General features: G+C 29.3%; 2 protein-coding genes and 1 long non-coding RNA gene across 5 annotated transcripts; 1 reads left to right on the forward strand and 2 right to left on the reverse strand.

Moving 5' to 3' along the window:
* Positions 1-9,968: 9,968 nt before the first annotated feature.
* Positions 9,969-11,725, forward strand: LOC124420347. 2 transcript variants are annotated; one of them, XM_046952838.1, is made up of 3 exons: positions 9,969-10,612; positions 10,664-10,888; positions 10,947-11,725. In XM_046952838.1, the coding sequence occupies exons 2-3, from the start codon at positions 10,724-10,726 to the stop codon at positions 11,052-11,054; spliced, it is 273 nt and encodes a 90-aa protein (XP_046808794.1). In that variant the 5' UTR covers positions 9,969-10,612; positions 10,664-10,723; the 3' UTR covers positions 11,055-11,725. The 2 variants fall into 2 exon arrangements, with proteins under 2 accessions (XP_046808794.1, XP_046808795.1); XM_046952839.1 differs by having other exon boundaries at positions 9,969-10,317; positions 10,374-10,888.
* A 191-nt stretch (positions 11,726-11,916) lies between these two features.
* On the reverse strand, positions 11,917-18,618 carry LOC124420358. 2 transcript variants are annotated; one of them, XR_006941144.1, is made up of 3 exons: positions 17,256-17,568; positions 12,376-12,546; positions 11,917-12,280 (listed from the first exon to the last, which is right to left on the reverse strand). XR_006941144.1 is itself a non-coding variant. In XM_046952865.1 (3 exons), exons 1-3 carry the CDS (start codon positions 17,616-17,618, stop codon positions 12,538-12,540), a joined length of 306 nt encoding a protein of 101 aa, XP_046808821.1. In that variant the 5' UTR covers positions 17,619-18,618; the 3' UTR covers positions 12,376-12,537. The 2 variants fall into 2 exon arrangements, 1 of the variants encoding a protein (XP_046808821.1); XM_046952865.1 differs by lacking the exon at positions 11,917-12,280 and having other exon boundaries at positions 17,256-17,496; positions 17,563-18,618.
* A 13,499-nt stretch (positions 18,619-32,117) lies between these two features.
* Positions 32,118-33,376, reverse strand: LOC124420180. Its single transcript, XR_006941088.1, has 3 exons — positions 32,945-33,376; positions 32,742-32,815; positions 32,118-32,673 (listed from the first exon to the last, which is right to left on the reverse strand). It is a non-coding gene; the product is annotated as an uncharacterized LOC124420180 (long non-coding RNA).
* Positions 33,377-62,500: the final 29,124 nt, after the last annotated feature.

Below are 62,500 nucleotides of genomic sequence, written 5' to 3' on the forward strand. Positions count from 1 at the left end.
TCGATCGTTTAAAACCTGCCTTTATTGAAGAATCGAAGTTAAATGACGAAGAACATTTTTCAAACCAACAACAAAAGAAAAAAGTTACTTTTAACCTAAATTAAATTTTGTTTTTTTTTACCATATTTCCAAAGCTGACGGGGGAGTAGATGTAGGAACTTAACTCGTTCTTAAAACACTTTAGTTTTATAATTTTATTATTATACAAAAAACTTTTCCTGTTATTGTTTGATTTAAAAATATTTAATTTTTCATTATAAATAAAATTCTTAAACAATTAACATTAATATTAAAATATAAAAAATTTAATAATTGTTCCTACACCCGGTCAGACCGGAGGTATTGGCCACCTCTATATATACCCCGGGATTGCAATAACACCAAGGCGGAGGTCTCGCCAAGGTAACATGCACCCGGGGGGAACGCTTTGAAACAGTATACATTGTCAATGTTTTGTTCTGCGGCGTAATAAAACACAATATCTCGTTCGTCGACCAAATAACTGACGTTTAGAAGTCAGCCATCGTTTCTCATTAGCAGTTTTAATAAAATAACGAAAATACTAATAAGCATTGTAACCATTTTGTGCCAAATTATACATTAATTTTTTGAAACAAATATTTTACGACTTTTTGCAATTTATAAAAATTTATAGTTTGCAATGTTAAAAGTGTAATTTTTTGGATTTTTGGATTTTTTAAATGCTTGAATTTGTTTTAGCCCAATCGTCTAGGGCATTCATTTAACAAACAGGGGATTTGTGGTTCGAGTCCTGCTGGATACTGTTTATTTATTTTTTTTCAAAATGATATTCATTTATATTTTTCTGTAAAAAGCCGCTCTCAAAATTACAAAAAGCAACATGTTAATGGAGCAACGAGTAAGCAGCTGGAGTGAGAAACAAAGTCGGCTCAAAATAACTAGCTATCACATAACATATTTGTAGGTTTATTTGTAACAAGTAAGTAACCAATTATGAATTTGTTTAAGGTAGGTACATATTATTTCAACCTCGTCGAACAAAAATAATTAGTTATTAACCCCAAGAGTAATTAGTTTCTTCGCGATTCCATCATTATATAGGGTCATTTAGGACTTATTATTATGGAATTCGTGAGGGTCACTGAACGCGCATATTCGGCGGGTTGTATGTATATTAGAGTGCTCAAAAAAAACTAAGTTTCGAATTTTGACCGTCCCCCACCCCCTTAAAATTGTTCTACGGGTTATAAAAATAAGTCGTGCAAAAAATTAGGTCAATAGGACTACGTTAACTGGTGCCGCAACGGCTCTGAAGTTTGAAGATGCATTTACAAGGGAAAAATATGCATTTTTTCAGTTTTCACAAAAGTTTTGTCATTAAACAATTTGTTTTGCATTTTATTGTCAAAGAATCGTAATGTACACAGAATTAGCGTTACAAAAAGATAAAAAACACAAAAATTGGTTGAAAAATGTAAAAGTTATTAAAAATTCCCCAGGCCATTATCGTGTCTCAGAGCACTTGAATTCGAAATGTGATAAAAAAAACAAGTAAGAGTTCTATATTCGGCTGTGCCGAATCTTATATACCCTTCACCTAGGTTCAATATTGTAGAAATTGTAAAAAGTACCTTTTGAAGAACGAAAAAGTACCAAGAAGTCCCCTTTTACTGGTTCTCACTTAATCCGGGATATACGAACTTCAAATTTTAGTTTTCTTGGTTCAATATTAAACAAATTTCAATATTTTAGGGAGAACTCATAGGGGTTTATGGACAACAGATTAGGGAATAAAACAGTAAAAAATTAGGTCAATACCTCTTATAGTTTGCCTGTACTGTAATTTGAATTCAGCGGATTTCGAGAAAAACCCATTTTTGTGTAATATTTTGCAAAATAAGCCTTTTTATTATATTGTTGTGTATTTTAAATGGAACCTTTTGTAAATTTATTAGTCCACATATTTCTATGTTGCAAATATTACAAAATTTGACCTTTAAAGTTTATGGGTTAATGGCGTCCAAATTGCATGAAACTCTTGATTTTTATTTAGAAATATGTGGACTAATAAATTTACAAAAGGTTCCATTTAAAATACACAACAATATAATAAAAAGGCTAATATTGCAAAATATTACATAAAAATAGGGTTTTCTCGAAATCCGCTGAATTCAAACTGTTTTATTCCCTGTTGTCCATAAATCCCTATGAGTTCTCCCCAAAAATATTGAAATTTGTTTAACAAAGTATCAAAAAACTAAAATTTGAATTTTGAAACGACCGTTAAAAATATCAAAATTTTTCGACCATAGCATAGGTTTACGTTATTTTATAAGGACAAAAACTCATATTCAAGTAACTACAGATGTATTTTAAGTAATACAATTGTTTTATTAGAATATTTTCAAAAATATGTTTATTTTTTATAACATTTCGAATTCAAGTGCTCTGAGTCACGATAATGGCCTGGGGAATTTTTTATAACTTTTACATTTTTCAACCAATTTTTGTGTTTTTTATCTTTTTGTAACCCTAATTCTGTGTACATTAGGATTCTTTGACAATAAAATACAAAACAAATTATTTTATGACAAAACTTTTGTGAAAACTGAAAAAAATTGCATATTTTCCCCTTGTAAATGCATCTTCAAATTTCAGAGCAGTTGCGGCACCAGTTAACGTAGTCCTATTGACCTAATTTTTGCATAACTTATTTTTATAACCTATAGAACAATTTTAGGGGGGAGACGGGCAAAATTTGAAACTTAGTTTTTTTGGAGCACTCTAATGTACATGAATGTATACTAGCCAACTTTGTCGGAAAATATCGACCCTAGTGGTGCGAAAAGGGGCTTAAGATCCATACAATTCAATTAGAAACAGAAGAACGACACCAAAAATACATCTTGGAACTTTTAAGTACAGATTTTTATAACAATAATTATTATTTTTATATACATCAAGAGGTGTATTAAATCTTAGTAGTAATGTTTGGTTTTATTTCTGAAAAAAAGGAAAAAATTGCAAATATGGTCAAAAATCGCCATTTTAATGATATTGCATGAAAAGATGGAACAAATGCTCCAAAATTGTGGGTCAAATGGACCAAAGATATATAATTTCGGTTGATTGTAACCACTTAACACAATTTTAAGCAAAAACCCACTCGTTTATAATTTTTGTGTTTCGTATAATATGTTCATATATGAAATACAGGAAAAATTCGAATACTTTTGTAAGAAAATTTGAAAAAAATTAAATCTATTGAGGTAAATGTAATTTTTCCAAATTTTAAAGAGTGTAATATTATACTTTAGGACTTTCTAGACAATATAACAAATTTAATTATTCATTTCACACAAAATATATTTAAATTATGTTTCTTTTCAAAGTACAAACAAAATCGAATACTTATGTGAGACACTGTATGTATGTGCTCCTCAGAAAAAAAAATATTCTAAATCGTGAATATAGAAGATAAACAACCGGCTTTGGTTACCAACAACATAACAGATTGTGAAGTTTGCATTCAGGGGAAACAATCCCAAAATCCGTTTAAGCCATCTCACAGCAAAAGAGGAATTGATTCCCAGCAACGTGTGAGGCCCAATACGTGTGCGGTCCTTTGGTGAAGGATATTTAGTCACCTTAATCGATGACAAGAGTCATTGGTGCGAAATTTTTTTCGAAGAATAAAGCTGAGGTTACTGAAAAAGTTTTTGAGTATAAAAATATGGTGGAAAAGAAAACCGGAATGAAGATAAAATATGTACGTAGTGATAATGGCACAGGATTTGTCAACAATAATATGAAGCATTTCTTGAGAAGCCATGGAACAACAGAATGGAGTTTCAGAGAGGAGAAAAAGAACTCTACTGGGTATGGCAAGGTGTATGCATATTTAATACGGTCTATTGCCAACATTTTGGACAGAGGCTGTGAATATCGCCAACTATACATATAAAAATCGTTGTTCACGTCAGAGCCCACAGTGGGGCAGAATGGAAATTTTTTGGAAATAAATCTGGCATTTCTAAACGGCTGATCCGATCGGGATAAAATTTGGCGTGAGCGTAGCCAAGGAGTATTCGAGTTTAAGTTTTGAAGATGAACCCCGCAGATGCCCCAGGGACGGAGCTGTGGCGGCTCAAAGTAGGGTACCTACGACATGTAAAATTTTTAAACTCGTGCCATTTTTTTGTTTTTCACCCAAATACATTTTTATTTTTTTATATTTTCTGAAAGCGCTCGATGAGATCTTGAAAAAACATGCTTGGACATACTACTTATCTCTTATAATATCCGAGTTATACGCATTTAAAAATTTAGTGATACAAAATTTACCATACCTTGGTCCGCTTTTTTTGAATACCGGGCGTAATTTTTGACCTAATGGACTCAATTTTTTCTTGTTAGTTAGACAACAAAATTTCCAATAATATACAAAAAATTTCAGATCAATATCATTTACAGATCCAAAAATATACGTTTTTTAATTTAAAAATTCAAAAATTTTTAGATTTTTGCCGTTTTTTTTTGCCCAAAATGTGTCTTAACTCTTTTATTAATAAAATAAAATTTTCTTTAAGAACAGTTAACAATTTTGTAATTTTCTAAAAGGTATCTTTACGCAGAACGCTTTGGCGTAAAAAACTTGTCCTATTTTTTGAAAATGTTGCCACTGCGTCCTTCCGAATATGACCTATTTTTTATCAAAACTTCAACTTTGGGCGACATGTTCTAAAATCCCAAAGCTGGGATCAGAAAACTGAAAGCAGTTTTGGAAACCTCAATATGTTTTCTATTTACTCCAAAAGTATTTTCCCAGCCCTGAAAGAAATGTGGACCCTATGGGCAAAAATGTAAAAAATCCCATTTTTGGGATTTTCATTCCTATTTTTGGGAATTGCGGGATGACAAATTTAACAAGCGTTGAAGATTTCATTGAGTTTTGTTCATAAATAAAGATTTTGTCATATATTATATCAAAATTTTAATAGGGTCGCAGATAGCTACAACAATTTAGTCCATATTTATCCCTTAATATGTTATTTTAGTTAGATATGGAAATTCTCGACCCTTTACAAAAAATTTCAAGCTAATATCTCAATTACATTCAAAAATATGTTCATTTAAACCTGTGTCCTTTAATTTCATCTTTTTCATATTTTAGTATTAAGTATGACAGAACATACATTTGGTGTTGAATAAAATATTTGGACAATTTTTAAAAATTATTTAGTTAATTATTTTATTAAAGACTATAACATTGTATACACAATAAAAAATATAATTTTATTATGAGCCACGCACAACAACACCTAAATCACCCCACACAAACCCATTTTCCCGCCCACCGAAATATAAAACACAATTTAATACAATATCATCAGTTAGTATAATAGCTTTTTTCATTTGAACTGTTTATCTTAAACATAATACAATTAATTCTTACAACCTACTTATTTAGTTAATTCCTAACACTACTTATTTTCTATAAAATAATCTGTCATATCGGTATACATATCCAGAAGGTAATACAAGTCCTTTAAATCTTCCTCGTTTTGAGATGATAGAGTTTCATAACAAATCCATCTTTTTCGCATAGTTGAAAGAACAGGATCAGAAGATAGAAGTAAACTATTAAAAATATCTTCATTCTGTGATTGCCTGGAGCATTTTCTTGAGCTGAAAAGTTGAACATGCTTAAAATCTCGATTCCTCGCTTCCTGGGCTTCTTCTGTTAACTCTCCAAGTGGAAGAATATTCGATTCAATTATTATTTGACCATGACACAATACTTTGTGCACTGTTGGTGTTAGTTCCCTCCATGGATACAGAGATACAAGTAATTTTGAAATTTCAGATGTATATTCCCCAAATCGATTTCCATTAATTTTATGTTTACTATTCAGTGCCATTAAAATGTTAACTCTTCGAAGAAACTCCTTGTCGATTCCAGTTATTTTTGAAGTAATTCCAAAATCACGAAAAAACCTTCTCCCCGTATTACCGTCATTTGTACTACCGCAACTTGGAAGTGGTTTGTCGATGTTTAATCCCATCTGAACTTTAAATTCTTCTTGGATTCTGCTTTTTCCCCAGCTCTCAGTTCTTTCAATTCTTCATTATTTTTTGTAGTTATGAATTTTCCTTAGTTGGTCTTCTGAAAAGTCTGACACAATTCTTGATGCTGTGTTTTCGAGCAAAGATGATATATCAATACAAGCTTCCACATCATTAACATTCCATTCATTCATTAATACTTCTGCTTTTGTTTATATTTGAGAATTGCGACTTTTTCTCATTACATATTGAGCATCTCCAGAAGGAAGAAGTTTCTGTTATGGCATTGCTGACCTTTCCATCAATCATTGTTAAGCTTAGCTGATATGATACGTTAATAGAGAATTCCTTTATTTTTATGACAATGGGCTAAAGTGCATTTATTTCATCATTTAAATATTCCACTAAATCTTTTGTTGTTTTCTATGACTCTCTTATATATTCAAATCAGATGGGTCTACAAAAATTTTTTGAACCCAGAGTTGTATTGATCCATATATCTTCAAATGAATTTCTGATGCTTGACGATGATGGATTAAGGGAATATGAACGAATTCGTAATGGCACTAATGATGACATAAATACACTTTTGTAGTCTGCTAATGTCCGACTTCCACAAGCTTGTTTGTATTCTGGAAGTGCTGATAAACCGTCACATCCCCACTTACACATTAAGACAACATCACAGTTATGAATTTTCCTTAGTTGGTCTTGAAAAATCTGACCAATTCTTGATGCTGTGTTTTCGAGCAAAGATGATATATCAATACAAGCTTCCACATCATTAACAGCAATAGGTGATGGTAGGATAGTCTGTTTTTTTTCCTGGATCTCCTTGTTTGATGGTAATATATCGTGTCATTTTTCATGCAGAGCTTTCCTTAATATTTGGTATTTGGTACCCAGTTCCAAGCGCTATTGCTTCCTCTTCCACAATTCGCTTAAGTCGTTTTGGTGATGCATTAGGAAGAATAGTTTCAATATGTACGGCATCCATAGGTTGGTTTTCCTTTTTCAGCATTTCGTTAAATGTATCAGCAATTTCCTCATTTGAGATTGAAAAAAGTTTTTGTGTGACCCTCTTTTTTTGACCTTGAACATAAGTCTTCGTGTGACTTGCAAGGCGCTCCTGTTGATGTGTTGTAAGTTGAGATTTCCGAATTAGATTCCATCCAATTACAAAATTTTAATCAAAATTTCTTTTGATTTCCATCCACAGACTTACTTTTTACATCAAAAAGTTTTGAATTTTTGATATGCCTGTTTTGTCTACTTTTCTACTATATGTAGTTTTTATATAATTTGAAATGTCTTCAATTCTTTCTGGCCCTTTTGAAGATACATTTCATAAAACGGAACACAACTTTAATGTAATCTTCATTGTAAATTTATTAAATATGGTACTAAAATCTGAATCGAAATTATCATTACCTGTATATTTTTACCTACATGATCATAAACGAAACAGAACGAAATGATCTGTCGAAAAAATTTAGGTAAAAATAGTTATAAATTTCTGAAATTTAAGCATAATAGGACCTTTCAATTATAAGGATAAGCAAACAAATAAAAAATAGGTAAATGTATGATTTAAATATGTTCTGTCATAGTAAAAAATAGTAAAATATGAAAAAGATGAAATTAAAGGACACAGGTTTAAATGAACATATTTTTATATTGGCTTGAAATTTTTTGTAATGGGCCGAGAATTTCCATATCTAACTAAAAAAGATATTAAGGGATAAATATGGACTAAATTGTTGTAGTTATCTGCGACCCTATTAAAATTTTGATATAAATCATAGTTTTAGAAATTAAACGAATATGTAATATATGAAAAAAATATTTATTATGAACAAAACTCAATGAAATTTTCAACGCTTGTTAAATTTGTCATTTCAAATAAGAATATGCAAAAAAAAAAACTAAAAGGTCAAACGGCTTCCCGCAATTCCCAAAAATAGATATGAAAATATCAAAAATGGGATTTTTCATTTAGGGCTGGAAAAATACTTTTGGAGTAAATAGAAAACACATTAAGGTTTCCAAAACTGCTTTCAGTTTTCCCAGCTTTGGGATTTTGGAACAGTTGAAATTTTGATAAAAAATAGGTCATATTCGGAAGGACGCAGTGGCAACATTTTCAAAAAATAGGACAAGTTTTTTACGCCAAAGCGTTCTGCGTAGAGATACCTTTTAGAAAACTATAAAATTGTTATATGTTCTTAAAGAAAATTTTATTTTATTAATAAAAGAGTTAAGGCACATTTTGGGCAAAAAAAAACGGCAAAAATCTAAATTTTTTTGAATTTATAAATTAAAAAACGTATATTTTTGGATCTGTAAATGATATTGATCTTTTGTATATTATTGGAAATTTTGTTGTCTAACTAACAAGAAAAAATTGAGTCCTTTTGGTCCAAAATTACGCCCGGCATTCAAAAAAGGCGGACCAAGGTATGGTAAATTTTGTATCACTAATTTTTTAAATGCCTATAACTCGGATATTATAAGAGATAAGTATATGTGTGAAAAACAAAAAAATGGCACGATTTTAAAAATTTTACATGTCGTAGGTACCCTACATTGAGCCGCCACAGCGCCGTCCCTGGGGCATCTGCAGGGTACATCTTCAAAACTTAAGCTCGAATACTCCTTGGCTACGCTCATGCCAAATTTTATCCCGATCGGATCAGCCGTTTAGAAATGCCAGATTTATTTCCAAAAAAGTTCGATTCTGCCCCACTGTGCAGTGTTATAGTAAATGTCAAAGGTTATGAGTATCAAATCTGCATGTATCGCGATTATTGTTCGACGTACGATTTTAAATGTTATTACAACTATTGTAGGGAATACAATTTGGTAATGATTATTTTCGCGAGTCATCATTTGATTTCAAATTATTTTGTTTTCATTTTCCTTAGCTGTGTTACTTAAGCATGTGAGAATTCCGACTTATTATCACATCATCTGCTTATGCAAAATTTTAAATTGGTCTAGAAGTTGCAATTTCACCTTCAATTTGAAATTTAATTGTGTACACAATTTACTCCCACTAAATTTCACAAATCGGAATGGTAAATTTCACAAATCGGAATGGTAAATATTGCCTACTTCGTTTTTTCATATAAATGAGCCTTCGGACGATCACATTTTACGTACGACAAGTCTGATGAAAAAGTAGAATGAAATTCCATCCTTATGTCAAAAAAGAGAATAAGAGTCGTATGATTATTATACCCTACACCACTTTAGTGTTGAGGGTATATTGGGTTTGTGCTGATACAAAAAAACTCGTCCTATACCCACCTTAAAGTATACCAATCGGTTAGAATCATTTTCTGAGATGATTAAGCTATGTCCGTCTGGCTGGCTGGCTGTCCATGTAAACCTTGTGCGCAAGGTACAGGACGCAATTTTTTAGATAACGGGATCAAATTTGGCACACACGCTTCTTTTGGCAAGGACGAAGCCTATTGTAAATGGTTTAAATCGGTCCATTATTTCGACTAGCCCCCATACAACCGTACCTCCCAATAATGATTTATTATGTCAACAAAAGTCGAAAAAACTTAGTTTTATAGAACTTTAAATGACACTACCGATTTTTGTAATGATCGGGCTTCATTTGACCCTAGCCCCCATACGAACTCCCCTTCAGAAAATGACTTAAAGGTCAAAATTAACTTACAAACAATAATGACACTTTTAAATTCTACATAAATAATATTGATGTAGACTTAACTCCCCCTACCAATATTTATAAGGATGAGCCCTCTTGTAAGAAATCTCTTTTTTTTTTGCCAAAAAAATAAAAATATTCCGAAATAAAGTTAAAAAACAAATCAAATGCTTTATTTTTTAAATAATCCCCATTTTTAACATACATACAGACTGGTGTAGAGTATCATATGGTCAGCTACGCCCGACTATACATTTATTCTTGTTTTTTTATTAAAAAACAAACAAAATATCCTGGTATTTTACTTGCAATTGCCATAATTAAACATATGAGTGCAAAGACAAGAAACGGTTTAAAAAAGTAAGACTGTCCAAGCGCATTTGGAGCCGGGAATGGCTACTACGGCGTTATACCGGAAAGGATATGTCGCATATTGCTATAAAGGAATTGAAACTGGAAGACCCAAAAAGCTTTAGAAATTTTCCAAGAATGTCAAAGAAATCATTTGAAGATTTGTTACAGCTTATTGGACCCATAATTTATAAGCAAAACACAAATATAAGGGAATTAATTTCAGTAACAACACGGTAGGCGAATTTACAAATTATTGATCTAAAAACTAACCTCTATTTTAATTTTTCAGACATTAAATAACATTACGTTTTCTTGCAAACTTATCTTATGGATTTCGTGTTTCAGTGCCTGCAATATGTGATATAATTCCCGAAACCGCAAAAGAAATACATAATGCTTTACATAATAAATACTTAAAAGTAAGTTTGCATGGTTTAATTAAGGTTCCTAAAACTACTTCCGAGTGGAAAATAATTGCTTAAAACTTTTACCACAAGTGGAATTTTCCAATGTGTCTGGGTGCAATTGGTAAGCTGAATGTATTTCATGGTAATAATATATAATAAACATTATTATCAGATGGCATTTAGACCAAAATCGGCAGATGGTTACTACTAAGGATTAAATAGCATTATATTGATGGCGGTAGTGGATGCCAATTATAGGTTTATTATGATAGATGTTGGAACAAACGGCAGGGTCAATGATTCTGCTGCATTCAATGCATCAGAAGTTGGTGATGCAATAAAGGAAAATTTACTAAGTTTTCCGGAAAATTACACTCTTCCTGGATCTAATATAAAGGTATATGCATTTATAAACCAAGTTTATATATAATATTAATGTATTGTTATTATTTTAGGTTCCCTATGTGTTTGTATCGGATGATGCATTTCGTTTGACATCTAGGATTTTAAAACCATACAGCCAAAGACAGTTGCAGGAGAATAAAATTGTCAACTACCGTTAATCAAGGACAAGACGTGTAGTTGAAAACACATTTGGAATCCTATCCAACAGATTTCAATTTTTGCAACGTGAAATAAATTTGTCTATTGAAAAAGTAGAGTTATTAACATTGGCTTTTTGTGCTCTTCATAACTTTTTGTGCAGAGAAGGCTATGCCGAGTCTATTGAGTAATCTATTGACTATTCTATGCATTAGTCATCTATTGATTAGACTATGTGTTAGTCTGAGTAATTTATTGACCAGACTATGTATTAGTCTATTGAGTAATCTATTGACTAGGTTTTGTATAAGTGTATTGTGTATTGTATCTATTTACATACTAGTCTATGTATTAATCAACACATAGACTAGTCAATATATTAGTCAATTGACTAATACATAGAATAGTCAATAGATTATTAAATAGACGAATACATATATTAGTCAATAGAATACTCATAGTCTAGTCAACAGATTAATCAATAGACTTAATACATAGAATAGTCAATAGATTATCATCTGTCGTCCGTAAAAGAAATACCCTGCCAGCAAATTTGAGTTTAATTTTGAAATGAAATGAACTAAATTTACACTATTTAGGCTCAACTTCATGTTTCTCAGTGCTAAATAAAAATATTTACAAAAACAAAATACATTATTTTCTAATTTTTATCGCATTTTTGTAAAATATAAGTTCGATCAAAAATAAACGTAAATGATAATAATTAGATGGAATAAAAATGTATAAAAAGAACAGTTTTTAATACACTAATAATATAATTGAAGGCAGTATTATTTTTGCTCTCCAAATTTAAAAGAAAAAGTGTTTGTATATTTCAGTAAATATATTAAGTTTTTAGTGAAAACACATTGTGAAATTTTGTAATGATTTTATTTAAAATTTAATATATAAAAAATAAATGTAATATATAATAAACATAAGTGAGAGATAAGTAAGTATAAGCAATTTTAAATTATTCATAAAGTAAAAGACAAAGTATTATAAAGTCGTTTTTACTACATAAAATAGTGTAAAATTAGATAAATTTCCAGTTTCCCTATTGCTATGGCAAAACTGGAAATTTTACTAATTTTACGCACTTTTATGCTATAAAAAAGTGACTTAAAACTGAAACGAAATAGACACACTTAGTAAGTATTAAACAGGAGGAACAGTTTCTTACCAACGCGGTCACTTTTCTTCTTTTCAAATTATGCAATATAAGATTTTTTTTTATATTTTTTATCTATAAAAAAGACGTTGCTGTTGTATATAAAAATCTGAACGGAACACAATCCAAAAGTACCAAATTCGTACCTATAAAAATGAATAGAAACCTACCTTTACATCATTTGGTGAAATTTTTGGAACTATTTGCTTTAAATTTGTGGCAATTGTGTCCAAAGCAGCTGCTCGTGCATGTTTATAAAACTCATGTTTAGGATTATATTAGCATTCCTTGGATTTCCAGGTCTTCACCAATGCCAATACCGCAGCTTGACTTCACTCCATCTAATAAATATAAAACAAAAAATATTTATTTGTGTAACTTGTAACCTTAAAATAAAATTTGGTAAAGATGGAGAAAAATCATTAACTTTTTCTGAATCCATTTTATTATTAATTAAATTTTGAACATGATTAATTTAAAAATATATACAAAATAAGAACAGTTGTTTGAGCCACAAATTATATTTGATTTGTGTTTTTTTGCACAACTGTTTTGCACTTGATTTCTTTTGTTTACATAAAAATGCATTCCTGATCTAATGAAATTTTTTTGTATTTATATCATTTCAAAAAAATGAAGAGAGCCATACGACTAGGTTGGTTTCATTACATATATAGATGATCCCATTCGTTCTCTTCAACACAAATTTTTGACAGATCATATTACTTGTGTAATCGTGTAAAGCGGGTTAAGTGACACAAGTGCTTTAACTAAGAAATTCCTATAAAAATATTAACGGAAGAACGGACAAAAAAGTGATTTAAAGTTGATCAGTGCACCAAAAGGTGAGTGATGATCCAATATTTACGGTGTCAAATTAACAAGTATAAATAAAATAATATTATGGTATTTTTATGATTTAAATCAATATAATTTAAAACACTTTTTTGCACATAAGTACAACCAGTAGAGGTAAAAAAATTTTAAATAGTACTTATATTTAAAACAGGGACGATATGTATTATTATATATAAATATTACAATTAAATCACAGTCTGTCAGATACATATTTGCATATGCATATGTATGTAAAAATTTAAATTAAATACTAAAACAAAACAGTAAAAAATAACAATTACGTCTAGTTAGAGGGAAATCATAACGTAGTTGTATAACAGATGTACAACATAAAAACAAGTAAGAAAGTATGGAAAGTACACCAGTTATGAATAATAAATGTTGTTTATTTTTCATAATAAAGCATTTATCTTGAAAATTACCTTGATTTCGATTTATTTAAGAAATTTATTAACGAAAAACTTATTTTCTAAAAGAGGCTTTATATGGGGGATAGAAGCAAATGTGGACCGATCCCGATAAAATGGACTAGATAGATTTGTATTTATAAAATATATATAATATTTGTCTGAGCTAAATTTAATTGCAATAAAAGTCCTAAAAAATTGTTGAGTTGTATGGGGGCTATGTGAAATAATGGACCGATTTTAACAATTTTTAGCAAACGTGTACTCCAAATTTCATTAAATTATCTAAAAAATTGCGACCTGTACTTTGATAACAACGTTTACATGGACACACGGACGGACATCGTTAAATCGACTCAGAAAGTGATTCCGAGTCGTTCGGTATACTTTAAGGTGGGTATAGAACTAATATGTTAATGCGTTAAGGTATTTTCAGACTATAATACGGACTATAAAACTTCAAATACTTCAAATAAAAAATATTATGAAAATAATTCGGATTTTCAAAAAATCAATCCGAAAAATACATTTTATGTTTACACTATAATATTTGTAATATTTTTTATAAAATTTTTAATTGTTTAAACACTTTTTGTTCTTATTTTTAATGTATTTTACACTTTTTGTTTGTTTTTTATTGTTATTATAAAATACGTACCGAAAATAAAAAGTTTTTTATTGTTTTAAAAAAATTTATGAATACCGACCGTATGCCAAAAAAAATCAGTAATATTTTGGAAAATCAAATTACAAATTATTTTTAGACAAGAAAATTGTATTATGATACAAAATTTTTTGACAAGTATGAATAATCGGTATTGTAGTCTGAAAATACCTTTCTAACATCAGCACATACGCATAATACCCTTCCACCTATAGTGGTGTAGGGTATGGTCGGATGGACGGACATCGTTAAATCGACTCAGAAAGTGATTCCGAATCGATCGGTATACTTTAAGGTGGGTATAGAACTAATATTTTAATGCGTTACAAACATCAGCACAAACGCATAATAAACTTTCCACTATAGTGGTGTAGGGTATAATCATTGGCAGGTTATTATAGTTTACTAAAGAATTTATATTTCGCTGGAAAAATTAAATTTTAGCTTGAAACTGGAGAAGCATTAAAGAGCTGGACAATCTAGAAAGGCTAACAACCCTAGTCCCAGTAGAAATGGAAAATAATATTATTCGAATTATTCATCAAAAATAGGTCATTTAGGTGTAGACAAGACAGTTGAGAAACTTCGGCAAAATTATTGGTTTCCAAAACTAAGAAAGTGGTAAGCTTATTAAGAACTGTGCATAATGTATAATCTATCCACCATCTAATTATTCTAATGAACACAATTTTCATTGTATCTTCGATCTGTTCGAAAACATGTTTTAGTTGTTGTATATGGATTCACTAAACATGTTAAATTGTACCCGGTCAAATAGGTAATTTCAAAGGAAATGTGTATGTCGTTACAAAAGTATTTTGTTAATTTTAGCAGACCAGTCAAGTTTCTTTACATTATTAATAATGATAAATCTAAATTCTTTTAAACGAAACTTCATTCATTTAAATTGGATTACGTGTTCCAAAATTTAAAACTGTATTTTTTGTCCGATAAATTTTGTAATGAATCGTAGTGTAAAATTGTCAAAAAATTGTCTATAAAAATTGGAAATTTTTCGTTATCTATAAAACTAAAACTTTTTCGTCTCTAATCATTTTAACAAATAATTTTTTGGATTTATACTTTTACCAATTAATTTTATTTTATATTATATTGTTATTTAGGTTAGGTTGATAGGAGTATGTATAAGTAGTTTGATATTGTATGTAGTAAAACAATTAATTTTAATGGGCAATTAAAATTTTCTATGGAAATTCTCAAATTTCGGTAATTAAAATTTTAAAAATTACTATGAAAATTAAATTTTTTATTGCTGAAATTTGAGAATTTTAAAAAATTCTTTACTTGAAGTGCGCCGCCGCCGCATGTGTTTACATTAGTGCGTGATCGTGGGAAAAAGTCAAGTGGATGGTTTGTCATGCTGTGGGTTTGTCTTTCCACTTGAACGTGTTTGTTTGTAAATAATTTCAACTGGTTCGCTTGAAAGTATGTTTTTTATGTATTGTTATGTATATATATATATATATATATATATATATATATATTATATATATATATATATATATATATATATATATATATATATATATATATATATATATATATATATATATATATATATATATAATATATATATATATATATATATATATATATATATATATATATATTATATATATATATATTATATATTATTTTAGTTTTTTAGTTTTTGTTTATTAAAGATTTTTTTAATTACAAGTGGTTCTTTGTTTACGTTTAAGAAGTATGTTTTTCTATCATCTAGAAGGAGTTTGTTTATATGTTTTATACTTTGTATGTACGATCAGTGGAAGATTTTTTTAGTGATTTTAAAAGAAAGTAGTATGCTGGTATTTCTGTTCGCCTGGCGCTAGACATGTAATTTTTTGTATGATCATGTTAATTTTGTTTAAATTGTTGTCAAGTGAAATTTGAAGTGTGCCGTCGTACGTTTGTGTGTGATCGGAAGAGATTAAAGTCCAGTGTATGGAAGATGAAGTATGCCGTCAATCTATTGTATGTATGATCGTGGGAAAAAGTCAAGTGGATGGAAACTAAAAAGTATTGTTAAAAATATTTTCTTATTTTTAATTTATATAGTAGTAGTGGAAACTGAGTACACATTGTACAAGTCCTCCGCGTATACCTTTTTTAAAGAAATTATACATATCAATGTCAGTTAGTAACTCTAACTGTATATCAGAATATTTAAGCATGACATCTCAGGAGAGTCCAGGTGCAGTATAGTATTGACAAGGGTCCAAATTATACATATTTCAAATACATCCGATAAAAGGAGTACATCAGTTTTTAAATATATCTCCATATAATCTTTTAGAGTTTTACAATTAAATGTATCCCACACTTCCTTAGCATGTTCATAATCTTCATCAGAACACTCTATATTATTAAGTTTATTAAAAAATCGCTTTTTGATGGAAGAAATGTACAGTTTAGTTTTTCAAACGAATTTAAATAATCGTATGGAAAAACTTCCTTTCTTTTCATAAGACGAAATTCTCTTTCATTATTGAAATATGTTTTTATGATAGTAAAGTCATTGTCCGTAAGGTTGTTTGCTAAAGATTCTAAACTGTCAGCCATAAATCTAAAAACCGAAGCTCTAAATACTGATTATCGTCCATTTGTGAAAAATGTGATAAAGATATGTAAAGTTTTTTGTTTAGGGGGAGAACTTTTATTTGAGAAGAATATTTTCCCAATTCTTTTACAAATAGATGGGAGTCATACGATGAGAAGTTGTGAAAATAAATAGGAATGAATTTAGGAACTTGATAATTTAAATTACAACTTTTATGAGCAGCTCCTCTAAATTTACCACTTATGTGACAATGATCTACAACCCGATCATTTTGTAAACTTTTATGACATACATGACAATTTACAGCTTTTTTATAATTTTCTCTTCAAAAGTCAAAGGGGACATTTGAATAACATTTCTTAAATAATTGTTAAATATATCTCGACAATTTTTTATTAAAGATTTAACAAAAACTTCTTCCGCATTAATGCCACTATATTTCTCAAATTTACTTAAGTTATCATTGTGCCCACATTTTACAAAATAGCTAAAGGCACAAGGAATATGTTTTTGAATAAGTGCAGTTTTTCCACTTACATGAGTTTGTATATTCTCTAATATACATTCAAAATCTGCATATACTACAAAAGGTATATCCAGTTGACATTGGTAGTTCTTAAATTTCAGATTATTATTTTGAGGTGTCGGCATATGTGTAACTATTTTTCCACACTCCATTTTATGGGTATCCATTGTACCAGCATCGTGGGTGTACTGCAAACAACTATTGTAAAAAAGAAGTTTGCGGCAATGCATAGTAATTTGGTTTTTTAAAAATCTAAAAAAATAAACATATTCAAATTAACAAAAAAGTAATATATTATATTATTTGCTATTTTCATACCTTGATATATCATTTATTAAAATATAATGAAATCCTTCAGTATTCTCTAGAAGCATAAGATTTATATGCTTAATTTTTCCTCTTTTGTAAGATAAAATGGACCAACGATTTCATCATGTTCCTCATCGTAACCGAACACATTTATGATGATGTTTGGGTTGTTTTTTTCAATTATTGATATGCTTTTCAGGTTAAGTGGAAACACTAATGATGAAAAGTCTATTACAACATTATTCTGTAATTTTATTACTGCTCTACTGATATCATTAGTAATGTTATATTTATTATTAATATAGCTAGTGTCCATAGCAGCAATAATACACCATTTAAAACAATAATCGTCCATACTCTCAATATTAATGCATGCATGTCGTTTAGCCAATTTGGGTGGTGTACTTATCCACTTAGATCCTTTAACAAGGGACGATTTGTTTATATTTATTTCAGCTCTGACTATCCCAGTTAATGTCCAACCCGAATCTCTCTCTTGGAATTCAGACATTTTGCTTTTAATTTCTTCACATTGGTTAGATATTAGATTGTCAACATTATCACCTCTTGTTAAAAGGCATTATTAATTACATAGTAATCATCATCAGAATGGATGTACATCTCTCCAGAATTTTCAGATGTTATGTCCATTTCGTTATTGGCATTAACTTCATCAACATGTTCTGTCACATTATCAGTCTCACCATTTCCCGTTGAGGAATATTGTATTGGCATTAGATTTGGTACATAATATTGATATTGTTGATTATTTATAGGGTAATGTATAAAAGGATACTGAACCAAAGTGCCGGGAGGATATACCCCATATTGATTTTGCTGCCATTGCATTTGGTTATTCTACATTATTTGAGCATGCTGGAGTTGATCCATTTGTTTAAAATTAATCATTTGAGCATGCTGAGGGTTAGGATGATTATATTCCATTCTAGGTCGCTGTGGTTGAGCATGACTTTCAACATGCTCCAAATATGATTTTCTGTACTTGTATACTTTATTGCATGCATTGCATTTATACATTTATTGGGCGTTTGAACTCATTTTAGTATTTTTCTTTTTTATTTTATTTTAAATCAAACAAAAAAATTATTAAATTTTTTTTTTTAATTTTATTTTTAAAACTTTTTATACTGTTAATTTTTTCACAATAATTATTACTATTGTTTTTATTTTGAATTATTTTTTTTTAATTTAATTTTCAAAATTTTTTAAATTGTTAATTTTTTCACAATAATTATTACTATTGTTTTTATTTTTAATTATTTTTTTGAATTTTATTTTCAAAACTTTTTAAATTGTTAATTTTTTTACAATAATAATTACTGTTCTTTCTATTTTTAAATATAGTTTTTATTTTATTATTATTTTTTTTTTCACAAATACTTTAATTTATACACACTAAAACGTTGTAATTTCGGTCTTGAAAGAATTGTTATCCTTACAATACTACCCAAATTATTTACATTGTACTTACAAGCCCATATGTACGTCATATGTATTTTTTTTCTACGTTCATGAATGAAATGCTTTGTCAACAAAATTTTAGCATTAAACTTGCAGTCCCATATGTAGGTCAGATATATTTTTTTCCGATCATGAATAAAATTGTTTATCTTAAGCAAAAATAAACAATAAAAGTCATGCACATTCATGAATGAAATTTGACGCTATAGCACCAGGCTTACAGCAATTTCAGTACGTATACTTACGCACTTGATTCTTTTAAACTTACATTCTTTCTTTTTTAATTTAAACGAAAACAAAACAAGAGGCTGACAAAAACAAGGAACCTCTTGAAATTTTAAAACTAGCACGATTTCCCAAATTACAAAACGCGGCTAATATTAACAAATAAACAAACCATATTTATAGGGACCGTACACTTTAAAAGCCTCAATTCTTACACACACAAACACACACACTTCAATTCATAAAACGGTATTGATTTTTTTAAAGTTATAAATAGAATCAAAATAATTTTGTTTATATTTCGTATGGAGACGAAACACTTATTGATTAAAAGATTGAATATTTTTCGTAGATCTGTAGTTTAGGTGGTTAAAGCGCTTTAACCATGTAAGCTAATTTCGCAATCCTTAGAACGCCTGAGTTCGATCCTTCATTAATCCTCATAAAAAAGAGTACACCTCGAGTGTGCTGCTTTTTTTTAATTTTAATTTTTAAAAGTTGTATTTTTAAATTTTAATTTTTCAAATTTGTATTTTAAAAAATTAAAATTTTTCAAATTTTTATTTTTTAAATTTTTATTTTATTAAAAATAAACCTTTTTCACAAAAATTGTCTTTAATTATGTATTCAGTTTCCACTACTACTATATAAATTAAAAATAAGAAAATATCTTTGACAATACTTTTTAGTTTCACGATCATACATACAATAGATTGACGGCATACTTCATCTTCCATACACTGGACTTTAATCTCTTCCATTTCAAATTTCACTTGACAACTATTTAAACAAAATTAACATGATCGTACAAAAAATTACATGTCTAGCGCCAGGCGAACAGAAATACCAGCATCTTTTAAAATCACTAGAAAATTCTTCCACTGATCGTACATACAAAGTATAAAACATATAAACAAACTCCTTCCAGATGACAGAAAAACATAATTCTTAAACGTAAACAAAGAACCACTTGAAATGATAAAATCTTTAATAAACAAAAACTAAACAACTGTGGACAGAAAAACACACAGCAGGACAAACACCCTATACAATATATACACACACTCAAAGACCACATACAAAAAAAACATACTTTCAAGTGAACCAGTTGAAATTATTTACAAGCCAACACCCACTACGTTCAAGTGGACAGATAAACCCACAGCATGACAAACCATCCACTTGACTTTTTCCCACGATCACACACACGCATTAATGTAAATACAGCAATTAAAATTTTAATTTTCATAGTAATTTTTTAAAATCTTAATTACCGAAATTTGAGAATTTCCATAGGAAATTTTAAATTTTAATTGCCCATTAAAATTAATTGTTTTACTACATACAATATCAAACTACTAGAATCCAAACTCAAAAAACAATTTTGAGTGAAATATTGAAAAACTTTAGAGCAAAAGATATTATACACCAAAATGTAATGAATGACTAGCTACAACGTCCAATACAACAAACTTTGTCGGAAATCCAAACCATATTACACACCAAAATTCAGGGAATTGGACCTACAACGTCCAATATAACAACCGAAGTCCAAAACTCGACCCCAAACTAATAAAACAATTTTGAGTGAAATATTGAAAAACACTTTTTTAAAAACTTTAGAGCAAACGATATTATACACCAAAATGTAAGGAATTGGACTAGCTACAACGTTCAATGCAATATTATATACCAAAATGTATGGAATTGAACTAGCTATAACGTAGAATACAACAACCTTTGTCAGAAGTCCAAACTTCGGCCCAAAGTAAAAAAAAAAAACAATTTTGAGTGAAATGTTAAAGAACACTTTTTTAAAAACTTTGTTCTACGAAAAACTTAAGAGCAAAACATATTATACACCAAAATATAGGGAGTTGGACTAGCTACAGCGTCCAATACAACAACCTTTGTCAGAAGTCCAAACTTCAAAAAACAATTTTGAGTGAAATATTGAAAAACACTTTTTTAAAAACTTTGTTCTACGATAAACTTTAGGGCAAAACATATTACACACCAAAAGATAGGGAGTTGGACTAGCTACAGCGTCCAATAAAACAACCTTTGTCAGATGTCTAAAGTTCGGACCCAAACTCAAAAAACTATTTAGAGTGAAATATTTAAAAGCACTTTTTAAAAACATTGTTTTATGAAAAACTTTAGAGCAAAACATATTATACACCAATATGTACGGAATTGGACTAGAAGATATACACCAAAATGTAGGGAATTGGACTAGCTATAACGTCAAATACAACAACCTTTGTTAGAAGTCCAAAATTCGGCCCAAACTAAAAAAAACAATTTTAGTGAAATGTTAAAGAACACTTTTTTAAAAACTTTGTTCTACGAAAAACTTTAGAGCAAAACACATTATATACCAAAATGTAGGGAATTAAACTAGCTATAACGTCCAATACAACAACCTTTGTCAGAAGTCCAAACTTCGGCCCCAAACTCAAAAAACAATTTTGAGTGAAATATTGAAAAACACTTTTTTAAAAACTTTGTTCTACGATAAACTTTAGGGCAAAACATATTACACACCGAAATATAGGGAATTGGACTAGCTACAGCGTCCAATAAAACAACCTTTGTCAGAAGTCTAAAGTTCGGACCCAAACTCAAAAAACTATTTTGAGTGAAATATTTAAAAACACTTTTTAAAAACATGGTTTTATGAAAAAGTTTAGAGCAAAACATATTATACACCAATATGTAGGGAATTGGACTAGAGCAAAATATATTATACACCAAAATGTAGGGAATTGGACTAGCTATAACGTCCAATACAACAACCTTTGTCAGAAGTCCAAACTTCGGCCTCAAACTCAGAATACAATTTTGAGTGAAATATTGAAAAACACTTTTTTAAAAACATTGTTCTACGAAAAACTTTAGAGCAAAACATCTTATATACCAAAATATAGGGAATTGGACTACAGCGTCCAATAAAACAACCTTTGTCAGAAGTCCAAAGTTCGGACCCAAACTCAAAAAACTATTATTAGTGAAATATTTAAAAACAAACAAAAACACTTTTTTAAAAACTTTGTTCTACGATAAACTTTAGAGCAAAACATATTACACACCAAAATATAGGGAGTTGGACTAGCTACAGCGTCCAATAAAACAACCTTTATCAGATGTATAAAGTTCGGACCCAAACTCAAAAAACTATTTTGAGTGAAATATTTAAAAGCACTTTTTAAAAACATTGTTTTATGAAAAACCTTAGAGCAAAACATATTATACACCAATATGTAGGGAATTGGACTAGAAGATATTATACACCAAAATGTAGGGAATTGGACTAGCTTTAACGTCCAATACAAAAACCTTTGTTAGAAGTCCAAAATTCGGCCCAAACTAAAAAAAAACAATTTTAGTGAAATGTTAAAGAACACTTTTTTAAAAACTTTGTTCTACGAAAAACTTTAGAGCAAAACACATTATATACCAAAATGTAGGAAATTAAACTAGCTATAACGTCCAATACAACAACCTTTGTCAGAAGTCCAAACTTCGGCCCCAAACTCAAAAAACAATTTTGAGTGAAATATTGAAAAACACTTTTTTAAAAACTTTGTTCTACGATAAACTTTAGGGCAAAACATATTACACACCAAAATATAGGGAATTGGACTAGCTACAGCGTCCAATAAAACAACCTTTATCAGAAGTCTAAAGTTCGGACCCAAACTCAAAAAACTATTTTGAGTGAAATATTTAAAAACACTTTTTAAAAACATGGTTTTATGAAAAAGTTTAGAGCAAAACATATTATACACCAATATGTAGGGTATTGGACTAGAGCAAAAGATATTATACACCAAAATGTAGGGAATTGGACTAGCTATAACGTCCAATACAACAACCTTTGTCAGAAGTCCAAACTTCGACCCCAAACTCAAAATACAATTTTGAGTGAAATATTGAAAAACACTTTTTTAAAAACATTGTTCTACGAAAAACTTTAGAACAAAACATCTTATATACCAAAATATAGGGAATTGGACTAGCTACAGCGTCCAATAAAACAATCTTTGTCAGAAGTCCAAAGTTCGGACCCAAACTCAAAAAACTATTATTAGTGAAATATTTAAAAACACTTTTTAAAAACATGGTTTTATGAAAAACTTTAGAGCAAAACATATTATACACCAATATGTAGGCAATTGGACTAGAGCATAAGATATTATACACCAAAATGTAAGGAATTGGACTAGCTACAACATCCAATATAACAACCTTTGTCAGAAGTCCAAACTTCGGCCCAAAGTAAAAAAAAAACAATTTTGAGTGAAATGTTAAAGAACACTTTTTTAAAAACTTTGTTCTACGAAAAACTTTAGAGCAAAACATATTACACACCAAAATATAGGGAGCTGGACTAGCTACAGCGTCCAATACAACAACCTTTGTCAGAAGTCCAAACTTCAAAAAACAATTTTGAGTGAAATATTGAAAAACACTTTTTTAAAAACTTTGTTCTACGATAAACTTTAGGGCAAAACATATTACACACCAAAATATAGGGAGTTGGACTAGCTACAGCGTCCAATAAAACAACCTTTGTCAGATGTCTAAAGTTCGGACCCAAACTCAAAAAACTATTTTGAGTGAAATATTTAAAAACACTTTTTAAAAACATGGTTTTATGAAAAAGTTTAGAGCAAAACATATTATACATTTTTTATATATTAAATTTTAAATAAAATCATTACAAAATTTCACAATGTGTTTTCACTAAAAACTTAATATATTTACTGAAATATACAAACACTTTTTCTTTTAAATTTGGAGAGCAAAAATAATACTGCCTTCAATTATATTATTAGTGTATTAAAAACTGTTCTTTTTATACATTTTTATTCCATCTAATTATTATCATTTACGTTTATTTTTGATCGAACTTATATTTTACAAAAATGCGATAAAAATTAGAAAATAATGTATTTTGTTTTTTGTAAATATTTTTATTTAGCACTGAGAAACATGAAGTTGAGCCTAAATAGTGTAAATTTAGTTCATTTCATTTCAAAATTAAACTCAAATTTGCTGGCAGGGTATTTCTTTTACGGACGACAGATGATAATCTATTGACTATTCTATGTATTAAGTCTATTGATTAATCTGTTGACTAGACTATGAGTATTCTATTGACTAATATATGTATTCGTCTATTTAATAATCTATTGACTATTCTATGTATTAGTCAATTGACTAATATATTGACTAGTCTATGTGTTGATTAATACATAGACTAGTATGTAAATAGATACAATACACAATACACTTATACAAAACCTAGTCAATAGATTACTCAATAGACTAATACATAGTCTGGTCAATAAATTACTCAGACTAACACATAGTCTAATCAATAGATGACTAATGCATAGAATAGTCAATAGATTACTCAATAGACTCGGCATAGCCTTCTCTGCACAAAAAGTTATGAAGAGCACAAAAAGCCAATGTTAATAACTCTACTTTTTCAATAGACAAATTTATTTCACGTTGCAAAAATTGAAATCTGTTGGATAGGATTCCAAATGTGTTTTCAACTACACGTCTTGTCCTTGATTAACGGTAGTTGACAATTTTATTCTCCTGCAACTGTCTTTGGCTGTATGGTTTTAAAATCCTAGATGTCAAACGAAATGCATCATCCGATACAAACACATAGGGAACCTAAAATAATAACAATACATTAATATTATATATAAACTTGGTTTATAAATGCATATACCTTTATATTAGATCCAGGAAGAGTGTAATTTTCCGGAAAACTTAGTAAATTTTCCTTTATTGCATCACCAACTTCTGATGCATTGAATGCAGCAGAATCATTGACCCTGCCGTTTGTTCCAACATCTATCATAATAAACCTATAATTGGCATCCACTACCGCCATCAATATAATGCTATTTAATCCTTAGTAGTAACCATCTGCCGATTTTGGTCTAAATGCCATCTGATAATAATGTTTATTATATATTATTACCATGAAATACATTCAGCTTACCAATTGCACCCAGACACATTGGAAAATTCCACTTGTGGTAAAAGTTTTAAGCAATTATTTTCCACTCGGAAGTAGTTTTAGGAACCTTAATTAAACCATGCAAACTTACTTTTAAGTATTTATTATGTAAAGCATTATGTATTTCTTTTGCGGTTTCGGGAATTATATCACATATTGCAGGCACTGAAACACGAAATCCATAAGATAAGTTTGCAAGAAAACGTAATGTTATTTAATGTCTGAAAAATTAAAATAGAGGTTAGTTTTTAGATCAATAATTTGTAAATTCGCCTACCGTGTTGTTACTGAAATTAATTCCCTTATATTTGTGTTTTGCTTATAAATTATGGGTCCAATAAGCTGTAACAAATCTTCAAATGATTTCTTTGACATTCTTGGAAAATTTCTAAAGCTTTTTGGGTCTTCCAGTTTCAATTCCTTTATAGCAATATGCGACATATCCTTTCCGGTATAACGCCGTAGTAGCCATTCCCGGCTCCAAATGCGCTTGGACAGTCTTACTTTTTTAAACCGTTTCTTGTCTTTGCACTCATATGTTTAATTATGGCAATTGCAAGTAAAATACCAGGATATTTTGTTTGTTTTTTAATAAAAAAACAAGAATAAATGTATAGTCGGGCGTAGCTGACCATATGATACTCTACACCAGTCTGTATGTATGTTAAAAATGGGGATTATTTAAAAAATAAAGCATTTGATTTGTTTTTTAACTTTATTTCGGAATATTTTTATTTTTTTGGCAAAAAAAAAGAGATTTCTTACAAGAGGGCTCATCCTTATAAATATTGGTAGGGGGAGTTAAGTCTACATCAATATTATTTATGTAGAATTTAAAAGTGTCATTATTGTTTGTAAGTTAATTTTGACCTTTAAGTCATTTTCTGAAGGGGAGTTCGTATGGGGGCTAGGGTCAAATGAAGCCCGATCATTACAAAAATCGGTAGTGTCATTTAAAGTTCTATAAAACTAAGTTTTTTCGACTTTTGTTGACATAATAAATCATTATTGGGAGGTACGGTTGTATGGGGGCTAGTCGAAATAATGGACCGATTTAAACCATTTACAATAGGCTTCGTCCTTGCCAAAAGAAGCGTGTGTGCCAAATTTGATCCCGTTATCTAAAAAATTGCGTCCTGTACCTTGCGCACAAGGTTTACATGGACAGCCAGCCAGCCAGACGGACATAGCTTAATCATCTCAGAAAATGATTCTAACCGATTGGTATACTTTAAGGTGGGTATAGGACGAGTTTTTTTGTATATCAGCACAAACCCAATATACCCTCAACACTAAAGTGGTGTAGGGTATAATAATCATACGACTCTTATTCTCTTTTTTGACATAAGGATGGAATTTCATTCTACTTTTTCATCAGACTTGTCGTACGTAAAATGTGATCGTCCGAAGGCTCATTTATATGAAAAAACGAAGTAGGCAATATTTACCATTCCGATTTGTGAAATTTACCATTCCGATTTGTGAAATTTAGTGGGAGTAAATTGTGTACACAATTAAATTTCAAATTGAAGGTGAAATTGCAACTTCTAGACCAATTTAAAATTTTGCATAAGCAGATGATGTGATAATAAGTCGGAATTCTCACATGCTTAAGTAACACAGCTAAGGAAAATGAAAACAAAATAATTTGAAATCAAATGATGACTCGCGAAAATAATCATTACCAAATTGTATTCCCTACAATAGTTGTAATAACATTTAAAATCGTACGTCGAACAATAATCGCGATACATGCAGATTTGATACTCATAACCTTTGACATTTACTATAACACTGCACAGTGGGGCAGAATCGAACTTTTTTGGAAATAAATCTGGCATTTCTAAACGGCTGATCCGATCGGGATAAAATTTGGCATGAGCGTAGCCAAGGAGTATTCGAGCTTAAGTTTTGAAGATGTACCCTGCAGATGCCCCAGGGACGGCGCTGTGGCGGCTCAATGTAGGGTACCTACGACATGTAAAATTTTTAAAATCGTGCCATTTTTTTGTTTTTCACACATATACTTATCTCTTATAATATCCGAGTTATAGGCATTTAAAAAATTAGTGATACAAAATTTACCATACCTTGGTCCGCCTTTTTTGAATGCCGGGCGTAATTTTGGACCAAAAGGACTCAATTTTTTCTTGTTAGTTAGACAACAAAATTTCCAATAATATACAAAAGATCAATATCATTTACAGATCCAAAAATATACGTTTTTTAATTTATAAATTCAAAAAAATTTAGATTTTTGCCGTTTTTTTTTTGCCCAAAATGTGCCTTAACTCTTTTATTAATAAAATAAAATTTTCTTTAAGAACATATAACAATTTTATAGTTTTCTAAAAGGTATCTCTACGCAGAACGCTTTGGCGTAAAAAACTTGTCCTATTTTTTGAAAATGTTGCCACTGCGTCCTTCCGAATATGACCTATTTTTTATCAAAATTTCAACTGTTCCAAAATCCCAAAGCTGGGAAAACTGAAAGCAGTTTTGGAAACCTTAATGTGTTTTCTATTTACTCCAAAAGTATTTTTCCAGCCCTAAATGAAAAATCCCATTTTTGATATTTTCATATCTATTTTTGGGAATTGCGGGAAGCCGTTTGACCTTTTAGTTTTTTTTTTTGCATATTCTTATTTGAAATGACAAATTTAACAAGCGTTGAAAATTTCATTGAGTTTTGTTCATAATAAATATTTTTTTCATATATTACATATTCGTTTAATTTCTAAAACTATGATTTATATCAAAATTTTAATAGGGTCGCAGATAACTACAACAATTTAGTCCATATTTATCCCTTAATATCTTTTTTAGTTAGATATGGAAATTCTCGGCCCATTACAAAAAATTTCAAGCCAATATAAAAATATGTTCATTTAAACCTGTGTCCTTTAATTTCATCTTTTTCATATTTTACTATTTTTTACTATGACAGAACATATTTAAATCATACATTTACCTATTTTTTATTTGTTTGCTTATCCTTATAATTGAAAGGTCCCATTATGCTTAAATTTTCAGAAATTTATAACTATTTTTACCTAAATTTTTTCGACAGATCATTTCGTTCTGTTTCGTTTATGATCATGTAGGTAAAAATATACAGGTAATGATAATTTCGATTCAGATTTTAGTACCATATTTAATAAATTTACAATGAAGATTACATTAAAGTTGTGTTCCGTTTTATGAAATGTATCTTCAAAAGGGCCAGAAAGAATTGAAGACATTTCAAATTATATAAAAACTACATATAGTAGAAAAGTAGACAAAACAGGCATATCAAAAATTCAAAACTTTTTGATGTAAAAAGTAAGTCTGTGGATGGAAATCAAAAGAAATTTTGATTAAAATTTTGTAATTGGATGGAATCTAATTCGGAAATCTCAACTTACAACACATCAACAGGAGCGCCTTGCAAGTCACACGAAGACTTATGTTCAAGGTCAAAAAAAGAGGGTCACACAAAAACTTTTTTCAATCTCAAATGAGGAAATTGCTGATACATTTAACGAAATGCTGAAAAAGGAAAACCAACCTATGGATGCCGTACATATTGAAACTATTCTTCCTAATGCATCACCAAAACGACTTAAGCGAATTGTGGAAGAGGAAGCAATAGCGCTTGGAACTGGGTACCAAATACCAAATATTAAGGAAAGCTCTGCATGAAAAATGACACGATATATTACCATCAAACAAGGAGATCCAGGAAAAAAAACAGACTATCCTACCATCACCTATTGCTGTTAATGATGTGGAAGCTTGTATTGATATATCATCTTTGCTCGAAAACACAGCATCAAGAATTGGTCAGATTTTTCAAGACCAACTAAGGAAAATTCATAACTGTGATGTTGTCTTAATGTGTAAGTGGGGATGTGACGGTTTATCAGCACTTCCAGAATACAAACAAGCTTGTGGAAGTCGGACATTAGCAGACTACAAAAGTGTATTTATGTCATCATTAGTGCCATTACGAATTCGTTCATATTCCCTTAATCCATCATCGTCAAGCATCAGAAATTCATTTGAAGATATATGGATCAATACAACTCTGGGTTCAAAAAATTTTTGTAGACCCATCTGATTTGAATATATAAGAGAGTCATAGAAAACAACAAAAGATTTAGTGGAATATTTAAATGATGAAATAAATGCACTTTAGCCCATTGTCATAAAAATAAAGGAATTCTCTATTAACGTATCATATCAGCTAAGCTTAACAATGATTGATGGAAAGGTCAGCAATGCCATAACAGAAACTTCTTCCTTCTGGAGATGCTCAATATGTAATGAGAAAAAGTCGCAATTCTCAAATATAAACAAAAGCAGAAGTATTAATGAATGAATGGAATGTTAATGATGTGGAAGCTTGTATTGATATATCATCTTTGCTCGAAAACACAGCATCAAGAATTGTGTCAGACTTTTCAGAAGACCAACTAAGGAAAATTCATAACTGTGATGTTGTCTTAATGTGTAAGTGGGGAAGTGACGGTTTATCAGCACTTCCAGAATACAAACAAGCTTGTGGAAGTCGGACATTAGCAGACTACAAAAGTGTATTTATGTCATCATTAGTGCCATTACGAATTCGTTCATATTCCCTTAATCCATCATCGTCAAGCATCAGAAATTCATTTGAAGATATATGGATCAATACAACTCCGGGTTCAAAAAATTTTTGTAGACCCATTTGATTTGAATATATAAGAGAGTCATAGAAAACAACAAAAGATTTAGTGGAATATTTAAATGATGAAATAAATGCACTTTAGCCCATTGTCATAAAAATAAAGGAATTCTCTATTAACGTATCATATCAGCTAAGCTTAACAATGATTGATGGAAAGGTCAGCAATGCCATAACAGAAACTTCTTCCTTCTGGAGATGCTCAATATGTAATGAGAAAAAGTCGCAATTCTCAAATATAAACAAAAGCAGAAGTATTAATGAAGAAGTCCTGTCTTTCGGAATTTCACCACTTCATGCCAGAATACGATTTTTGGATTACTTTTTACACATAGCATACGACCTCAAATATAGAAGTGTGCCAGACAATCTTACTAAATCAACAAAAAATAATGAAGAATTGAAAGAACTGAGAGCTGCCGAAAAAAGCAGAATCCAAGAAGAATTTAAAGTTCAGATGGGATTAAACATCGACAAACCACTTCCAAGTTGCGGTAATACAAATGACGGTAATACGGCGAGAAGGTTTTTTCGTGATTTTGAAATTACTTCAAAAATAACTGGAATCGACAAGGAGTTGCTTCGAAGAGTTAACACTATTTTAATGGCACTGAATAGTAAACATAAAATTAATGGAAATCGATTTGGGGAATATACATATGAAATTTCTAAATTACTTGTATCTCTGTATCCATGGAGGGAACTAACACCAACATCACACAAAGTATTGTGTCATGGTCAAATAATAATTGAATCGAATATTCTTCCACTTGGAAAGTTAACAGAAGAAGCCCAGGAAGCGAGGAATCGAGATTTTAAGCATGTTCAACTTTTCAGCTCAAGAAAATGCTCCAGGCAATCACAGAATAAAGATATTTTTAATAGTTTACTTCTATCTTTTGATATACAATGTTATAGACTTTAATAAAATAATTAACTAAATAATTTTTAAAAATTGTCCAAATATTTTATTTAACACCAAATGTATGTTCTGTCATACTTAATACTAAAATATGAAAAAGATGAAATTAAAGGACACAGGTTTAAATGAACATATTTTTGAATGTAATTGAGATATTGGCTTGAAATAAAGTAAAGGGTCGAGAATTTCCATATCTAACTAAAAAAGATATTAAGGGATAAATATGGACTAAATTGTTGTAGATATTTGCGACCCTATTAAAATTTTGAAAAAAAAGTCATAGTTTTAGAAATTTAACAAATATGTAATATATGACAAAATCTTTATTTATGAACAAAACTCAATGAAATCTTCAACGCTTGTTAAATTTTTAATTTCAAATAAGAAAATTGAAAAGGTCAAAGGGCATCCCGCAATTCCCAAAAATAGGAATGAAAATCCCAAAAATGGGATTTTTTACATTTTTGCCCATAGGGTCCACATTTCTTTCAGGGCTGGGAAAATACTTTTGGAGTAAATAGAAAACATATTGAGGTTTCCAAAACTGCTTTCAGTTTTCTGATCCCAGCTTTGGGATTTTAGAACATGTCGCCTAAAGTTGAAGTTTTGATAAAAAATAGGTCATATTCGGAAGGACGCAGTGGCAACATTTTCAAAAAATAGGACAAGTTTTTTACGCCAGAGCGTTCTGCGTAAAGATACCTTTTAGAAAACTATAAAATTGTTATATGTTCTTAAAGAAAATTTTATTTTATTAATAAAAGAGTTAAGACACATTTTGGGCAAAAAAACTGCAAAAATCTAAAATTTTTTGAATTTGTAAATTAAAAAACGTATATTTTTGGATCTGTAAATGATATTGATCCGAAATTTTTTTTGTATATTATTGCAAATTTTGTTGTCTAACTAACAAATTGAGTCCTTTTGGTCCAAAATTACGCCTGGCATTCAAAAAAAGGCGGACCAAGGTATGGTAAATTTGTATCACTAAATTTTTAAATGCCTATAACTCGGATATTATATTGGGTGAAAAACAAAAAAATGGCACGAGTTTAAAAATTTTACATGTCGTAGGTACCCTACTTTGAGCCGCCACAGCTCCGTCCCTGGGGCATCTGCAGAGTTCATCTTCAAAACTTAAACTCGAATACTCCTTGGCTACGCTCCACAGTGTCAGGTTTTGCCATTTTAGGGGGACTAAACTCTGTATTTCAAAAACTATTAATGGTAAAGCCACGAAATGTCGCATCTTTTTAGAAAAATTGGGCGAAATCGGACAACTGACACGCCCACCTCCCATGTAACAGTAAGAATAAATATGCTAAGATTGCCCCAAGGAAAGATTAAAAGTTATGGCCAGGAGATTTTTTAGGGCAAACCCATTAGGATAAACCCATATTTAAAAATACTCGAGCCTTACTACACTGAAAAAAATGTATAGCTGGTCAAAAAATATATTTTTATTTTTTATTAATTTAATATTTGTTACAGAATAATACAATAGTAGGTAAGTACATAAACATTTAATTTACATTATTTATTCCAAATCAGAGTCGTCATTATAAATATCCTGCTCTTTAAGTAATGCCAAACATCGAAAATTTGTTGATTCGACATTTGCGAGTTCATGATGAACTTTTGAAAAAATGTGTATGGGGTATGCAAAAAGATGCAAAAAATATTTTGTAATCCCAATAGGTTATATATCAATTTATCATATAGTGCCAACAGAACCTTGGAATCAAATGGTATTCTATATTTTTGATTCCATTAAATATTTGTTAATTTCAAAACTTACTTACAATAAAATGACTTACTTTAAACGGCACAGAAAAATGTGTCCTCATTTTATTACTTTTAATAAATAGAGTAATACCTTTAAAAAGCAAAAAAAATGGAAAAATATCCATAAAAAGTTATAATGATTCAAAGTTATTGAATACTCGGCAGATAAAAATAAGATTTTTATTTTTTGTAATATTCACGACATTCAGAATACCGTTACCTTGTTTTGGTTTACATTCCTTCACTTTCTTAAGCATTTATTTATTATTTGGACAGTTGTCTGTCGTACTGCATTTATCAGCCGTTTATAAATGCCAGATTTATTTCAAAAAATTTCGATTCTGCTCCACTGTGCACTGGGACCGCGACTTTTAGTTCTTTATTTAGATTTTATGTGGATGATTGCCTTCACACAGGTAAATAAATAGCCCTGAAGTTATGGATGCAATGCTTACATTCGTTACACTGTATTATAATTGGTCAAATGAATCCGTGAAGAGGCATATTCGTCATTATTTTTTCGCGGTTGTTGAAAAAAGTTTATGTCTGTCCATCTGTTTTTAAAAATTAGTTTTTTTAAAGGTTCCATAAATCTCGGGAATCCAAATCTTAACTAACTGAATTAGATATGCCTTTAATAATTTAGCTGTTTAAAACCAGTAAAATAGATTTATAAGAATCAGAGATATGGTCAAAACAAATATTATCAACAAATTTTATTTTATGGAATTTTTGTTTAAGGGATGTCAAATAGTATATTTGCGTAAAAATCAAAAAATCCAGAGATATAGGCAGTGGTGAGTCGCGAAATGGTAAAAGTATATGAGAACCCGAGTATCACTGTGAAATTATTTACACAATAGAAAATTAAAATTTTCTCAGTATTTTTTTATGCGTAGCTTTTTTTGTTTTGTCCAGCTTTTTAAGAATCAAAATCTGGCAACCCTAACTGGGACATACATTTGTCTTCTATCATTCTCCTCCTCTTGTCTAAAAAATATTCCATCAACTAAATCAAAATGAATACCAGTTCCAATTTCCAAATTAGTTCTCAATTCCTTAATTTTCACATTCCTGTTCTGTGTAATTTGAATATTCAAATCAGTTTCAAAAATCTCATCTGAACCAATCACACAAAAAGGACTTAATGCATCTACATGACCAATAGAAATTCCAGATGGATGTCTTACACTAAAATTTTAATTTTCAAATAGTTTTCTTGCTATTATCATATTAACTTGTTTTTTTTCTGTATAGCCTGGATTAAAGCATTATTATGGCTGATGTCTACAACTCAAAGCTGTGCAATTTCGATTCAGTTTCAGATGATTTTTTTTTTGAAAAGTATGCAATGGGATGGAATTTTTCATCCAATGTGGAAATGTTTTTATTGATTCTAGGTGATCACTATTTGGAGAAGTTCCCTTAGAAATTATAATATATCCTAAAAATTGTATTACAAAGTGTCCAAACAAAGTATCAAAACTTTTGAATATAAACGCTTTAGAACCTCTTGTAAAATTTTCAAAATCAAAAGTTCATCATATTTACAACTATTTTTCCTAATGTTATAAAATTCTTTAAAATATCATAAATAAAACATTGAAAATGCTGGTGCATATTTTAAGCCAAATGGCATATTATTTTTATATTCAACTTGTCTTCTAGGCGTCACAAATGAAGTGTATTTTAACAAATCTTCGTGGATTTCTACCTGATGAAACCTATTTTTCAAATCTAACCCTGCAAAATACTTTTTTCCTTCAAGATGATCAAAACAATCTTTTATTATCGCATGAATAGTTGTCCCTAACTGTATTTTATTTAAAAATTTGTAGTCCACACATAATCTGCCTTCACCATTCTTTTTCGTTACCAATACCGTTGCAGACGCATATGGTGAATTACTATATCGTATAATATTATTTTCCAATAAGCCATTAATTATACTAAATATTATATTTTTCTTAACATATGAAAGCCTACGAGGAACATACAAGCGCAGCGATCTCTCAATTGAGCTTTCTGGCTTATTTTCCAACACACGTACGTAACTTCGAAACTAAGAGAAGAGCTTTGAAGTTTTTTGATGGAGTTACACATAAGAAATCTCTGTTGTAAAACATAGAGATAAGTTCTTGTTTGCCGAAAGTTATTTTGCATATGAGAATGTTTAATATTTAATATTATTTTTAATTTTATAATATATCGAGAAAAATTATGAATTAATACTTAAAAAAATTTATTTGAAAACTTTTTCTGAGTAATTGTAAAAATAAAGGAAATTTTAATAAAGGTGAATCAACGACAGCTATACAAATGTAATAACTGCTACTATGTTAATTCTAGATACACAAGCCTATTAACAACATTATCCCGTAAATATTTGCACTTAGCTGACATTGATAGCACTGTATATGAGCGCAAAAGCTCTTGGAGGATATTTTTATACACCTAACGATCTATTATTTGTTTAATTTTTCAAAATCTTCCATTATTTCTTTACTTTTATTACAAGATTCATTTCATATCTAAAATTGCAAATAATTGCATTTCCGAGAGAAATGTTCAAAAATAATAGGTAGTGTTTAAATTTTTTCAAATCCTAAAAGTAGGGATGATTGGCTTGTGTTAAAATAATCTTCATCGAAGTTGTTAGACGGCCTATTGCAATTAGATTTTTTAAACAATGTGCGACGTTGACTTTTCGAAAACTCAAATCCGCATTGGCTTAATACTCTTGGAATTAATGCTCCTTTGAATTTTTCTTTAAATCCCACTTCTGATAGTTCTTACTTGAAAAATAATTTAACAAATCTTTGTTTATTAAATTTTAATTTCTGAATAAAAAACTAGACGTTTATAATATTAAAACAAAAATGGTAACTTGATTATTAAATAATTATAAAAACTAAGTTGACGACAAGTAATATTCTAACATATATACATATGTATATTTCTGAAAATTAAATAGACTTTTTGATTAGCATTTTTTTAATATATGGAGCGAGGGTCTCACTTTCAAATTTCAAATATTTCCAACAGTTTTTCTATAAAGGAATTTAGACTGTAATTAATGCATATGTTTTGTAGTTAACATATTATTTGAGTTAAGGATATTTTAGAAATGGTATCTCCCATTTTCATTATTCCTTTACCAAAATTTGTTTATAATATCAACAACATATAAAAATATCAGAGTTGGACCATGAAGGGATCCATAGAATATATAATTTTAGTAAACTAATCTAATTAATTTTTTGTTAAATCAAATAAAATTTGAACATTTGTAGTGGAGTATTTACTAACAACTATTAAAGTAGAATGGAAATTAAAGCCCACAAAGTATAAACAATAATGCATTTAAATATCTAAGACTTTAAGTAATTGAAGAACTTACATACTTATTTATTTCAAACATATAAAATACATATATGTGAAAATTGTAAAACTTTACCTATAAATTAAAAACTCGAGCTAACTTTTTTAAACACTTTGGTGATTTTAATCTACTGATCTACTTTCATTTCCCATTGGCCTCATTCGGGAAAGATTTTCTTGTTGCAGAGTGTTATTTTAAATATCATTATTGGATTGTAAGAAAGCTTTAATTGAATACTCTCTCAAAGGTACTAGCCCACTCGGGAGTATTCGGCAACGAAAGGGCGAATGTAATATCTAGGCAGTCAAACTGACAACCGCAAAACCATTCGACGCTAGAAAAGTTGAACTAAAAATTATAAGGCCTCTTGGAATAATAAAACAGTGGGTAGAACCACGAAGATCCTATGGGGTGACCCTGATGAGAGCAAGACGAAAAATCTCCTCAAAATGAGCAAGTCTGAACTTACTATAATGGTACGTATTCTGAGTGGACATACAGGATAACGAGCATATCTAAGCGAAATCGGACGTGCGGATTCAAACGAATGTAGAGCATGTGGAGGGGACAGTGAAACTCTGGATGTGATGTTATTCCGGATATAATATTCCTGACTAACACTCAGAGTTTAAATATTAAGGAGTGAGATCGAAAAATTCTTAACATACATATATGTTTATAAAAAAGAAACCACTAAACTTACAGCTTTATTTTTTTTTATTTGATTCAAATTATTATTACAATTTACAAAAAAAAAATATTTTTATAGTTTTAATCACTAGTGATGAAATTTTGAACCCTTTTCGGAAACCCTTCCATTAACGTTTTTATAGTGCTTTCTGTCCCTTTGCTCGAATATGTAGTCCATCTCCGTTTAAAATCTACCACACTTTTGGACACCTTTTTTGTAATCTTCAATTCTCTTTTAACAAGAGCCCAATATCTCTCCACTGGCCTTAGCTCCGGGCAGTTTGGAGGATTTGCCTCTCTTGGTACAAATACCACATTATTGTTCTTGTACCACTCAAGGGCTTGTTTACCATAGTGACAGGATGCCAAGTCAGGCCAAAAATAAGTGGACACGTTATGAAGTCTTATGAATGGAAGCAGCCTTTTTTGTAAACATTCCTTATAGAGCCCGTTGTAACAAATGATTGACTTCTTTTGCCGCAACTGCATATTGCTTGCCATACCAAGAACTTTCTGGGAAATTTTGTCTGCTTTTGGGTCCTAAACTTTTCTTCAACATTCCCTCGAGCATCAGCAACATAAAACTTTTGACCTGGAAGTTGCGAAAAATCTGCCAGAACATACGTTTCGTCTTCCATTATGCAGCAAGAATATTTTTTTATCAAACTTGACATCAATTTCCGTTCTCTGTTTTTGGCCTCTAAATTTTTAGCAGCGTTCCTGTCAGGAACTTTTTGAGCCTTGTATGTTTTTAAACCTGCATTAGCTTTAACTTTTCGTACCAAATAGTCCGAGCACTGAGCTAACCGAGCTGCTTTCATACCGGATGTGTTGGGAGCTCTTTTGAAAATGCGTTCTATTTTTTTGGCTTTAGAAACATCATGTGGACCATTCCTTCTACCTGAACCAGGTTTTCTATCAACTGACAAGTTCTCCCGGTACTGTTTAATAACATTGGAAACAGTTTGACGGCAGACCTTTGTATGCTTGGCCAACTTTTTGTAAGACCAAGTTGGGTTTAGTTGAAAATATTTAATAATTTCAGAACGCACTCTTTTCTGGTCACTCATTTTAATCAGATTAACAAAAAAATTAATATAATTGACATTACACATAATAACTGACATGTTTTTCAAAGGTAACTTGATCAAAAAAAAAATCAAATAATACTTTGGTTGAAAAATTTAATGAAAAACGTGTGTTAAGAATTTTTCGATCTCACTCCTTAGTACCTGCTTTTATATTTTTATTTAAAAATATGCATATTTAAAAAATGGTTCTGTTCAAAATATTTCTAGTATTTTTGCTAAAAATATTGACCCATACAAGCTATTGCATATTACAGCTTACAGACAAATATAAAATGTTTTCACATACAATATATTACGCATCAACTCGCTAACATATTTATAATACCCACATATATTTCATATGGCTTGCCTATAATATTAAAATATATTCCTACACAAATTATTCGCAGTCAACAATATTGAATCCATGCAAGCAGTAATATACGAACATGAAATGTACGCAAGCAGAGCATATATGTGCCGACGAAAACACGAAACAAAACGATAGTCGCGACTATCAGGTTACAATATTTTTACTACCAAACTTAAATATTATTTACTATAGGAAATGACTTATTGTCTAAAATTTAACATTTCATGTTGAACTTGAAAAATTATAAAATGTGAAAAATGTATGCATGATATAACCAAATTTTATTTAGAAAATAATTGAAAACGTTTATATGTATATTATGGGAGAAATGTATTCATGAAATAACCAAATTTTAATTAGAAAATTTTTGAATTGAATTAATCAATGTATGTATTTATTAAATTTATAATGTGGAGTATTAAAATGTATGTATTTGTATTTATTGTAAAGGTAATATAATTAGAAAAATAGTATATAAATACATAGAGGATCATATGAATGTAAAAATATATTCAAATATGTATGCAAAAAATTGTTTTTACAGGATATATTTAAACATATTGTTTGTAACAGTACAATACAATATAAAGCAAGAAACAATAACAATAAGTTTGTAAACAGGTAGTAATGCATTAGTAGTGTCTATGAAATGATCAATAATGAAGAAAATTATAGGTATTTTGGAAATTTGTAACAGAAATTTGCAAAAAATTAAAAGGGGGCATAAAAACATAAAATGTTGTTTTTGTAATTTTACATTGTGAAAGGTTAAAACAACAAAAATGTATGAGTGTATTATATACATATACATGTATGTTTTTCATATGCATGTACATACAGTGAATTAATTAGGTAATTTGCTTATGTATAATTTTATAAATTTTAAGAAAAAATTTTATCTGAACAATTATTTACAGCAAAATAAAACTATATGTTTGTTGTATTTTTTAAAGAATATCTTATATCTTAAATGTAAATCTTATAAAATGTAAAATCGTGATATTATTTAACGAAATTTTTGAAAAAATGAGACGTATTGTTAATTTTTTAGGTCAATAAAGTATTTTGCTTTTTTTTGGGGTTTTTGTTATTTTTTCAATAGAATAAAATTTTTATATATTTTAGAAGTAGAACGACTCTTCTTGGACATTTCTTAACAGATTTATTTTCCTATATATCAATAAGAATTTATCAATATTTGACTTAATATGAAATCTATCGTTTCTTTGATTAAATTTCGAAAATAATAAGTAATCTTGATTGGATACATGATATATTAGATAATCAATGGATTTGGACCTAGAAAAAATGTTTAGTCAGGTATAAATCTATATATTATAATAAAAATAATCTAGGTTTTTGGTCATTTTGTATTGATAAACAAAAACTACATTACGGAAACCCCATTATACTGGGGAGTACTGGGTAAATTTTATTTAGAATTGTAGAATATTGATTCTTATTCAATAAATCTAACACTAAGTTCCATCCTAGCCACTCTGACTATGGGAACATCACCAGATACAACTATAGAACTATTACATGATAAAATCCTGATTTTTAACCTCATATTTTAAATGCTTTATTTTATGAATAAGATACAGTAGGCGTAGTAGGATCTAAATAGTTATTCTTGTATTAGCTGAAAATTTTTGCTTTTGTTGACCTTAGGGTATGATATCCACCTCTATTTTAAAATATCTAAATTAGGTATTTTTCCTGTACTACACAACAGTTTACTTTACATTGGTTCCAAGCATCCTAAGGTCTGTTTAGAGGTCTAAATTAAAACAGTGTTCCTCCTAGTTCGTATATGGATTTTGGAGAAGATAAATCAGGAGTCCAATGGTTTTCCGTGGGTACAAGTCTCCTCCCTTTGGCAGTTAAAGATTTTGAATCACCACTCAGTGCGTTTTTTCTAATAATTCTTTGGATCATTTCATCAATTACTCTATTTAATATTTTTTAATGTTATTGATTAAGCATTTCATAATTATATTTCATTGATTTACACTTGTTCTAGAAATCTAAACTAATATTTTTAAGGCAAATAACATCACATTTTTACACAATGAGGATATTATTTTTGCAAATTACGATTGAAAAATACTTAACACTCGTCCTTTTAACAATAAAACAATAAATTCAAAAAATAAATTAAAACATAATTTGAAAAACCCCAACGAAATTAACCAAAATTATCAATATGCAACATACTTTTTTGACATGCAAATTCTGATGAAGAACAATAAAATGCAACAACAAATGTACCAAAATTTGTATTTTAATATTTTTTCTTGGTTTTCCCATTTTACACAATCTCTATTTTTAATTGGAAAACATAAATTTACTTTTTACATATTTTTTCCAATTTTATTTATGAATAAAAATCTAAATTCTCTTAAAAAACAGTTAGGCAAAAAACTTAGTTGATTCACTGTATGTGAAAATGTACGTGTGAAGCAATAACAAAAAAAAAAAAAAAAAACACTCGTCATAAAAATGACCTATAACAGTACTTCTCTTTCCTACTTTACCATTTTACGCACATTCCTACACGGTGGTTTACGCAAGGTCATTTTTTTGCTATGACTGAATTGGTGGTGGAGAGAAGAAGGAAATATCATTATTATATAGTCTTTCTCATGTAAATTCAGAAATTCAATATGTAAATTTATTAATAGCTATGTATATTTTTCTTCGCGCCTGTTCATTCAGTATTGTTCAAGATCATTGTGAGTATGTAATAATAAAATATACATTAGAGTGCTCCAAGCTTGTATGAAGGAACAAAATATGTATATTTTTCTTCGCGCCTGTTCATTCATTATTGTTCAAGATCATTGTGAGTATGTAATAATAAAATATACATTAGAGTGCTCCAAGCTTGTATGAAGGAACAAAAATTTATCCTACACGCCGTCCCCCCGACTAGAATTGTTCTATGGGTTATAAAAATAAGTCGTGCAAAAAATTAGGTCAATAGGATTACGTTAACTGGTGCCGCAACGGCTCTGAAGTTTGAAGATACATTTTCACAAAAGTTTCGTCATTAAACAATTTGTTTTGCTTTGTAGTGTCAAAGAATCGTAATGTACACAGAATTAGCATTACAAAAAGATAAAAACACAAAAATTGGTTGAAAAATGTAAAAGTTATTAAAAATTCACTCTTGAACTTGCACTTGAGGTGTTAAGTCGTGTTTATAAATCTACAAAGTGTTTTCTTCTTTTAAATTAAACAGTTACGTTTGCATTGTTTCATACAATAACAAATTAATACAAAATTACAAAAAGAGCGCTTTGTGATGAAGATGTTTTTGCCTATTTGAGGCAGAGCAAAATGAGTAAAACTAATAAACCAACCTCTTCTCAGAGAATTGGCAATCAAAATTATTATGCTCCTCTTCAAACAATAGACAATTATGATGAAACTGTTATCGATGAAGTCGTTAAGGAAAAAGTACCACCTTTAACTATATTGAAGTGTAAAACAGAGCAAGTACACGAATTGATGAGAATACTAAAAATAACCGATTATTCAATTAGAAAAATGTCTATTGGTAAAACAGAGTTTTCTGTTCAAAAAAAGACGATTATGATAAAGTCGGTAAAGCATTAAAAGAAAATTGTCAGTTTGAATATTTTACTTATGCTACTAAAAATGAAAAACCATTCAAAGCTGTGCTTTTTGGTTTAGACAAATGCGACCCAGTTGTAATTAAAAAAGATCTTTTGGCTAAAGGCTTAAAATGTACTGATGTTAAAATTGTCACCAGAGACATGGTAAATAGGGGTGAAATAGTCATTTTTGTAGTTTATTTTGAAAGAAAGTCTATCTCACTGAAAGAGCTTAGACAAAATTACTCCTCAATAAATTATATTAAGGTCAGATGGGAGTATCAAAAACCAAACCGTTCTAAATTAACCCAATGTTACAACTGCCAAATGTTTGGCCACGGTTCTAACAGGTGCAACGTTAAAACCTACTGTGCTGGAAAACACAAAACCTCTGAATGTAAATCAGATGCAATTAAATGTGCAAACTGCAAAGGCTCTCATAAAGCCATGTCGCCAGACTGTCCAAACAGAGCAACCTATCTAGAATTTAAAAAACGTTCTCAGCCAAGAAGATCCACAAAACCAACTAATAGTTATTTAAATAATAATAGTAACGAATATACTACACATTTTCCTAATAGCTTACAACAAAATGTTTCGACAAATGTAAATACATGGGGTAACACTATGCCGTCTACTCAAAACAATAATAATGAAAATCTGTTTTCTTTAGAAGAACTGAAATCACTTACAGTTGAACTCATAAGTAATCTGAGCAAATGCAAGTCCCGTTCGGATCAATTTGAGGTCATAACTAGCCTCGCATTCAAATTTCTATCACGATGAATAATAATGTATTAAAAATGGCTTTATGGAATGCTCGTGGTGTTCGTTTTAAAAAGGATGAACTTTTTCAGTTCATAAATAACAACAAAATTGATGTATGCCTTCTTTGTGAAACTTGGCTAAATGAAAAAATATCTATTAGACACAGCAACTTTTATTGTTATAGATATGACCGTAAACAAGGTAGAGGTGGTGGCGTAGCGCTAATAATAAAGAAAAACATTCCACATGAGTTATTACCACTCAAAAACACAAAACTAATTGAGCATATAGGGGTTAAAATCTTCATTGGAAATGAAGTTTTACATTTATACTCATGTTACTTCTCTGGAGGTTTAAACATAAACTCACACAGTAAACAAATGTTTATCTCTGATCTACGTATGCTTACAAATTCATCTAGAAAATATATCTTAGGAGGTGATTTTAATTGCAGAAACCGTTTTTGGGGCTGCAATAAAAATAATTGTTGGGGTAATATCCTATATGAGAAAATTCAACCAAATCATCTGGAAATCGTCTATCCCCATGAAAGTACGTATATACCAACTGACTCAAGAAGGCGACCATCTACGTTAGACTTTTTTATAACTAATCATCCTCATATAATACCGTCTATAAAGGCAATAAATGACCTGAGCTCTGACCACCTCCCAGTAGTGGCAAACGTAAACGTGAGTGTTAATTTAATCGAAAACACTTCATACAATTTCAATAAAGCAAATTGGCCTAAATATGCTCGATACATAAATAGAAATCTTCCACTTCAACAAAGTTTTGCGGATATATCAAGTACATCTGAAGTTGATGATATGATAGTATCCTTCAATAATACAATTACTACAGCAATAGAATACAGTGTACCAAAAAGGAAACCATCTGTACGAATTCCCAAAAAAGTTTTAAAAAATCCCAAAAATGGGATTTTTTGGTTTTTTGTTTATTATATCCATACCAGGGGCGGGGTTATCGAAACCCGTTACAAAATGATTACGAACATATTGGGTCATATAAAACAGGTCACTATAATTTGATATCGACTATGCGATTTGAAAATTTTTGCTCAAAATTGAATTTTATATAAAAATAGGGTTTTTTTGGATGGATCTGGTCCCCTCGGTATCAAAAATTTTTAGGTTTTGTTTCATTTATCGTATTTTATGTAAAGTCAGCTTTTCAAAAAGTATAAATTCTATATACATCTTCTTAGAAACTTTTTAGATAACTTAAAAAGAAAAAGATACTTTTTTCCCCAAAAAATGGCAAAAAATCGCCTTTTTTTAATTTTTTAAATTAAAATGCCTATAACTTTGGACTCAGTCATGATTTTTACATAATTCTTTCACTGCTTGATATATAGACTTGTTGTTAAGCGAATAAAAAAAATGGCGAAAATCGGGAATATTTGGACCCGCTATTATCAAAAAACTAAAGTAAGGACGGTAAAAATTTTAATTTTCAAATGCGAATATCTCCTAAACTATAAGAGATAATTTACTGCTACGACGACGAAGATTGTATATACGAAATTTTTTTTAAATCGGAACTCAAATGAAGAAATAAGATCGTTTTAAAAATTTAACATAGCCGAGGTGTCCTAATTTGAGGACCCCCCGCCGGGCCCCTGGTTGGCCTATAAGGTCCAAATTCAAAACCTAAACTCGACAACACCTCCTTTTTGTGCATACCAAATTTCATTAAAATCGGATTAACCGTTTAGAAGTTACCGAATTATTTCCCTCTTTTTTTTTTCCTATACCACTGTGCTCTGTTTGGCATAATGGCCTTATATACAAGCTAAAACCGTTAAACTTCCCTGAAGAGGTAATAAAAATTATATTAAGTTTCCTAAATGACAGATCTTTCATGTATATATTGGAAAGACAAAGTCACATGAAGTTCATGTAAATGCTGGATGCCCTCAAGGTTCCTGTTTATCGCCAATCTTATATAATATTTATACTGCTGACATTCCATCGTTTGCAAATTGTACAACCACAATTTTTGCAGATGATACCTCTATCCTAAGCGCTGATTTATATGCAGAAAATATAATAAATAATTTAGAATCTGCTCTGGTAGAAATTAACAATTATTTTACAAAATGGAAAATTTTAATTAATCCAGAAAAAACTAAAGCCATCTATTTTACGAGGAAGCGAAAGCCTTGTTATACACCTCAAAATACTTTACAATTTTTAAACCATAATATTAATTAGGAAGAAAATGTTAAGTATCTAGGAGTTATATTAGATACAAAATTAAACTTCAAAAACCACATTCCATATATTGTAGATAAAATAAACAGAGTTACACAAATAACAGGAAATCGGAACTATCAATTGAAAACAAAAAATAATAATTAAATCTATTTTTCACCCGATAATGTTTTATTGTACACCTGTATGGTCAACGTCAGCAAATTGCCACATGAAGAAACTTCAAGTAGCACAAAACAAACTTTTGAAAATGATTTTTAAACTTCCACTCTTGCTGGATTTCATACTGTCAATGTTAAGTTAAATTATTTAACAGATAATTTTATTAGAAGATGCGAACTCTCAGAATTTCAACATATATACGAGCTAATCTCTTTATAATTTTTTACCCCTTCAACTTAGTTTTTTTTTTTTTTAGTTTCTAGTCATAGAAATTGTTTCAAAAAGGTTTTTTTTTCTTAAATTTTTCCTCCAAAACAATTATACATTAACTCATCATCTATATTTTCACAAAACAAAATGTTAAAGTAGAAAAGGAATATATATTGCTAACCTCTTTATTCAATAAGATAAAATGTAAACAAATCAATATCAAAGAAATACAAATAAATAAATAAAAATAAAAATATTAAAAATTCCCCAGGCCATTATCATGTCTCAGAGCACTTGAATTCGAAATGTGATAAAAAATGAACATATTTTTGAAAATATTCTAATAAAACAATTGTATTACTTAACATACATCTGTAGTTACTTGAATATGAGTTTTTGTCCTTATAGAACAACGTAAACTTGTTCTCAGCTTTGGTCGAAAAATTTTGATATTTTTAACGGTCATTTCAAAATTCAAATTTTAGTTTTTTTTTAATACTTTGTTAAACAAATTTCAATATTTTTGGGAGAACTCATAGGGATTTATGGACAACAGATTAGGGAATAAAACTGTAAAAAAATTAGGTCAATACCTCTTATAGTTTGCCTGTACCTGCGATTGGATTCCGCGGATTTCGACAAAAACCCGCGGAACAGGTCTGTTATGCGCTCCTTATCATTAAATAAAAACTGAATGAATTATTATTTTTTGTTCAGAAACTCAGTTTCCTGGACGTAATTCCTAAGAATCTTCAATCAGTGTTAAAATTACTAATATATTAGTAACCAAAATGCATATTTTCTCCTATGCATACGTATGTAATATTAAAATATGAATATATTTTATGAATATAATATATTTAATTGCTCCCATTCGAAATAATTCTAGTATCTTTGCTAAAAATATTTACCCATACAAGCTATGCATATTACAGCTTACAGACAAATATAAAATGTTTTCGCATACAATATATTACGCATCAACTCGCTAACATATTTATAATACCCACATATATTTCATATGGCTTGCCTATAATATTAAAATATTTTCCTACACAAATTATTCGCAGTCAACAATATTGAAGCCATGCAAGCAGTAATATACGAACATGAAACGTACGCAAGCAGAGCATATATGTGCCGACGAAAACACGAAACAAAACGATAGTCGTGACTATCAGGTTATAATATTTTTACTATCAAACTTAAATATTATTTACTATAGGAAATGACTTATTGTCTAAAATTTAACATTTCATGTTGAACTTGAAAAATTATAAAATGTGAAAAATGTATGCAAGATATAACCAAATTTTATTTAGAAAATAATTGAAAACGTTTATATGTATGTATATTATGGGAGAAATGTATGCATGAAATAACCAAATTTAAATTAGAAAATTTTTGAATTGAATTATTGAATGTATGTATTTATTAAATTTATAATGTGGAGTATTAAAATGTATGTAATATAATATAAAGGTAGGTAAAAATATAATATAAAGGTAATATAATTAGAAAATAATATATAAATATGTACTTAGAGGATCATATGAATGTAAAAATATATTCAAATATGTATGCAAAGAATTGTTTTTACAGGATATATTTAAACATATTGTTTGCAACAGTATGATATGGAATAAATTCAATATAAAACAAGAAACAATAACAATAAGTTTGTAAACAGGTAGTAATGCATTAGTAGTGTCTATGAAATGATCAATAATGAAGGAAATTATAGGTATTTTAGAAATTTGTAACACGAATGCAAAAAATTAAGAGAAGAAAAATATATATAGGTGCTAATAAATTTGCATATGCCATTGCCATCCTTTTGAATTTACATGAGAGAGACTAAATAATAATGATATTTCTTTCCTCTTCTCTCCACCACCAATTCAAGTAAAGCAAAAAAAGGATCTTGCGTAAACCATCGTTAAGGAATGTGCGTAAAATGAAAAGTAGGAAAGATAAGTACTACACAGGTCGTACATATCTCATATCTTCTTCCCACCACCAATTCAAAGGTAAAGCAAAAAAATGACCTAGCGTAATCCACCGTTATGGAATGTGCGTGAAAAGTGGGAAAGAAAAGTACAGTTACAGGTCATTTTTATGTTTTTGTTATTGTTTCTCACATACTTATATACATACATATGTATATTTATATCTGGTGTATATATGTATGTATGTATGTATGTATGTATGTATGTATGTATGTATGTATGTATGTATGTATATTAGAGTGATCCAAAAAAACTAAGTTTCGAATTTTGCCCGCCCCCTCTCTAAAATTGTTCTACGTGTTATACAAATAAGTCGTGCAAAAATTTAGGTCAATAGGACTACGTTAACTGGTGCCTGTACTGTTACAGGTCATTTTTATGTTTTTGTTATTGTTTCACACATACTTATATACATACATATGTATATTTATATCTGGTGTATATATGTATGTATGTATGTATGTATGTATGTATGTATGTATGTATGTATGTATGTATGTATGTATGTATGTATGTATATTAGAGTGCTCCAAAAAAACTAAGTTTCGAATTTTGTCTGTCCCCCCCCTCGCTAAAATTGTTCTATGGGTTATACAAATAAGTCGTGCAAAAATTTAGGTCAATAGGACTACGTTAACTGGTGCCGCAATGGCTCTGAAGTTTGAAGATGCATTTACAAGGGGAAAATATGCAATTTTTTCAGTTTTCACAAAAGTTTTGTCATCAAACAATTTGTCATTAAGAATTAGCGTTACAAAATGATAAAAAACACAAAAATTAGTTGAAAAATGTAAAAGTTATTAAAAATTCTCTAGGCCATTATCGTGTCTCAGAGCACTTGAATTCGAAATGTGATAAAAAATAAACATATTTTTGAAAATATTCGAATAAAACAATTGTATTACTTAAAATGAATATAAGTTTTTGTTCTTATAGAATAACGTAAACCTGTTCTCAGCTATGGTCAAAAAATTTTGATATTTTTAACGGCCGTTTCAAAAAATTTTGATATTTTTAACGGCCGTTTCAAAATTCAAATTTTAGTTTTTTGATACTTTGTTAAACAAATTTCAATATTTTTGGGAGAACTCATAGGGATTTATGGACAACAGATTAGGTCAATACCTCTTATAGTTTGCCTGTACCTGCAATTTGAATTCAGCAGATTTCGACAAAAACCCATTTATGTAATATTTTGCAAAATTAGCCTTTTTATTCTATTGTTGTGTATTTTAAATGGAACCTTTTGTAAATTTATTACTCCCCATATTTCTAAATAAAAATCAAGAGTTCCATGCAATTTGAACGCCATTAACCCATAAACTTTAAAGGTCAAATTTTGTAATATTTGCAATTTTTGATGGAAACTAGTCGAAATGGTTTCTATTTTTAGGTAGATTATCTCAAAACTTAAGAAATTTATTTATTAACAACCGATATTTACAATAATAGTGAAAAAAATTATTTAACCCTTAAACGGCCTTGGGGTCAAAATGACCCCGATGTTTTAAAAACATGTCAATTTGGACATATGTCAATAAAACCCGTTTGCAATCCCATTAATTCAACAAATTGATAAAAAACAATTGGGTATTATAAAAAATATAATAAATAATAAATATAATAATATATAAATAAAAATGATTTCATTATTTTTAAAAAATGTAAAACTGGAGAATTATATCACAAATATAGATTATGATATCTTAGTTTTTAATACCAAATTTATATCGATTACAAAAAGTATTATGGTTCAAATTGACACCATATTCAAAAAGGTTCAATACCTAAATTTTTTTAAGCTGAATTGATGGGATTGCAAACGGGTTTTATTGAAATATATCCAAATTGGCATGTTTTTAAAACATTGGGGTCATTTTGACCCCAAGGCCGTTTAAGGGTTAATTAATTTTTTTCACTAGTATTGTAAATATCGGTTGTTAATAAATAAATTTCTTAAGGTTTTTTATAATCTACCTAAAAATAGAAACAATTTCGACTAGTTTCCATCAAAAATTGCAAATATTACAAAATTTGACCTTTAAAGTTTATGGGTTAATGGCGTCCAAATTGCATGAAACTCTTGATTTTTATTTAGAAATATATGGACTAATTAATTTACAAAAGGTTCCATTTAAAATACACAACAATATAATAAAAAGGCTAATTTTGCAAAATATTACATAAAAATGGGTTTTTGTCGAAATCCGCTGAATTCAAATTGCAGGTACAGGCAAACTAAAAGAGGTATTGACCTAATCTGTTGTCCATAAATCCCTATGAGTTCTCCCAAAAATATTGAAATTTGTTTAACAAAGTATCAAAAAACTAAAATTTGAATTTTGAAACGGCCGTTAAAAATATCAAAATTTTTTGACCATAGCTGAGAACAGGTTTACGTTATTCTATAAGAACAAAAACTTATATTCATTTTAAGTAATACAATTGTTTTATTCGAATATTTTCAAAAATATGTTTATTTTTTATCACATTTCGAATTCAAGTGCTCTGAGACACGATAATGGCCTAGGGAATTTTTAATAACTTTTAAATTTTTCAACCAATTTTTGTGTTTTTTATCTTTTTGTAACGCTAATTCTTAATGACAAATTGTTTAATGACAAAACTTTTGTGAAAACTGAAAAAATTGCATATTTTCCCCTTGTAAATGCATCTTCAAACTTCAGAGCCATTGCGGCACCAGTTAACGTAGTCCTATTGACCTAAATTTTTGCACGACTTATTTGTATAACCCGTAGAACAATTTTAGCGAGGGGGGGCGGGCAAAATTCGAAACTTAGTTTTTTTGGATCACTCTAATATATACATACATACATACATACATACATACATACATACATACATACATACATACATACATACATACATACATACATACATACATACATACCTATATACACCAGTACGACAGAATTTAAAGAGTGATTAATGTTTGAAAACAAATAATTTTATTAAATTTTATTAATTTATAAATTTTATTAAGGGCGTTACAAGCATTTTCCGAAGAGATGATATATAAGTGGTAGGTTGACCCTTAAATGCATGTCGAATTTAGTCGCAATACTAATATTGTTATATATTAAGTAAAATTTTTTATAATACAGTAATCTTAAAAAACTAGTAGGAACTTTAGGAACTTAGCTAAGCTGGTCCGACTATACTTTTCTACTTGTTTTTAGTTTGTTTTTAATCGATCATAGAAATGACTATACTTATTGTTTATTTTTATAGTTAAATAAGTGATAAAACATGTGTTTATTTGTTTATACAGGATGATTTTATTATTTATCAATAAAAGAATTGACTCAATTAGACAATTTATTGTATAATTTAATGTACGAATTGCCATATTCAATTCTAGAGTGATTTCATATTTTACAAAATAAATATTTACTTTGTGGTCCAACTCTCATTTCGGCAGTCCCAAAATGAGAGTTTGCCGATGTTCGGTTCATTCTAAGATACCATTACTAAACATTTTTAACCTGATGTCAAAGAAAATATACGAACATTTTTTGTCATATTAAAAATGTTTTTAAAGGTTCTTTTAACGTCATAGCGATATGTAAATCTGGAATATCCAATCTAATATTTTGAAAATTTTGAGATTTAAGTTTGATTGCTGTAATCATATTTTTAAATTTCCACTTGATATCTGCGCTGAAACTATTGATTTCAACCGACATTTTTTTACAAAGCAGAAACTAAAAAAGTTTGATGGTAGGTTTTTTAATTATTATTCATTCCTTTTTCCTGGAATTAAGATTCTCTTAAGCCAAAATGTTAATTCACTGAGAAACCGAACACATTGTGATTTCCTGCATAGATTGCACGAATTTATATACTTTTATTTACTAAATTAGTTTTGATTTTATAAATAAAACGATGAGTCAAGATAAACTAATAGCGAAATACCTGGGAAGTAATACAATTTTTCTGATAGGTATTATCGAATACTATAAGAAACATTTTGAAATATGCGAACACCTCCATAATCATGAAAAAGGAATTTTTCATAGTATTAAGCAAATTCACGTCAGTAACTAGTTATATAGGAATCGGGCTATTTATTTAAATATTTCATTATGTATGTATATTTGAGTGCTCCAAAAAAAACTAAGTTTCGAATTTTGCCCCCCCCCCCCCTAAAATTGTTCTACGGGTTACAAAAATAAGTCGTGCAAAATTTAGGTCAATAGGACTACGTTAACTGGTGCCGCAACGTCTCTGAAGTTTAAAGATGCATTTACAAGGGGAAAATATGCAATTTTTTCAGTTTTCACAAAAGTTTTGTCATTAAACAATTTGTTTTGCATTTTATTGTCAAAGAATAGTAACACAAAAATTGGTTGAAAAATGTAAAAAATATTAAAAATTCGTGTCTCAGAGCACTTGAATTCGAAATGTGATAAAAAAATAAACATATTTTTGAAAGTATGTGTGAAACAATAACAAAAACATAAAAATGACCTGTAACAGTACTTTTCTTTCCCACTTTTCACGAACATTCCATAACGGTGGATTACGCTAGGTCATTTTTTTGCTTTACCTTTGAATTGGTGGTGGGAAGAAGATATGTAGATATGTACATGTGATGCAAAAACACATTCCTCATAAAAACGACCTGTGTAGTACTTATCTTTCCTACTTTATCATTTTACGCACATTCCTTAACGATGGTTTACGCAAGATCCTTTTTTGCTTTACTTGAATTGGTGGTGGAGAGAAGAGGAAAGAAATATCATTATTATTTAGTCTCTCTCATGTAAATTCAAAAGGATGGCAATGGCATATGCAAATTTATTAGCACCTATATATATTTTTCTTCTCTTAATTTTTTGCATTCGTGTTACAAATTTCTAAAATACCTATAATTTCCTTCATTATTGATCATTTCATAGACACTACTAATGCATTACTACCTGTTTACAAACTTATTGTTATTGTTTCTTGCTTTATATTGAATTTATTCCATATCATACTGTTACAAACAATATGTTTAAATATATCCTGTAAAAACAATTCTTTGCATACATATTTGAATATATTTTTACATTCATATGATCCTCTAAGTATTTATATATTATTTTTCTAATTATATTACCTTTTACAATAAATACAAATACATACATTTTAATACTCCACATTATAAATTTAATAAATACATACATTCAATAATTCAATTCAAAAATTTTCTAATTTAAATTTGGTTATTTCATGCATACATTTCTCCCATAATATACATACATATAAACGTTTTCAATTATTTTCTAAATAAAATTTGGTTATATCTTGCATACATTTTTCACATTTTATAATTTTTCAAGTTCAACATGAAATGTTAAATTTTAGACAATAAGTCATTTCCTATAGTAAATAATATTTAAGTTTGATAGTAAAAATATTGTAACCTGATAGTCGCGACTATCGTTTTGTTTCGTGTTTTCGTCGGCACATATATGCTCTGCTTGCGTACATTTCATATTCGTATATTACTGCTTGCATGGCTTCAATATTGTTGACTGCGAATAATTTGTGTAGGAAAATATTTAAAATATTATAGGCAAGCCATATGAAATATATGTGGGTATTATAAATATGTTAGCGAGTTGATGCGTAATATATTGTATGCGAAAACATTTTATATTTGTCTGTAAGCTGTAATATGCAATAGCTTGTATGGGTAAATATTTTTAGCAAAAATACTAGAAATATTTCGAATGGGAGCAATTAAATATATTATATTCATAAAATATATTTATATTTTAATATTAAATACGTAAACATAGGAGAAAATATGCATTTTGGTTACTAATATATTAGTAATTTTAACACTGGTTGAAGATTCGTAGGAATTACGTCCAGGAAACTGAGTTTCTGAACAAAAAATAATAATTCATTCAGTTTTTATTTAATGATAAGGAGCGCATAACAGACCTGATAGTGGCCTAGGTGTATTTCTTCTGATTTGATGTAGTATACATCCTCCTATCAACCTAACCTAAATAACATGAATATAAAATAAAAATAATTGGTAAAAGTATAAATCCATAAAATTATTTGTTAAAATGATTTAGAGCCGAAAAAGTTTTAGTTTTATAGATAACGAAAAATTATCGATTTTTATAATTTTTTTTTGGCAATTTTACACTACAGTTTTAAATTTTGGAACACGTAATCCAATCTTTATTAATAATGTATAGAAACTTGATATCTTTTGGAAAAAGATCCGATAAAATAATGTAATTTTTCCTTGAATATCCTGAAAAATGGTATTTTCATTTTATTAATTTTTTTACAGGATATAGTGAATTGGTACCTATATCTTGCATAAAAATTACAGTTTGGGATCTCAATTGGTTAAAAAGTAACAACAGGTTTTATTTAGCAACATTTATCTTTAATAAAGTATATTTCGTTTTATTATACCAACTATCAAAAAAGATGGTGGGGTATATTGATTTTGTCATTCCGTGTGTAACACATTGAAATATTCTTCATAGACTATATAAAGTACATATATTTTTGGACCTCGTAAGATTCTAACACGACCTAGTTGTTGTTGGCACGATAGCTTTCTTCTGAAATCAATGATATGGATATAACTCCAGCATCCAACATATCCGTTGAAAGACAGCGAAAACCACCATCAATCGTTGTTGAAGCTAGAATTCCTTTTATGGAAGCACTAATGACTCTCCGTTCAATTCTACAGAAAAAACACCAACAGTGTTCTCTTGTTTTAATTGCAAGAAAAATTGTATAGAGAGATATGATCTTTCTGCTAATGATGTTAACTGTCTATTTCGTTCTATTTATCTCGAAACAATAGCGAAAACTAACCAGAACAAACAGAAACACAAACAAGTATGAATGTGTTCTCTTGTTTAAATTGCAAGAAAAATTGTATAGAGAGATATGATCTTTCTTCTAATGATGTTAACTGTCTATTTCGTTCTCTTTATCTCGAAACAATAGCGAAAACTAACCAGAACAAACAGAAACACAAACAAGTATGAATGTATAGTCGGGCGTAGACAACCATATGATACCCTACACCAGGTAGTATGTTTAAAATGGGGATTATTTAAAAAATAAAGCAATTAATTTGTTTTTTAATTTTATTTCGGAATATTTTTTGGGCAAAAAGGAGATTTTTTAAAAACTCGAAGGGGAAAATATGGACCTCTCCTTATAAATGTTGTTAGGGGAAGTTAACTCTACTTCAAAGTTATTTATGTAGAATTTAAAAGTGTTATTAGGGTTTGTAAGTGAATTTGGACCTTTAAGTCGTTTTCCGAAAGGGAGTTTGTATGGGGGCTAGGGTCAAATGATGCCCAATCATTACAAAAATCGGTAGTGTCATTTAAAGTTCTATAAAACTAAGTTTTGTCTACTTTTGTTGACATAATAGATCATTTAAATTAATTATAAGACCAAAGGCCCTATTTGGTGTACGGTTTTAACCATTTTCAATAGGGTTCGCCCTATTGAAGCGTGTGTGTCAAATTTCATTAAATTATCTTGAAAATCTGGACAGCCAGCCAGACGGACGGACATAGATTAATCGACTCTTATGATTCGATTGGTATACTTTAAGGTGGGTATAGGACGAATATTTTTGTATGTTACAAACATCAGCACAAACCCAATACTTAATACAAACCCTCCCCACTAAAGTGGTGTAGGGTATAACAACAACTTCTAGTTTAATAATGAAGACTTTTCAATAATTATTATAATAAGGTCAATAATGACAATAAATTTACCAATAACAATAACAGTTATGCTAATAAATTGAGAGCTAAGAGTAACTTGTTTACTATTGATCCGCTGTTCGATAAATTCACTACAGCCATGGATAATTTGAATATATGCACTTCTAAAGTATAACAAATAAAAGTTGTAATGTCAATAGTGAAATATGCATATGGTTTATACTTACTTTAACGATTTAAATTACTTCACTGGAATGCTAAAAGTATATCCAACTTCTACAAACAATTAATATACCTTCTCGAAAAAGAAGACTAATACTCGACAAATAGAAAATGTATCTATCGAAATTACTGTTAATAATAGATTCCCTATTCCCCACAATATGGAAAAAAAATTCTCAAATGACATCTCAGAGTTAACATCCTCTAGTAAAGAATATATCATCCTTGGAGACCTTAATGCCAAACACACTTCTTGGAACTGCGTTTCAAACAATTCTGCTGGTATTTCACTATTAGGATGCAACAGTCAGAAAAATTTTTAGTACACATTCCTGATAAACCTACGCTGTATCCGCACAAATTAGGGCGCATGGGTTCAACGGTAGACATTGTAATAAGTAATTAATTTATATTTAAAAATATATAAACCATCAAAAGTGGCACTAAACTTAATTGTTTTGACTACAGATTGACCAACTGGAACACTAGGATTAACCTAAACACTGCGTACACAAGTAAATCTGAAATCAATAGTGAAATAAGTAAATTTATTGATTTGATACTAAAATCAAGACAAGTATCAACCCCGAAAGTATCTTAAGTGTATTATCATGTTTTACTCAAAGATATCATCAAAAACAAAACTTAAAAGATGAATTATAGGAAGACGCCAATGATCATCAAATCTGCAAGAAATTATTTTTTATGACAAATTTTAAAAATTTCTTAACAAACTTGTAGATAGAGATATCAAAAGAAATCGAAATGAAAAATGGTCTATTTTATTGCCAAACATAAAACCGGGAGATAAACAATTTTGGTAAATTAGTAGATATTTACGACTCAAAAATAATAAATCGTCAATAATACAAAAATTTTTTGAAGGGGAAATTGAAAATATATATGTGCTAATATCTACATAAATATATACTAGCCAACTTTGCGGGAAAATATCGATCCTAATGGAACGAAAAGGGGCTTAAGATCCAAATAATTCAATTGGAAACAGAAGAACGATCCCAAAAATACATCATGGAACGTTTAAGTGCAGATCCTTACAACAAAATATATTACTTTTAGATACCTTAAGGAGTCTAATAAATCTCAATTTAAAATTTTGGATATATCTCTGGAAAAATGAAAATGTGGTCAAAATCCGCCATTTTAATGATATTACTTATAAAGTTGGTAAAATCGCCCCAAAATTGTGGCCCAAATGAGCCAAAAATATATCCCTTCGATTGATAGTAACCCCTTAAACAGTTTAAGGCAAAAAAACCATTTGATTCTAACTTTATGTTTCGTATAATATGATGAAATGTGAAATACAGAAAAAATTCGAATACTTTTGTGAGGTAATTTTATGGACTTCCTTTAAAAAAAGCTTAATTAATTTATGTAAATGAAGATTTTTCAAGTTATAAAAATTGTGATATGAAACCTAAGGACTCCTAGATAATATAACAAATGTATTTATTTATTTTGCACACAAAAATATTATTAAATTTGGTTTCTTTCTATAGAATACCTAAATTCGAATACTTATGAGAGACACTGTATGTATTTGATTGAAAATGTGAATTTCAGTATAATTTCTCGAAGAAAGTTTCTTAAATTTGTCTACAAATTAGTCAAAATTTCCTAATTTAAGCTCATTATCAATGTGTAAATTTTTAAAGGACTTTTTGGTCCAGAAACTGACTTTAAAAATTAAACAAAATGCGGAAAATATAGTAACTATTTTATCGTTATAAGCTAAATTTTAACATCAATTTAAAACAAAAGTATAGTCATTACAGATATAAAAATATTCTTTAAAAATTTAACATTTACGCATCTAGAGATCTACCCTCGCACAGCGGGGCAGAATTGAAATTTTTTGGAAATAAATCTGGCATTTCTAAACGGCTGATCCGATCGGGATAAAATTTGGCGTGAGCGTAGCCAAGGAGTATTCGAGTTTAAGTTTTGAAGATGAACCCCGCAGATGCCCCAGGGACGGAGCCGTGGCGGCTCAAAGTAGGGTACCTACGACATGTAAAATTTTTAAACTCGTGCCATTTTTTGTTTTTCACCCAAATACAAAGATTTTTATATTTTCTGAAAGCGCTCGACGAGATCATGCCTGGACATACTACTTATCTCTTATAATATCCGAGTTATAGGCATTTAAAAATTTAGTGATACAAAATTTACCATACCTTGGTCCGCCTTTTTTTGAATTCCGGGCGTAATTTTGGACCAAATGGACTCAAAAAAACTTAGATTTTTGCCGTTTTTTTGCCCAAAATGTGTCTTAACTCTTTTATTAATAAAATAAAATTTTCTTTAAGAACATATAACAATTTTATAGTTTTCTAAAAGGTATCTTTACGCAAAACGCTTTGGCGTAAAAAACTTGTCCTATTTTTTGAAACTGTTGCCACTGCGTCCTTCCGAATATGACCTATTTTTTATCAAAACTTCAACTTTGGGCGACATGTTCTAAAATCCCAAAGCTGGGATCAGAAAACTGAAAGCAGTTTTGGAAACCTCAATATGTTTTCTATTTACTCCAAAAGTATTTTCCCAGCCCTGAAAGAAATGTGGACCCTATGGGCAAAAATGTAAAAAATCCCATTTTTGGGATTTTCATTCCTATTTTTGGGAATTGCGGGATGCCCTTTGACCTTTTCATTTTTTTTGCATTTTCTTATTTGAAATGACAAATTTAACAAGCGTTGAAGATTTCATTGAGTTTTGTTCAAAAATAAAGTTTTTGTCATATATTACATATTTGTTAAATTTCTGAAACTATGATTTATATCAAAATTTTAATAGGGTCGCAGATAGCTACAACAATTTAGTCCATATTTATCCCTTAATATGTTTTTTTAGTTAGATATGGAAATTCTCAATCCTTTACAAAAAATTTCAAGCCAATATCTCAATTACATTTAAAAATATGTTCATTTAAACCTGTATCCTTTAATTTCATATTTTTCATATTTTAGTATTAAGTATGACAGAACATACATTTGGTGTTGAATAAAATATTTGGACAATTTTTAAAAATTATTTAGTTAATTATTTTATATGTTATATACTATAACATTGTATATACAATAAAAAAATATAATTTTATTATGAGCCACGCACAACAACACCTAAATCACCCCACACAAACCACCTTTCCCGCCCACCGAAATATAAAACACAATTTAATACAATATCATCAGTTAGTATAATAGCTTTTTTATTTGAACTGTTTATCTTAATCATAATACAAATTAATTCTTACAACCTACTTATATAGTTAATTCCTAACACTACTTATTTTCTATAAAATAATCTGTCATATCGGTATACATATCCAGAAGGTAATATAAGTCCTTTAAATCTTCCTCGTTTTGAGATGATAGTGTTTCATAACAAATCCATCTTTTTCGCATAGTTGAAAGAACAGGATCAGAAGATAGAAGTAAACTATAAAAATATCTTCATTCTGTTATTTCCTGGAGCATTTTCTTGAGCTGAAAAGTTGAACATGCTTAAAATCTCGATTCCTCGCTTCCTGGGCTTCTTCTGTTAACTCTTCAAGTGGAAGAATATTCGATTCAATTACCGGAACATCCATGTTAATCTGTCTGTTAAAATAATTTTTCTATGAGAAGTTTAGAAAAAAACTAGTAAGAGTGCTATATTCGGCTGTGCCAAATCTTATATACCCTTCACCATAGTGTATTTTAAACATATTAGTTTCATAAATTTTTCCGACTACATTAATATTTCGCCAAAAGAAAACAAAATGAACAACAACAACGCTAAACGAAATAAAAAACAAATACACAAGCCATCCAAACCAACAGACATTTAAACATACATAACGAAAAACACAGAAAAACAAAAACAAAATAAACAACGCAGTAAAACCAACCTACATCCAAATATACGAACAGAATTCACAAAAACAAAATACACAACTCAATGACGCCAACAGTATCCAAACCAAGGCGAATTCAGATAAGGAGGTGGCAGTTCTGCAACAACAACATTTCCTATGTATTTCGTTTTTGATTTTGGTTTACGTAAATGTCAAAAACCATAAGTACGGCGAATTCATTTGATGAAAATTTTTTGTAAAATGTTTATATTATGTTAAAAAATAAAGATAAAGATATTAAAATTTGTGAGGAAAATATATTCTGAATTGAAATTAGTTTTAAAATTCTATTCCGGCAGCTTAATTTGCAAAATTTAAGTGAGTGCCTGATGTTAAGTAAAACTTAATTCTTTTGTGAAAAATAAACATAAAAATGTACATATTCATGAAAATATTTTATTACGAATGAATGAATATTTGTTGCGAATGGTCGGGTAAATACCTCATATGGGTTCTGTTATAGAAAGCGTTCCGGAACAGACTTTTATTAGTTAATCTCTTTACCTACATAGTGTATATATAAAACAATATTGTTTAATTTGTTAACATTTAATAGATTTCAAAATTAAGCCATAACATAGAAGTCAGCTGCCGCCAGCCGGGAAAATACTTCATATGCGTTACTTAATTTTAAGTGTTCCGAAAGAGATTTTGTTTAGTTAATCACGTTATATAGACAATTTTAATATAAAATATAAAACAATATTGTGTAATATGTTATCATTTAATAGAAAAAATATTTTTCTTAAATAACATATTTGTATACATACCAATTATGCCAATTATTTAAATAAAATGATATTTGTTTACGAGATGCTTGGTATTTTCAGATTTTATACATAAATAAATCAAAATATTAACGAAATTTTTCTCTGTTTAACAGACATTTTTAAATATAAAAAATGTAAACAATAACAAACTTTGACAGATAGGAAAGCCAGCTGATTGAATAACACCACCTTATATGAATTCGCCTTGATCCAAACATAAAAAACGAAATTACACAGCTGAAAAACCAAATAAGATGTATTTGGTTTTTCACACACGTGTACATCTTTTTATACCCTTCACCATCGTGAGAAGGGTATATATAAGTTTGTCATTCCGTTTGTAATTTATATAATATAATTTTCCGACCCTATAAAGTATTATATATTATGGATCCTTATAGATAGCGGAGTCGATTAAGCCATGTCTGTACACGTGTGTGTATATGTATTTGCTTTTTCGTTTTGTATGTTTGGATGCTGTTGGCGTCATTGAGTTGTGTATTTTGTTTTCGTTTTGTTTTTGTAAATTCTGTTTTAATATACAGTGTTGTTGTTGCTTATTTAACAAAGCATGAAAAAATATGACATTTTTTATGAAATTTTCAGAGGTTGTTTCGGATTTTTGCTCATATCTCCGTTATTTACCGACCGATTTGCTGATTTTAAATTGCGATCTTCTCGAAAGCATTTCTAACAGAATTATTCAAGATTCGGATCTCGCCGATATCTGAGGTCCTCTAAAAACTGAATTCAAAAAACACACAGACGGACGGACAGACAGATGGACATAGCTTAATCACCTCCGCTACCTATAAGGATACAGAATATATCAGACGTCGGCGTAGTATTGTTCTGACAACGAAGATTTTCGGCAAATTACATATACACAACACGATCGCATAGGAAACCTCTAAACAAGAGCATCAAAAATACAAATATTTTATTAGTTGCTTGACAGCATTCAACAAGGAAGGTTGATGTCGCTTTGTTAAAGAAATTGCAAACACAACTTGAATAATACGCCGACCGTTTTCTTTCTCTTTTCAGGTACCACAAAGGGATCACAACATGGACCCAAGTGTGCCCCTAATGCGAACTGCAAGGGACAGCCTGCTAACCTAACTATCATACTTTTTTTGTACATTTTAATTGGAAATGTTGTTTCTATGTGAAGAAATTATCATTCTTAAGTACATTGATTACACATTGTTTATAAATATTCGCATTTTACAGTAATGCAATTTAATCTTCAAAATTAAAAATAACCAAATATTTTTTCCAGTGCAATTTCAATGGAAAAAATGCCAATAGTGTGTGTGTAGTAGTGATTTTTATCTGCCTCTCTATCCGCCGGTATAAACTATAAACAAAATTAGACTAGAATATAGATTAGAGTTTAGACTATCCAGTAGACTAGAGTATAGACAAGACTAGGCAAATATAATTAAGACTATATTAAACAATAGATATTATGTGTATTATGAATAACAAACTAAACAAAAATAATAATAGTTATTTTTAAATTACGCAATTGCACAACTATTTTGTCTCCGATTTCTATTTTATAAAAAATAAAATAAAACCAGTAATTTCAGCTACTATTTACTTTTTTGTATGTGGTGACGAAATTATGTTAATTATTTTATTTGAGCGGATGACAACTCCAGTTTCACATTGGCGAATTGGAAAAGTGGCTGGGCAAATAGAAAATAAAAGTCAATGCAATAAAATGTACTCACATTACATTTACTCTATGACGGCAAAATTGTCCTCCCGTACAAATAAACAGTATAAAACTTCCTGAGCAAAGCCATGTGAAATATCCACCTTAATTGGCGCTTAACTTAGACTCACCGCATTAAATCCAAGATTACACAAATAAAAATAAAGTCAGCTCAAATTAACTAGCTAATTGGACCATGGTCTGCCCTAGACATGGAGAACAAAGTGGTTTTGTACAAAACAGTTATAAACCTTGGGAAAGTACAAAGAAAGCAGTCAGCACTGTAATATAAATTATACTGTAATATAAATAATGTCGAAACTAATGGATCACCCTAATCCTCTTTCGAGGGAGTTCTGTCATTTGAGGGTCATAGACAACTAAGAAGAATGGAAACATTGGATTTTGACAGATATTTAAATTATCGAGAACTTTTGTTGAAAATTTGTTAAGATATTTTAGGTTAAGATTTTAATACTCATTATAAATTTCTAATCCAAAAAATTTTTAAATATAACAAAAACAGACAAAATGCGCTAATATATTTATAATTAATATAGGGCTGGCGTGGATCCACGTGAGAAAAAGGAAATTTAGCCCTCCCAAAACCGAAAATTTTACATACAAAATAAGGAAAAAGAAAAACTATAAGTAAAAAACAAAAACATGTCACTGAGCATTTATATAGATATAAATAAAGACTTTTCTCGCACATATCAAGGAATGCATTACCTTTTAAAGCCGCTTATTAAATATTTTCATTATTTACGAGTTATCTTATTATTTTATTTTTTTCTTTTTCTTTTAGAAATATCAAAAATAATTATTTATCGGATCAATGCGTATGGATATGGTCTAGCAATACTTTAATGTTATGAT

This window comes from Lucilia cuprina, chromosome 5 (genome assembly GCF_022045245.1).
Source record: "Lucilia cuprina isolate Lc7/37 chromosome 5, ASM2204524v1, whole genome shotgun sequence".
Classification (NCBI taxonomy): Eukaryota; Metazoa; Arthropoda; class Insecta; order Diptera; family Calliphoridae; genus Lucilia; species Lucilia cuprina.

What these genes read in the sequence shown, in the direction of transcription:
- LOC124420358 (XM_046952865.1), bottom strand. Translation starts at nt 17,618, where the DNA reads ATGCTTCTAGAGAATACTGAAGGATTTCATTATATTTTAATAAATGAT. An exon ending in TTAATAAATGATATATCAAG is followed by an intron (nt 17,497 to 17,562) that starts GTATGAAAATAG and finishes TTATTTTTTTAG; the next exon opens with ATTTTTAAAAAACCAAATTA.
- LOC124420347 (XM_046952838.1), top strand. Translation starts at nt 10,724, where the DNA reads ATGGCGGTAGTGGATGCCAATTATAGGTTTATTATGATAGATGTTGGA. An exon ending in TTCCTGGATCTAATATAAAG is followed by an intron (nt 10,889 to 10,946) that starts GTATATGCATTT and finishes TTATTATTTTAG; the next exon opens with GTTCCCTATGTGTTTGTATC.